Raw genomic sequence first — 72,089 nt, 5'->3', positions numbered from 1 at the left:
TCGAAATCAACAGAGGCGGACGAATTGAACGCATCTCTCAAGTCATCGTATTTGTGGCGACTCGTGAAAACCATGCGATTGACCATGAATATGCGAGTGTTCCTGCAACAAGATAGCACCGCAGAAGATCTTCAAGGAATTGGAAATGGGCTAATTCCGGTTGATACTTCTAATGATTTGATATCAATCCGCAATTTTAGCTGCCAAAAATACCGAAGTCGATGACTTAAATTATACGATTCAATGATGACTTAAATTATACAAGTCAAATTCCGGGAGATTTGTGTTCGTACAAATCGATCGAAAATGAAGTGTTGAAAATGAAAACGAAGCCGTGAATTATTCAGTGGAATTTCTAAATTCTCTGAATTTGCTTGACAAGTCACCGCATCCTTTGCGTCTGAATTTGGATCTGTCATTATAATGCGCCGAAACCGTGTAATTGAATCCGACTGATTGTGACGCAGCTATCGAATAATGTAATAGTTGCAAGAATTTTGAAAGGGGCAGAATGCTTGATTCCACGAATTTCTTTGAATTCCAACGATTTGCTATTTCAGTTCAAACGTATTCAGTTTCCAGTGAGACTTGCATTTGCGATGACAATCAACTGGTCACAAAGACAGTCGCTAGAAATTTGTGGCATAAATCTGGAAATTTAATGTTTTGCACACGGCCTGCTATACGTGGAGTGTTCACGAGTTGGAAAACCATTTCACATTTACGCACCGGTAGAAAAAAAAACAAAAAAGTTGTTTATCAAGCTGCGTTACATTGAAAAAATGTAGAAAATCACAAATAAATGCTTTTCGACACAATATCAATTCAACTTATTATTCTTTTAAAAACAAATAATTTCACGCAGGGCAACGACTGCGGGATCAGCTAGTATCATATAAATATGTATAATAATCTGAAACTTTTGTAAAAAAAATAAGAACTTGTTAAGCTGGAGTTTATATAATATTTGTTCTTATATGTACCATTAAATGCAAACAAACAAAAACAAGTAAGGAAAGGCTAAGTTCGGGTGCAACCGAACATTTTATACTCTCGCAATTTATTGCTATATTATTATTAAGATAACTCACAATATGACCCATATATTCGGGATAAATTCCAATAGAAAAACGAAAATCATCATATATGGTATATAGGCTGAGATAATTTCTGAACCGATTAAACTCATATAATATTATATACCGAATTTCATTGAAATCTGTCGAGTGGTTCCTGAGATATGGTTTTTGATATTATATTTTGTAAAACAATTTGAGTGCAGCTTACTTCTGCTATTTCTTCTGTAAAATTTAGTGTTTCTGACGTTTTTTGTTAGTGAGTTAACGCACTTTTAGTAACTTTCAACCGAACCTTTGTATGGGAGGAGGGCGTGGTTATTATCCAATTCGTTTAATTTTTGGACTGTATTAAGAAGTGGCTAAATGAAACGACTGCAGAAAGTTTGGTTTATATAGCTTTATTGGTTTGCGAGATATATACAAAAACCCTAGTTGGGGGCGGGAACACGCCCATTTCCCTATAAAAATTACATCCAAATATGCCCCTTCATAGTGCGATCCTTTTTATCAAATTTTTCCATAGCTTTATTTATGGCTTAGTTATGACACTTTATGAGTTTTCGGTTTTCGCCATTTTGTGGGCGTGGCAATGGTCCGATTTTGCCCATCTCGAAAGCAACCTTCCTATGGTGCCAAGAAACAAGTGTGCCAAGTTTCATCAAGATATCTTAATTTTTACTCAAGTTACTGCTTGCACAGACGGACGGACGGACGGATAGACAGAGTATAATAATAGAATACATTGATAATTGGAGGTTTTATTACTCCGCATAAGAATTTAATATTGTCAACGACATTACTCTTCACCATACATATATGTATGTATAATATATTTCTATATAAAAAATAATTAAATAAAAAAACTGTGCTAACAATTTATGATCAATTGAAATTCGTGAATATATTAATACATTTAGATCCGAATATGTAGATCAATATGAAAAAATAAAATAGATGGGTGAACGGTTACTTTTCGTTTGCAGCTCAGTTGACTTCCTTAAGCTTAAGTGCCAATTTAAGAAGATAACTTTAAAAATAGCGATAACTTAAATATACACTGTTAAAAGAGAAGAGGTGTGTGTGTGCTTTCACCTGCTTTACTGATATTATCGTCAATTGCGAAATAGTTGTGGCATGAATAAAAAATGCCGATCTTCAGTAATATATATTATACAGAAAAACGGAATTTTTGATCTTCTGATCAAATATCTCAAATCTCAATATATTTATGCATTTGTATATTGCAAGTCTGAGTGAATCCAAAATGGTTCAGTTTAGGATCAAGGATTCAAGTTCAAAAAGTAGTATCAAGATGCAATGGAAACACTTCGAGCCTAAGTTCTGTATTACGCTTGGCCATGTTTGTTTTACAAAATTGTTTATCAGAAAGTAGAAATGTATATTTTCACATTACTTCAAAGGTTATTAGTCATTCATTATCAGATTATTAAAAAGTTTTAATATTGTACAATAGACTGAACAAAATAATACGGGACGGAGAGTGTGGGCGACGATGGGGAATTATTTAAGTAATGTAAATAAATATTATATGATGAACTGTTATATATGTAGCTCCTGGTAGCTAGATAAATCAGCCATACACATATGACAAATACAACTAACATTTACAAAGCTTCTATTTCACGTATTAATAAAAAATATTTCTTTTGATTTTTGTTAGGCTGGTTTAGTCACTCTGGTAGGTCATAGAAGGTGTGATAAGCAAGCAAATCAAATGAGCTTTATTGCGTACAAGCAGAGCTTTGTACTCCTGGTGTGGAGCTATGGGTGTGAAAGCTTAAAGTCACTTGCATAAAGCTTGCACACCACTCTTAAATTTAACTTTTCTACTTCGTATGCTATGTAACATCTGATACTCGCCTTAGTTCCACAAAGTGAACACCTTAATGCCCCTCTGGTTGAATGAGCCATTATATCAAATATCATCCTTTTGTTTGAGATTTTTATATGGTATACATATGTATATTGGTATAAGGACAAGGTATCCCAATAAATTTAATAGAGATATTTTAGAATATCATTATATAATTCGGTATTAAAATTTTGTGACATAAGTTTGTTGCGTTAATTTATTATAAATATCTCAAATATGAAATAAAATTAAACGATGTATGACAATGAGGGGGGATGGGGTCATATGTAGAAGTTCACGCAAGTGAGGAAAGTTTCTGATTGCCATTCACTTGGGAGTGGCCAGGAACGATTCTTTTGCATATGACTCAAGCAGCTCACGACTTCCGGTTTTAGACCAAGTATCCCCTGGGTAGCTAACAGACATCCGTTTGAAGGCGAGCCAAAGTGAGAAGGCGAAGCCCGCTTCTGCGGTTGTGCGTAGGGCTTGGGACCCACCACATAAAAAAAATCTCCCCAATGAAAACAAACACTGAGCCACGGATGAGAAACCCCCCTTTTGATGACGACCCCTGCAAACGTACTAAGGATCATGATTTGAGGGCATGCACCTGGAATGTCCGGACCCTTAATTGGGAAGGTGCCTCTGCCCAGCTGGTTGATGTCCTCATACAACTAAAGGCTGACATCACCGCCATCCAAGAAGTGCGATGGACGGGACAAGGACGGAAGAAGGTGGGTCCTTGTGACATCTACTACAGCGGCCATATAAAGGAGCGCAAATTCGGTGTTGGATTTGTGGTGGGAGAGAGACTACGTCGCCGAGTCCTGGCATTCACCCCGGTGGATGAACGTCTTGCCACAATCCGCATCAAAGCGAGGTTCTTCAACATATCGCTGATTTGCGCCCACGCCCCAACGGAAGAGAAGGACGATGTGACCAAAGATGTTTTCTATGAGCGCCTAGAACGCACCTATGAGCGCTGCCCCCGCCACGATGTCAAAATCGTGCTTGGCGATTTTAACGCCAGGGTGGGTAAAGAAGGTGTCTTTGGTGACGAAACATCGCCAAACGGCTTGAGGCTGATCGACTTCGCTGGGGCCTGAAATATGGTTGTCTGTAGTACCAGATTCCAGCATAAAAAAATTCATGAAGCAACGTGGCTGTCCCCTGATCGAAACACGCGCAATCAAATCGATCACGTTGTGATAGACGGAAGACATGTCTCCAGTGTTTTAGACGTGCGTACGCTCCGAGGACCAAACATTGACTCGGACCATTATCTAGTAGCAGCAAAGATACGCACTCGCCTCTGTGCAGCAAAGAACGCCCGTCAACAAACACAAGGAAGGTTCGACGTCGAAAAGCTGCAATCACATCCGACAGCCGAACGATTTTCTACTCGACTTGTACTCCTGCTCTCTGATAGCACTCATCAGCATCTCGATATAAGGGAGCTGTGGAACGGCATCTCAAACTCATTGCATACCGCTGCAGCCGAAACAATTGGTCTCCAACGCCAAAAAACCAGTTGGTACGATGAGAATTGTCGTTCCGCAGTGGAGAGAAAACAGACTGCCTACCTCGCAACGTTGCGATCGACCACAACACGTTCGGGGTGGGATAGATATCGAGAAGTGAAGAGGGAAGCGAGACGCATTTGCAGACGTAAAAAGAAAGAGGCCGAAATGCGTGAGTATGAAAAGCTTGAAAAGCTGGCCGACATGGGTAATGCTCGAAAATTTTATGAAAAGATGAGGCGATTTACAGAAGGTTTCAAGACCTGAGCATTATCATGTAGGGACCGAGGAGGTAATCTGGTAACGGATGTCCAGAGCACACTGGGATTATGGAGGGAACACTTCTCCGACCTGCTCAATGGCAGTGAAAGTACAACACCAGGAGATGGCGAAAACGATTCCCCAATCGATGACGATGGAATAGATGTTCCATTACCCGACCATGAAGAAATCCGAATAGCAATTACCCGCTTGAAGAACAACAAAGCGGCGGGGGCCGATGGATTACCGGCCGAGCTATTCAAATACGGCGGCCAAGAACTGATAAGGTGCATGCATCAGCTTCTTTGTAGAATATGGTCGAAAGAAAGCATGCCTGACGATTGGAATCTTAGTGTGCTCTGCCCAATCCATAAGAAGGGAGACCCCACAATCTGCGCCAACTACCGTGGTATAAGTCTCCTCAATATCGCATATAAGGTTTTGTCGAGCGTATTGTGTGAAAGACTAAAGCCCTCCGTCAACGAACTGATTGGACCTTATCAGTGTGGCTTTAGACCTGGAAAATCTACAATGGACCAGATATTTACAATGCGCCAAATCTTGGAAAAGACCCGAGAGAGAAGAATCGATACTCACCATCTTTTTATCGATTTTAAAGCTGCCTTCGATAGCACGAAAAGGAGCTGCCTTTATGCCGCGATGTCTGAATTTGGTATCCCTGCAAAACTAATACGGCTATGTAAGCTGACGTTGAGCAACACCAAAAGCTCCGTCAGGATCGGGAAGGACCTCTCCGAGCCGTTCGATACCAAACGAGGCTTCAGACAGGGTGACTCACTATCGTGCGACTTCTTCAATCTGTTGCTGGAAAAAATAATACGAGCTGCAGAACTAAATAGAGAGGGTACAATCTTCTACAAGAGTGTACAGCTCCTGGCGTATGCCGATGATATTGATATCATCGGAAGCAACAACCGCGCCGTTTGTTCTGCATTTTCCAGACTAGATAAAGAAGCGAAGCGTATGGGTCTGGTGGTGAATGAGGACAAGACGAAATATCTCCTGTCATCAAACAAACAGTCAGCGCACTCGCGTCTTGGCTCCCACGTCACTGTTGACGGTCATAACTTTGAAGTTGTAGATAATTTCGTTTATCTGGGAACCAGCATTAACAACACCAACAATGTCAGCCTTGAAATCCAACGCAGACTCACTCTTGCCAACAGGTGCTACTTTTCGAGAGAAAGGTTTTGCGCAAGATTTATGGTCCTCTAAACATTGGCAACGGCGAATACCGCAGACGATGGAACGATGAGCTGTACGATTTATACGACGACATTGACATAGTTCAGCGAATAAAAAGACAGCGGCTACGCTGGCTAGGTCATGTTGTACCCCACTGGAGGAAGCCGCGGAAGAGGACGACCTCCACTCCGGTGGAAAGACCAAGTGCAAAGTGACCTGGCTTCATTAGGTGTTTCCAGTTGGCGCCAAAAAGCAAAAAGGAGGAATGAGTGGCGCGCTCTGGTGGATTCGGCTTTAATCGCTTAAAGCGGTTCCTACGCCAAATATATATATATATATATATATATATATATATATATATATATATATATATGACAATGAGCTATAGTTTAATGAGATACCAAATATGATTGTAATTCATTTAATAACGAATATTGGACCTCTCATGCAAAATTTTGTAGTATAAAATTCTGACAACAACCGAAGTGTATCAACATCAAAACCTGAGTGTATCAGTAGTTCTAAAATTGTATTATTGAATAAAAAATTATTTTCGTTTTCTATCATTTACTTATGTTAATAATAAAAAAATATTAATTTTTGCGTACCTTGTACCGTATTATGTATTTGGTTGTTGACTCCATTTGTCTATATAATACAACGTATTTGTAAAATATTGTGAAGTAAGTTAACTATGACTATCGATCACCGGCAAACAACATAATTTTTCATTTAATAGAACATTGGATGTAGTATAAAAATTTATAAAATATATTTTAATTTGTTTCAAATACAGTCGGGCCCCGATTATCCATGACCCGGTTAACCGGTAAACCCGATTAAACCTGATGGCCAAAGATCAGACTATTGTTTTTTGTTTGTAATATTTTCCAATTTGTTTAATTCGATTAACCGTAATTACCTCTATTATCCGAGATGGCAGAAGGCAGAACTAGGAACCAAACGCTCTCACAAGTCTGTACACGTATGTATATGAAAGCAGGTAAGGAAAGGCTAAGTTCGGGTGTGACCGAACATTTTATACTCTCGCAATTTATTGATGTAATTTTATTAAGATAACACACAATTTGACCCATATATTCAGCATAAAGACCAATAGAATAACGAAAATCAGCATATATAGTATATGAGGGCTGAGGTAATTCCTGAACCGATTTCATTCATTTTCACCAGCAAGGTACACTGTATCCAATATATGCTCATTTAAGTTTGCTAAGATATCAAACACACTATCAGAAGAAAACAATTTCCTCTGAATTACATTAAATTATCCGAAAGATTTGCCGATATGTTCGGTGAAAAATTACCCTTAGACGTTCTTCATGTAGATATCCGGGCCTTGAAAAGTTATAATCCGATTTCGAAAATTTTTCCATAAGTGAAGCCACAAATGATATACAGCATTTGTGTAAAGATTTATTCCGCTATCTTCATCGGTTCCTTATGTATATATTATAAACTTAACGAATCAAAATTGAGTTATATGGGAAGTTGACGTGCTTGTGAACCGATTTCCATTTTTCATCCGTGTTGTCAGAATGTCAAGAAAATATTATGTACCGAATTTCTTTGAAATCGGTCGAGTAGTTCCTGACATATGGTTTTTGACCCATAAGTGGTCGACGCCACGCCCATTTTCCATTTTGTAAAAAATCTGAGTGCAGCTTCCATCTGCCATTTCTCATGTAAAATTTAGTGTTTCTGACGTTTTTCGTTAGTGAGTCAACTCACTTTTAGTAATTTCCAACCTAACCTTTGTATGGGAGGTGGTTATGCGTGGTTATTATCCGATTTCTTCCATATTTGGGCTATATAAGGAAATGGCGAAAAGAAACGAAAAAGTTTGGTTTATATAGCTTAGTTGGTTTGCAAGATATATACAAAAAACCTATTTGGGGCGGGGCAACGCCCACTTTAAAACAAAAATTACATCTAAATGTGCTTCTTACTAGTGCGATCCTTAATTCCAAATTTTACTTTCATAACTTTATTTATGGCTTAGTTATGACACTTTATGTGCTTACTTTATATATTGTAAAGTAAACTATTCAGATCGTCTTCAAAGTTCTGGTATATAGGAAGTAGGCGTGGTTGTGAAGCGATTTGGCCTATTTTCACAACATATCATTGGGATGTAAGGAAACTATTACAAACCAAGTTTCATTGAAATCGGTCAAGTAGTTCCTGAGATATGGTTTAGTGTTTCCGACGTTTTTCGTTAGTGAGTTAACCCACTTTTAGTCATTTTCAACCCAACTTTTGTATGGGAGGTGGGCGTGGTTACAATCCGACTTCCTCCATTTTTGAACTGTATAAGGTAGTACCTAAAAGAAACGACTCTAGAAAGTTTCCTTGATATACCTTTAGTAGTTTGCGAGATATGTACAAAAAACTTAGTAGGGGGCGGGGCCACGCCCACTTCCCCAAAAAAAAATACATCCACATATGCCCCTTCCTAGTGCGAGCCTTCATACCAAATTTTACTTCCATAGCTTTATTTATAGCTTAGTTATGGCACTTTATGTGTTTTCGGTTTTCGCCATTTTGTGGGCGTGACAGTGGTCCGATTACGCCCATTTTCGAACTTAACCTTCTGACTTCATTCTCTCAAGAAAAGATCAAGGTTTATAACAACATAGCATTTTGTTACCCTGCGACAACAACAACAACAACAAGCAAAAACTATTACTGTGAAACTTGTAAAAAAACGTCTGATGTGTAAATGAAAGTAAGCACTAGTGAAGATATCGAAACAAAACTTTGTGTAAATACTGCATTAATAGTGTTGCACCCCTGATTAAAAATCGCCGAAATCGGACCATAGGTTTTCAAGGCCCCATATATCGAACATGCCGACCTCAATGCTTCTAATATTTTTATACTCTCGCAACAAATGTTGCTAAAGAGAGTATTATAGTTTTGTTCACATAACGGTTGTTTGTAACATCCAAGACTAAACGAGTTAGATATAGGGTTATATATACCAAAGTGATCAGGGTGAAGAGTGGAGTTCAAATCCGAATGTCTGTCTGTCCGTCCGTCCGTCCGTCCGTCTGTGCTAGCTGTAACTTGAGTAAAAATTCAGATATCTTAATGAAACTTGTCACACTTATTTCTTGGCACCATAGGCAGGTTGCTTTCGAAAATGAGCAAAATCGGACCACTGCCACGCCCACAAAATGGCGAAAACCGAAAACACATAAAGTGCCATAACTAAGCCATAAATAAAGCTATGGAAATAAAATTTTGTATGAAGGATCGCACTATGAAGGGGCATATTTGGATGTAATTTTTTTGGGGAAGTGGGCGTGGCCCCGCCCCCTACTAAGTTTTTTGTACATATCTCGCAAACCAATAGAGCTATATAAGCTAAACTTTCTGCAGTCGTGTTTTTTAGCCACTTCCTACTACAGTCCAAAAATGAAAGAAATCGGATCATAACCACGCCCACCTCCCATACAAAAGTTAGGTTGAAAATTACTAAAAGTGGGTTAACTCACTAACGAAAAACGTCAGAAACACTAAATTTCACATAAGAAATAGCAGATGAAAGCTGCACTCAGATTTTTTTACAAAATGGAAAATGGGCGTGGCATCGCCCACTTATGGGTCAAAAACCATATCAGGAACTACTCGACCGATTTCAATGAAACTTGGTTTGTAATAGTTTCCTTACATCCCAATGATATGTTGTGAAAATAGGTCAATTCGCTTCATAACCACGCCTACTTCCTGTATACCAGAACTTTGAAGACAATCTGAATTGTTTACTTTACAATATATAAAGTAAGTACTAGTGAAGATATCGAAGCAGAACTTTGCACAAATACTATGTTAATAGTGTGGCAGCCCCATTCTAAAAATCGCCGAAATCGGACCATAGGTTTTTAAGGCCCCATATATCGAACACGAGGACCTCGGTGCTTCTAACCTAATATTATGGTTTCCAACTTTCAATGGACTTTATACAATATATATGACGAATATGTGGGTCAAATTGTGTATTATATAATATAAATAAAGTTAAATAAATAAATTGCGAGAGTATAAAATGTTCGGTTACTCCCGAACTTAGCCCTTCCTTAGTTGTTAACCAGTTAGTTTCTTGCTGCGTCTATCATCATCAAACGTGAAGCGTTCGTATCAATCGGAAGCTCGTTCTTTCATTCATGGCATTATATTCTAATTGTAAGACAGGTCGATTATTCTTGTTCAACCAATTTATATTTAGTAAGGTCGTAACTTCGTTCGCTATATAGAATTCATATATATTATTGCCCAAAATAAGGCACTCATATAGTACGTCAAAACATAGATATCAGTAATACAAATTTCTCGCATGTGAGGATTGTCTTTTCAAAAGAAGATACATAATTGTTATTGCAATTGTATAATTGTATATGTACATACATATATGGTTTTGACATTCGGTCAGAGGTTTCACGAGCTAATTTTAAGGATCGGATTTTAACGACTTTATTAAATTTTATTTATTGTTGTTAATTTAAATTCTAGAAATCTTCATTCATTCCAGCGATGAATCACAATCAGCTACAGGTTCCACTGAAGTAGAATCTGCAGCTTACAATTATTAAAAAAATGTCATTTGACTCTAGATAAGATTCACTATCTGAGACTATTCTGCGATGGGTTCATGGGCACAATAAAAAACAGTCACATTATTCACAAGCTACTTGTCTATCTTTTAAATGACTCTCCAAAAAACTATATTATTATAACACTAATTTTTCCCGTGTGGGGACATATGTATGTAGTTTGCCTACCAAAGGCATGGTCGGCTGGAGAAAGAAATAAGACAGAAAATATTTCTGCAACAGAACCTGACTATTAAGAAAGTACCACAAAACAAATTTAACATTTCCCAGACGACAGGGGCGAACGCAGGGGGGGGGGGGGTTTTGGGGTGTTAAACTCCCCCCCCCCCCCAAAGTAATTGAATTTTTAAATAATAGAATTTAATTCTACATAATCATTTGAAAAATTGTAATTTGCTGCTTTCAAAGCAATCTTTCTGCCGACGATGTATGAATATGTAAAATAAATGAATACATTAGTCACTAACAGCGTTGCCGTTTTGATACAATTGTATCTCTTTTGATACTTTTTTTTCTAAATTTTGTTATTTGCTACTTTTTTGTTCACAAACGGCCTATTTTGATACTTTTCTGCTGATAGAATTAAATTTTTTGAAACTATGAAAATGGTAAACTAAAAACAAACCTATTGTATCTGGATAGTATTAAAAAGTTGTGGGAATGTAGGCCAATTAAAAAACCCAGCAAAATATAAACTGTACAGAGACATTTTTTTAATTTGCTTCAAAGTAATGAGTTTGGCTTATAACTCTGTGGCTGCTGAATTGGATTTTTTTAGATTTAAGGGGAATTGTGAGTCGAAAATGGACTTCTTTTGAAAATTAGTTCTGAACTGAAAAGTCACCAATAAGGTTTCTATTATTTTTTTAGAGTTTATTGTTAATCATAATACAGGAAAAATAAAAACTCATTTATTTTGACTTTCAGTTGTCGTTCCATGAGCAAACTGTTGTGAAATAAATTTAAATTAAAAAAATTATGCTATTTGCAAAAAAATACTTGAGTGTCTTAACTAAAATGTCTATATTTTTAATAAAAACAACCAGAAAAAACTGGTCTGAATTAGATACACAACTTTACTTATTATTTGTTTTTCTAATGAAAATTTTTAAAACAACGGTTGTGCTTTTGATACTTTTTGATACTTTTTTTGCTTGGCAACATATACTTAATTTTTTTGCAAAATACCTGCTATAAGAAATTGTATTGGTTCCATGAAAGAGACCGTAAATCTTTTTCGGATGTCAACTAAAGCAGGCACACGGCTCAAAAATCTTATTCTTGAATCCTTTCCAAACTCAAAGCAAGTGAGGTTACTTAAATTCTGCGAAACACGTTGGGTGGAGCATTTAGAATCTCTTTCTTTATTTAACGATTTATTCCCATTGATCTGTACAGCGTTGGAAGAGCTTGATAGTGAAAATTTAAGAAGCGATTTATCAAAGCCACATACTTTGTTGACTGCAATCCAATCACCTCAATTTGTGATTGCTATGGCGATATTAAAGCCAATTTTTGCATTATCAAAACACATAAGCCTATGTTTGCAGCAAATAGACTGTGATTTGAGCAGCTGCGTTGCTTATGCAAATAATTTGTATGCTGAAATTAGTGAAATACGTAAGGATTCTGAACAATCGTTTAAACTAATTTTTGAATCAGTTAAAACAATAGCCGCAGAATTAGATTTAGAATCAATTCCGCGTTTGGCGAAACGGCAAACTAATCGCGACAATTATGAAGGCGAACCGGAAGAATATTACCGCAGATCAATTTATATACCGTTTTTAGATCATTTTTTGGACCAAATCAATGAACGATTTTTAAAACATCGAGAGCTGCTTTCCAAAATTGAAAACATTTTGCCAAATAAATGCATAAATCTTGACGTTATTGAGATGCAGGAGACTGTTCGTGTTTTAGAAAAGCAATGGTCCGCTGATGTAGAAGATCCCGATGATTTCGTTGCTGAATTTAGAATGTGGAAAAGGTTAAAAATCTTTTCTTCAGATTATATTTTCTAACTAAAAATTTGAATATATTTTCAGGAACTGGTTAAATCAAACAAAGAGAACCAAAACTTTTTTAGACGCGTTGAATTGTTGCGATGCAAAAATTTTCAAAACAGTGCATTGTTTTTTAAAGATTGGAGCAACAATTCCTATATCTGTCGCTTCAAGTGAACGCTCGTTTTCCTCATAAAACATATTTAAGAAATAAAACTGGAGAAGCACGCCTGAACGGAATGGCTCTCTTGAATATCCATAGAAATATAGACGTGACGGAGGAAGAGATTTTAAATGTTATGGCCCAAAATAAAAGAAGATTAGACTTCAATTTGTGAATAAAATAATGAAACATTGTCTTTTTACCTAAAACCCCCCCACATTTTTTTCCTGCGTTCGCCACTGCCAGACGACACATTAACTCTTTCATGACCAATGTTTTTTTATTTTTTTTTCAAGATGAGTTGTGCATGCTTACAGTTACTTTTTCTGTTATGAGCTGTGCGGAGTGAAATTGTCAAAATCGAAAAAAGTTGTATAAAAGTAGTTATACAAAAAGTGTTCAAACACATGAAAAATAATTGTTTTATTGTGACCTATATGAATAAATAAAGATAAGAGAGTTATTTAAAATCAGTCATGAGAACAGTGTTTAATTTATTTATAATAATTTAGTTGTTGCATATAGGCAACATCCTGTAACTAATGAACCAGTATACAAAGCCCTTTAAAAATTGTATCACTTCTTATTTGAGTTAAGCCTAATATTTATCTGTCCTATAAAAAATTGTAGGTCCGCCCATTTTAATTCGGGCATGAGAGGGTTAAAGTACGGTTGTGCTCTCGATGGCCGACGCTTCTTGGTCGCTTAGCAAAAATTTAAAAATTAAAAACGAAGGGCGGAACACCATCATAAATTTTATACCAAAATAGTCAGTTGATACCAAGGAGATGTGATCATTAATTCATATCCAACCATATTGAGACCATAAAATCAGGTGTTTTACAAAAGGCGTGTTTTATTTGACCACCACAAGCTAATAGCTAAATCATGGTCAAATAAAACGCATTTAGCTTATTTCATATCTTCGCTTAAAAATGAATTGTGTTGGGAATGTGGGCCGAACTCTGAGCTGAAATGTAATTTATTTGAATAAAAACGGTTGAATTTATAAATCAATTTTCCTTTTGTTTACCGCTTTTCTATAATATTCTGATCTTTTAAAGCCTAAAATATTAGTACATAAACGTATTTATACCCCTGACAAACGGCGGCGTTAACTCGGAATAACTGCTTTAATCGGGGTTAATTCGAGAGTTATCTCTGTTAACTCCGTTTGCTAACTCCCATTTAATCCTCAAAATTTTAGAGAGTTAGTGGGAGTTCGTGGAATTTTCGTTGGCAACATTGTTAAACATGGCCGCTTTTTATCTATTGTGAATGAAAATATGCAATACTGACAGATGTTTTTCAATTAAATGTAAACAAAAACATACGCATGCTAATTTTTTCTATAATGGAAGTAATAATAATAACGTATTTATATCTATTTTTTTAATAATAAGTGATTTTGTACTATTTGTGCGGCTAACAACCGCAATAATTGCTTTCTATCCAATTTTATTTCACCAAAATGGAAATATTATTGCCAATCCGCTGTTATGGGAGTTTATAACTCGCTTTGCTGCCGTCTGTCACCCACAAAATTGGAACTGATTAAAAGCGCAGTTAATCGGGGTTAACTTTGCCGTCTGTCTAGCGTATTACTAACACCAGTGTAGGAGGGCGTTTGCCGTCTAAAATGAATTTTTTACTTTTTCACGTTCTTTTAAATGACTTGAGTAGCAACACTGCAAGTATTAATATCCCTTTTCCAACACTTTTTTTAAAAGGTGGAAAGCTTTTGTGGAACGTATATGAGCAATGAACTTTTGTGCACAACACAGCCGAAAAGTGGGCTACGTTTAATGTAAAAGGGCGGCCAGATATTTTCTCTCATTGCTCATTTGTGCGACTCTCAGTTGCTTTTTTCACTCACGTTCTCTCTTTGATTTGCGTAGCAATTGGCAACTCCTAAATCAGCAAAATGAGAGCAGCGCTATACACAAACACAGTTTTGTATACATCGCTGCTTTCGTTTCCCATTGATATCCGTGCTTGCCTTTCCAAGTTTGCGCCATCTGCAATCGAGCGCAGTCAGTGCCATTTGGGGCCATCAGCTAAGAAGCAGGGTAGTACGGTGTATCCTGCAAACGCGCAATCGTTAAACAAACCAAATAAATTTATTGTAATTAAAAAATGCTCCAGATAAGAATAAATTTTCAAAAACTATTTAAACCGTGATCTACATATTTCCTCGTTTTCTCTGCCTTACTGCAAAATACTCGTAGTCAATCGCACGAAAGTAATCGAAACGAAGCGATTGAGTCTTCCACAAGAACCCACTTATACGACGACAGTTGAAAGAAAATTGAAGTGTGAAAAATGTATATGCATGCAGAAGTTAAGTGGACCTAAAGTATCGCATTGCGTATAGATATTGGATATTGAATATGGAATTTTTTCCATCGTGTATGTTCTATCTACAAAATTTAATTTAATACACTTGAAAATCGACATAATAATATCAGTGAAAAAATAATAATTAATACGGTATTCATTAATATTTAAGTTTTTCGATTATATCTTTATTGTCAAGGCTATAAACTGTTTTTTCACAAACAAAGTGTAAATAATTTACGTAAAAATATTATATAACTTATAGCAAGTAAAAGTATAGATGTTCTCATACTTCCTATTCGCTTTTTTAGTTTTATTGCAGTCATATTTCCGTCCTGGACTTACGTAAAACGTTCGGAGACAGTCTGAATTTTGAGAAAGTGAAAATTATATTGATATAAACTTAAAATATTAAATGCCATAACGTAGTATGAGCGATTGCATATTAATTAAAAAATTATGAATTATGAGTGCCTAACATAATGCGAGTTAAAGATAAAATGTTAAAAATTCAATAAAATAAAAAAACCTTGTATGTGAAATAATATATCATTCAGTGTCACTTTATTATATTAAGCTATTAAAAGCAAAAAATAGTCATAAAAAGTTAAAGAAAAGAATAAATTAGTTCGTCCCCAATATCCTTCCTTATTTGCCCCCGTACTATAAAAAATCTACAACGACAGCTAAGTTGAATTATATAAAAAATTTTGTGGATATACGGATTTTCATATTTAGGCGCTGCTCGTATAAGTTCGTTCGCAGTTCGTTTCGCCTCTAAAACGCTTCGTATTCTTCTTTCGGCTATATGTGTAACATAGTGTTTCGCAGTTACATTTCGGTTTCGTCTGTCGGTTGTAGTTACCTTTGTTAGGTTCATCAGTACTTTAGTGATTTACACAAGTTGTGAATGTTCTTAACGTGAACATATCTTCATTTTTATTGAATTCCTTTCAAAATGAGCTGAACACTTCGGTATTGGATCTCTAGAATTTCATTTGGTAAGTTGTGGTGCGGGGAAGTGCATTGGAATGAACTGAGCTGAATCGAGTTGAACAACGAGAATGGAAAAGCAATGTGGACAAATCTCGGTTATCGATGAGAAAAATACTTATGTTGCCTTGTGCATCGAGTCTCAGTGCGTTACATTAATGCCGAGTTGTACGGGTTTTGGTTACAATAATTGAAGAGAAAAAAAGCTCTCCCGACAAGACAAATTCGAATATATGCTACAAAGTATATCTAAAACCAATTGGAAATAAAAATGGATAAATGCGCGTACTAAAGAGAATACGACACTACCACACTCGTCTCCACTTCTAACTCCAAATGCTTCGATTAAAAGTCTAAAGAAGACATTTCAGTTTTTTGTCTCCATAAAAGTGTCGAATTTAATTGATAATGAACATCTAGCATTTTTCGTGTGATTTAGGCTTAACACATGATTAAGGCCGTAACTAAAATATTATCAAATGATGGGCTTCCCAAAAATTCAAACAAAAATGGTGTTTGTGAGTATTTAATATAATATGAAGTTTCAAGGTTAATCGCGTTTACAAGAGAACCAAGTATGAGCACACTACGACTGCTCGAACTGCTTGTGGGAATATGCCGACACAATTCCGTCTCTCGTTTAGCACAACTCATTCTTAATTGCCTGCAGTTTCTAATTTTGGGTACTTATCGATCGAATATTGTTAAATGTTTTTGTTAGTGTCATTGTTATTGCAACATATCATCGTCAACTCTTAAATTTGCACCTACAATTTTGGATTTCGAGTAACGACAACAATTTACGCATATATTCCTAAATACATATTTGCATAAAACAAACGATTAACGGTATGCTGAGCGCTGCTAAAACCACAAACAAAATTGTGTGCTGTAAATGGGAGTTGAAAACTGTTCTGGTCACAGCCATCCTCCTAAAAGAGGTATGACTTTTTATAAAAGCTTCCAACTACATGCGCATGGTCGCATGTGCATACATATTTATTTATATTATATGATGATGTGTCAAAGATCGCTCTATTTTCTAAAATAGCTTTCAGTTTTACTAAATTCAAATATACATATGTACATACATACATACATACATATATGGGCATCCAACGCCTTCTCAATGCCAAATGCCAAATCTATGCTTGCTCGTTAATAAATTATTTCATTATTATTCGAAGTAAAGAAAACTGTCATTAAGAACAATTAAAATGACAAAATATTGTCTTAGAAGAGAAAATTATTTGTTTTTTACGTGCAACATCCCGTTCAAAATATCGATAGATATATATATGTATGTACATATGTATGTATTTTCCTTAAGTAATTTACATTTATATGTTTTTCTGATTTTTATTTCGTAAATTCAAATAACAATTTCATTTGTTACATCTTCACATCCATATTATAATAGTTCTCTTCTATTTCCAATTATTGATAAGAAAGGGTTCTTGGTGTTGCTGGAATTCTTACTTATAAGGCATTATATTCATCTACAACAACCGTTTATCTACGGGTTATGATTTTGCATCTTGGCGGGTCGGTCAGTAAAAAAAGAGTGGTCCACTAATTGTTAGTAGCAAATCACACAATACTTAATTTGATTGATATAAAGTATCGGACTAAACTAAAGCACCCCTAGTTTTTCTTCTTAAATTGCTGTTTTATCTTAATATTAACGCCACGTCCAACTTAGACACTGGCACGATTTACCGATGTGTGTGGGCCCACAATATTGTGCGTGAAATACAAAAATCGGCCAATTACAACGTGATTATGCGTTAATGCTGGAAGCTACAATACTCTGAGTGAAATGCTCTTGGTTTGCCATTTTTTTTATAAAACAAACGATAATGGCCGTTTTTCACAAAACAATTCTCTTTTGAACTTTTTACTGTCTTCCCTAAATAAAAGCGTTGGCGGAACGTTTTTTACTGCTCAGCGTTAACGACGATGCGCCGTCAACCGCTCAGCGTCGTCGACGCTTTATTTCGGTATATGCCATACAAATTGTATGGGCTTGATAATTTTTTGACAGTCATTTGCCGCTGCCGCTTATATTTAGGGAAGGCAGTTAATTTGTAATTTCAATTTTCGCTATGGAAATGTCACCGCACCGCCTGCACCGCATTTGTCGTATCTACGCTGGACGTGGCGTAAGAGTACACATTAAAAACTTTTTTCATATATTATTCGGCTATATATTAAGCAATTTAATTATTATTTTTTTCTTTTAATTAAAGTTTCACTGAAAATATTCCATAGTCCTCAAAAACTCATAGAACAAAAACGCACTAGAGGACGCTTTAGTTTTCTCCGATATTTTATATTCCACTCGCTATGAGCGGTATAATTTTGTTGCATTGTTAAAATATTTTGAATGTGTGGCGTTATATGGGAGGAGGGGGTTGTTTTTACCCGATTTAACTGATTTTCATACAATGCAGTTGCATTTTAGTAGTGTGTAGATGTAGCATAGTGTATCCAGTCACTTTTCCGTTATTTTATAAAACAATTTTTTATGTGCAACAATTATTTATGTATCTCAATACGTGGTCGGTCCGATAAGTCATTCCAAAAAATTTGAAACCGTAAATTAAACTTAGTCTACTGGTTGTGTGTAAAGAAGTGCGGTCTGCCGATACGGGTTCATACATTTTGTGCTACACTTTTGTAGTACCTAGACCTCGTTTCGAAATATCGGACGAGCGACCAATTAGAAATTTGAGTTTGCAACCAAACGCCCTTTGACTTCACTGCCTAATTTCCCTTCCAAAAACAATAATGAAATATTCTACCGATATAATAATAATAATAATATTATATATTTATCAGGATGTAATTTTTGGGGCCCTTAAAAATGGTTTTATATTAAAAGCAAGGGTATCATTTAGAAGCATCCAAAAAACAGATAATTCATAACACTGCCCAGAAAGTAATAATCCCTTGTCAAAATGATTGTTTAGCTTTTTGTATGTTTAAATCAAAAAGTATTAATTTATACTGATTCTGCTTCTCACAGTTAACAAAATTACTGAACTACTGAAGTTAAGTCAATCACAATTAGTAGAAACAGCTCGTTTTGCCATTAAATGACACCCTTTGAAAATGTTGGAAATCGGCTAAAACCACGCTCTGCTACCTTCTATCGGTTATTTTCGATGAGATATTTCACAGAGTTCTAATCAGATTTCCCCAAGTATTAACAAAGATTATATAACCTATTTGCATACAGTACGCTCGACATATGGTAACTTTATACTTCGTAAATTGAATATAAGAATCCCATATGATCTTAATGTTAAATACATACATATTCCTTCCCTTCTTGTATCAACGTTCGTCTCGTGCTTCATCCATATGACTTGATACCGGATACATCAGTATGGAGTAGACATGTTTTCATGAGCATAGTGAAATTTAGTGCAAAATATTGGTAAAGTCCAGTTATACCAATCATATTTTGCTTAAAATAAAATAAATACCAAAAATGTATCATATCGATCCATACATTGATCCCTATTATTGCGGATCTCTATTATTGGAAACTATGTAAATTGTATTTGGGGTACTTCCATTTATAGTTATAAGGCATAAATGTATAAACAGTTTTACTATATTATATACGCCCAGTTTATTTTCGTTTTTAAAGCAATTTTTTATTTCAGGTCTCACTTTGTCGGAAATAAACGATTTGACGTCTAATAATAAAAATTAACGGTCAACTTTTATGACTAGATCAAACAACTCTATACTTACATATGGGTGTGTGTCTCGGTATCTATTTAGCAGAGTAAAACATTTGTATAAAAGGCGAAGTTGTAACCATTTGTCCCAGAGTACTATCACCAATAACACTAAGAAAATATGATGGGGCCATGAGCCCGTCATTATTTGAATTAAATCCGAGTCGCAAGCGCGTCTCAAGCGGGCCTGCACGATGCTAGCACCGCCGAACCCGAGGTCAATATGCGGCCAGGACCCGGGCTGGTCGTGATGGCGCTTGCGTTTATTTCGGGGGCTCGGCGTGGCAGCACCAGCACCAATTCCAAATCATCATCATCGGCCACATCAGCATCATCACCATCGGCTTTTTTCACCTCTACCGCATCCGATAATGATCTTGAACCCCTGACACCTTCTCTACTGTTTCCGGCCTTTCTCGGTGGAGGAGGTGTGCTAACATCAGCTGACTCGCCATCATTATCCAATCATCCTGTACAAGAATCGGAAGGAGAAAATCGCAAAGGCGATTACAACTACATATACAACGGCTACTTTAATTTACTTCCACTTGCACAACAACAGCCAAGCGATAGGTCAATCCAAAGCGATCAGCATCTTCGCTTAGAGACACTCTCCGGCTTAAAATCGTCTTCACGTGCAACTAGACAAACGAGAATAATACGTAGCTTAAAAATAGGTAAAAGAAAACTAAACGAAATTAGACACGAAACCGAAGTTGAACGCCAAAGTGAAAACGTGGGTAACTCGGGAAGTGTGGTGGATTCTGAAACTGGTAGCGGTAGTGGAATTGATGATGTTGATGACAACATCTCCAATGTGGAAACGAAAACTAGCGCTAGTCTTTTAGCAGACGATAACGGCGTTAAAATAAATACTGAACAGATTTCACTACGATATCCTACAAATTCAGCGGATGCATCACAATCTTTGGATGAAGATGATATATTAGCCTTGGTCGCCGAAGATGATCTTTTATCGGAAGAGTCATTTGATCGACTCACGAAATTCACTGATGACAAAATTGGTTATGTCATTGTTGATGATTATGATGCCGTAAATGAGGACACAACTAGTGGAGTGAGTGAGGGATTTCTAACTTCTGCTCCTGAAAAGAAACAACACGAACCGCGGGACGTCAAATATCCTGAAAATGATAATAGTGTTGGCAATGAAAATGGTACTGGAGGACATAGTAGTTTTCAAAATGAACAAGAACATAGAAATGAAGAAGAGAAAATTAACAGAAAGGAAAATGTAAACCAAAATATAAACGAAAAAAATTACATGGTAAATAAAGAAAACAACCCAAATAATTTACCGGTAATTGGCGATACTTCGTTTGTTGCTGCGTTTAGTGAAAATGGTTTGAGTCACACCATTACGACGGATAGTGAGAGCAATATTCGAAATACCAAATGGTCGATATTTGAAAGCGAGTCTCCACTAACTCGACTTAATCCCTGGATATCAGCCTGTGACCTGGCACAACCAGGTACTGCACCAGATCTACAGGTGAGTTTTTTCAATATATTCCTCATAAACAGTTATTTCAAACCACCGAATACTTTAACGTAGGCATATAGCAAAAACTATTTTTAAAAATGTCCACGTCAGCGGTGGAAGAAATATTAGAAATAAATATAGCTTATGTATATAAATTAACTGTGCGGAATAACGAAACTCAGTTGGCATACAGTTAAAATTGTAAATGGTAACATTGATTTCGTAAATGCGCCAAATGGGACATTTCTTACACAATGCTGTTATTTAAATAAGAAGTACGATTTTACGATAGGAGATCTCTTGCTACTTCTGAAAAAATCTCAATAAATACACAAACTGTCACCGTCTAATGCTACGATTATTTTTGGCTTCAGAACACAATGCTAACTGAAGCACTCTCAGTTAGTTTCACCCACTCTTTAGAAAATGCATTGCAAAGTGAAAAGTATAGTAGATTCGATACATTCAATATAACCAATTTCACTCTAATCCGCTTTTATTTCTGGATGAATTTACACTCTTTTAGTAAAACGTTTAAAGGTTTAGCAAAAATAGTGTTCTTAATATTAAAATTATTCCAATAGGACATATCTCTCCTATCCTTTGAAATATACATTAGATGTAAATATTTCGATTTTTCAACTTTCACACACTATGTTCGTCAGCACTCGAGCCTTTGCCTTCATTATTTGTTGGTTTTTTGCTTATCATATTTGTATAGTACTTTCTGTATAAAATATTGAGTGTTAAACTATGATGATATATCAGAAAGTCTGATGCTCTGAAGTCAGTAGCTGTTAAAATTAAATCTTTCAAAAAAGACTTCCCGAATTTTCATATTTCATCCTTTCTCATGAGAAAAAAGAAGTCTACTAGGCACTTTTGTGTATGCATTAATTGTTGAGTGTCTTAAAATTTTCTCGAAAACCAGAATTTGCGTGGAAATTATATTATATAATGATAAAATTGTGTATCATCTTACCCTATTTGACAGGTCTTACACTCATTTAATGAAACTAAATTGTTGTTTGGGACCACTTTAATTCAATGGAAATGTGGAAACGTTCTTCGAGAACTGTTGGTTCTCAGTCAATATCAATCGGCTATGTATTAAACGGTGAAACCATTATTACATATATTAAACGACAATTAAGTAACTTATTCATATCAAGAAATGTCCATGTGAATTGACACTGAATTTAAGACGAATGTCTTCGCTGTCGTAATGGTATATGGTAAGGTTATCGCGGTTACGAACTGTGGTTCATTTTATTCTGGTATTCAGGTTTCCCTCTAGAGAACAAATATAATTGGTTAATGTCTTACTTTGAACGTCTCACTTCCAATTCAGAGTATTATATGCAAGCAGATTTATGCAAAAATAATTATTGTAACTATCAAAAAAGTATGGAAAGTCTTCTTTTCTTGACTGGCGTAGACATCGCATACGCGGTTATAGCCGTGTTTAAAACAAGCTGATTTCAAATACAGAGGTACCGCGGGTCGGGGAAAATATTTGAAACACCAAGCTTGAGTGAGAACTATTTCATTCTGATTTTATTTTGGTTTTTTACTTACTTATATACAAATTTTAGAATTATCTTAAGAACTAATTATATATGTATGTGTGTATGTCTATATGTATATTTTATATGTTGCACGATAAGGGGTTATTTCAAATGCACACAAGCAATTGCCCAAATGTATTTTTATAACTAATAGGTTATCTTGTGCATACATATAAATGTGTTTGTTGAGTGCATGCATGTTGCATATAGATGCATGCGTGCCTCATATAAATGTATGTGCGTTGCATATATAAATGTATGTATTATATGTATGTATGTATGTATGCTCGTTAAATATATTTGAACATACATATTTATGTTCAGTGGACTGTATGTGTTCTTATATTTTTCTTATTTAATATTCTTAATATGTAGAGTAATAAAAAATGTATATATATGTATTGCTGCATAAAAACTAAGTGTGGCCTTTTGACGCCAACATACATGTTCATTTTTGAACATTCTCCCGGGCGACAATAGTGACTCCTGGATAGATGACCTCAGTTTGTAATCGTCGCCTCGTCGTTACCGATGCCCCAATTAACATTTGTGTGTGATAGTTTTGTGAAGCCGCAAGAATAACGCCTTTGTAGCGGAAGGTGCATCATGCTCCTAAATCCAAAGTGGCCTTTAATGTAATGTTTAATAATTCCGTTTTATGTAGTCTCCATACCTGCTCCAACATAAGTTGCCATGGTATTAGTAACTCCCAAATGGTTGTTACTACATCCACTTTTCCAAACAAAATCTGTTGACTGTATTTCGCAAGTTCAAATGGTTCTCGACGTTTCCTTGTAGACTGTAATAATGTCTTCTTATCAATTTCCAACGCATTGGATCTTTTCTTCAGTAATGTTATCATCTTTTTATATATTAATTTTTTCACATAGTGGTATTTCTTTTTCATTCGTGAATCAAGCATGTTATTTTTCCTCCTATATGTTGTATTGTTGTCTGGTATCTTCTTACCACGAATATCTCCACCAATCATCGTTGCCACAATCGGTGTTATTGTTATTCTCCAGCTCCTGCACGATTTGCTTCTGTATTGCTGGACATTTTTATCTTCAATATTTTCTTCGATTTGGTTACTTTCAGTAATAACTCCTTGTGTATATTTTTCTTCTTCTTCAACCAATTTATTTGTTTTTTCCTCGAATAAAAGAAATTCATGAGATTCTTCTGCTAAAGAACTTTCTGAAATAAGTTCTTCTTTCATGAACATTTTTTCTGACAGCATATAATGCGGAAACGAAATTTCGCTGTGAACAGTGATACGTTTTGAAGAAGTAGTAACATCTTCCTTCTGTGTTGCTACTTTTTTGACATGTAATGCATCTGCGACGTCGTTTCTTTTCAGGTCCTTTTTAATTGGGTTATCACCATAAGGGTAGGTGACTTTCTCCAATGTGTATTTGTCATTAGTTGGTTGTTCATTACCGGCAAGTCTCTCCAGTGGCATATTTCCATCGTCATATGCCTTGGACCCAACTGTAGTAGCGGTGCCAAAAGTACTTCCACCATTAGCTTCCACCTTACCTTTGTTAGCTGGAGCCTTGAAAATTAGGCTCGAAAATTTATTTGATTGCATTTCTGGATCTGAGTCATATGTATTGGTTTGGCCAAAGACACTATCCTTTGTATCAGCGTCAAAACCACTAGTAGCTGGAGCCTTAAAAGGTAGGCTCGAAAATTTAATGTTGAATAATTCCCTTTGCATTTTCAACATTCGCACAATTTCAGCGACTTCAACCAGTAATTCCTCTGCTTCAATATAAATAAATTTCTCGTCGTATTTATATGATAACTCATCCAAATTTTGCTCCACGAGGTTTTGAAAATGTTGTAATTGAATTTCATACCTTTCAAGTGCAGCTTCGTCAGCAATATATATATTTGCTTTTACCTCTGCAATTATAGATATAATTCTTTCTGATCTTTTTTCAATTGCTTGCAATAAATGGTCTGCCACCTTTTCGGTTGGGCTATACGCTCTTGCCCCTGTATCCATTCCTTTGGATGCTTGTTGTTGTCTCCCAACTCTACAACAAATGCGGTATACTTCCATATATTTTTTTTTTTTATATTAAAATTTTATAAAAAACAAACTGTTCTTTTTCTTCAAAGAATTTGAGGATTTTTGTTTCGATCGCCTTGTTGATCTCGCTGTGCCTCGACTCACAGCTGCTGTAATTCTTTGAATAACAGTTAACTAATGCGTATTGTCTCTCGCAAATACGTTTTACATACAATCTTTTCAATTGATTTTTTTTTTGTCTTTTGCCTAATTCATGTATAGGACTTTTTCTTGCCTGTATTTCTTCTATTTACAGGTCTTTTTATTTGTCTGAGCTCACATTCTGCTCTAAAGACCAAATTTTGTAATAGGTGCCTCTATATTCTAATAGCCTTCTTAATTGGATCTCTCTTCGGCTCCGGATCTCTCTATCCGGCTCGAAGGACCAAATGTTTAAAACAAGCTGATTTCAAATACAGAGGTACCGCGGGTCGGGGAAAATATTTGAAACACCAAGCTTGAGTGAGAACTATTTCATTCTGATTTTATTTTGGTTTTTTACTTACTTATATACAAATTTTAGAATTATCTTAAGAACTAATTATATATGTATGTGTGTATGTCTATATGTATATTTTATATGTTGCACGATAAGGGGTTATTTCAAATGCACACAAGCAATTGCCCAAATGTATTTTTATAACTAATAGGTTATCTTGTGCATACATATAAATGTGTTTGTTGAGTGCATGCATGTTGCATATAGATGCATGCGTGCCTCATATAAATGTATGTGCGTTGCATATATAAATGTATGTATTATATGTATGTATGTATGTATGCTCGTTAAATATATTTGAACATACATATTTATGTTCAGTGGACTGTATGTGTTCTTATATTTTTCTTATTTAATATTCTTAATATGTAGAGTAATAAAAAATGTATATATATGTATTGCTGCATAAAAACTAAGTGTGGCCTTTTGACGCCAACATACATGTTCATTTTTGAACAGCCGAGTCCAAAACAGCGCGCCACGTATCCCTCCTTCTGGCAGTTTGGCGCCAATTGGTTATTCCAAGCGAAGCCAGGTCCCTCTCCACCTGGTCCTTCCATCGGAGTGGAGATCTCCCTCTTCCTCGGCTTCCACCAGCGGGTACTGCATCGAATACTTTCAGAGCTGGAGCACTTTCATCAATTCGAACAACATGACCTAGCCAGCGTAGCCGCTGTTTTTTTATTCGCTGGACTATGTCTATGTCGTCGAATAACACATACAGCTCATCGTTCCATCGTCTGCGGTATTCGCCGTTGCCAATTCTTAAGGGACCATAAATCTTCCCCAAAAACCTTTCTCTCGAAAACTCCTAGTGCCGTCTCATCGGATGTTGACATCGTCCACGCTTCTGCACCGTAAAGTAGGACGGGAATGTTGAGAGACTTGTAGAGTTTGGTTTTTTTTTCGTCGAGAGAGGACTTTACTGTTCAATTGCCTACTTAGTCCATAGTAGCACCTGTTGGCAAGAGTGAGTCTGCGTTGGATTTCAAGGCTGACATTGTTGGTGTTGTTAATGCTGGTTCCCAGATAAACGAAATTATCTACAACTTCAAAGTTATGACCGTCAACAGTGACGTGGGAGCCAAGACGCGAATGCGCTGACTTTTTGTTTGACGGCAGGAGATATTTCGTCTTGTCCTCGTTCACCACCAGACCCATACGCTTCGCTTCCTTATCCAGTCTGGAAAAAGCAGAACTAACGGCGCGGGTGTTGTTTCCAATGATATCGATATCATCGGCATACGCCAGTAGCTGAACACTCTTATGGAAAGTCTTGCATCATATTTATATCCTACTTACATACATATGCATGTGTATATGTGTACACGTTACCGCTGGTGGTAATCGGTTTGATTGTGAATTTAAGAAATTTATCAAATAATTATGAAATCAAAATCAACCGAACAGTGTCATCTATAGCCAATGTCATGTGTCAATGTGTACTGGCAACTGAAAAAAGTGAAATTGGATTTGTGCCAAAAATGCAAATCGCACAATTTCCTGACTGTCCGGACTGCTATTGTAGGCCAATGTTAACATGAACGTGATTGCAAATTAATATCAATCGGCGCAGCAGGAACTATTTCAATTGCTGCAGTGTCAGATTTATAATTATTTGCGTACATATTCTCACACCTACAAGTATGAGCATTTGCAAGCTTTTGTTACATTTTCAAAATAACTATGCTGAATGTTTATCCAGCGAGAATAAGTTGTTAATATAACCGAATATGTGTGGTGAGTTTTTATACTCTCGCAACAAAGTTGCTAAAGAGAGTATTATAGTTTTGTTCACATAACGATTGTTTGTACCACCTAAAACTAAACGAGATCCGGATGTCTGTCCGTCCGTCTGTGCAAGCGATAGCTTGAGTAAAAATAAAGATATTTTAATGAAACTTGGTACACATATTCCTTGGCACCATGAGACGGTTGGTATTGCGAATGGGCGAAATCGGACCACTACCACGCCCACAAAATGAGGAAAACCAAAAACATATAAAGCCCCATAACCAAGCCATAAATAAAGCTATAAAAGTAACATTTGGCACAACTAAGAAGGACCGTATTTGGAAGTAATTTTTTTTGGGAAGTAGGCGTGACCCCGCCCCCCAAATAGGTTTTTTGTATATATCTCGCAAACCAATAAAGCTATATAAACCAAATTTTCTGCAGTCGTTTCCCTTACATACTCCATCACACACCACGAAAATAATTGAAATCAGATAATAAACACGCCCACCTCCCATACAAAGGTTATGTTGAAAATTACTAAAAGTGCATTAACTCACTAACGGAAAATATCAGAAACGCTAAATTTTGCGGAAGATATGGTAAAAGAAAGCTACTCTCAAAAAATGGAAAATGGGCGTGGCTCCACCCACTTATAGGTCAAAAACCATATCTCAGAAATATATGGTCGAAATCGGTTTACAACCACGCCTACTTTCCATATAACTCAATTCTGAATTCGAGGAATTACCTGAGCCCTCATATACAATTTATGACGATTATATGGTCAAATTGTGTTATCTTAATAAAATTTAATATATAACTTGCGAGAGTATAAAATGTTCGGTTGCACCCGAACTTAGCCTTTCCTTACTTGTTCTTTATTTCTGCTGATACGTGTTACCACTTTACGTTGTTAGGTAACGCTGCTATTAAATATATTCGAAGCGGTAGCGATGGACATCAACATACATACATATGTAGTTATGTAGCACGAGCTCTATTGATAGTGTGACAAAATTTTAACAAAACAGTTCTTTATTGTGGACGCCCATATATTCATTCTTTTAAATTACAATTCCCACCTAAATACAATTAAATACATATATACTTTGTATATAACAATATTCTTGAAAGAAACACGCTTCTTCGGTGTCAGTCCAAAAACTAAAACTAATTTATTACATCAAATTATTACAAGCTTAATCTAGGTTCTCTTAAATATAACTTACTACTAATTACAATACATAAATGTTGAACTCTCCCTCTCATCCTTTCCTTAATGTTAACTATTACATTGTTATATATGTACGTATGAATATTATTATATTATATATAAAACGAAAGATATATATATATATATAAGTATGTATATATATCACTATATACTTTGCGTTTTAATTGATGACAACTCTCGACTACGACTATCCTATACAGGTTAGGCAAAAATATTTTAGTTGCCAATTCATAACCGAACAAGTGTGTATGTAATTTGCTACTACTTACAGATATACACTGCGAACCATCAGAGTAACACCCCCAAAATGCAATGTTAATTATCTCGCACCATTTTGAAACGGCAATCACCAATTTTTTTGTGCTGCTTAATTGATTAGTTTTTTTGCAGCAAAATAGGAAAATAATCGAAAAATAATTTCCATTTTACTTTGAAATAAAGAAACTTATGAAAAGTGCTCGACAGGCGGAAATAATCGTGAAGCAGACTGGAGGTGTATACTCAGAGAAACTTCCAATTCTCAAGACTCCTCCGTCAAAATTAAAAAAAAAAAAACAAGTAAGGAAGGGCTAAGTTCGGTTGTAACCAAACATTTTATACTCTCGCAATTTATTTATATTATATATATTGTATAAAGTCCATTGAAAGTTGAAAACCATAATATTAGGTTAGAAGCACCGAGGTCCTCGTGTTCGATATATGGGGCCTTAAAAACCTATGGTCTGATTTCGGCGATTTTTAGAATGAGGTTGCCACACTATAAACATAGTATTTGTGCAAAGTTCTGCACCGATATCTTCACGAGTGCTTACTTTATATATTGCAATGTAAACGATCGTCTTTAAAGTTCTGGTATATAGGAAGTAAGCGTGGTTGTGAAGCGATTTGGCCTATTTTCACAACATATCATTGGGATGTAAGGAAACTATTACAAACCAAGTTTCATTGAAATCGGACTCATAAGTGGGCGACGCCACGCCCATTTTCCATTTTGTAAAAAAATCTGAGTGCAGCTTCCATCTGCCATTTCTTATGTGAAATTTAGTGTTTCTGACGTTTTTCGTTAGTGAGTTAACCCACTTTGAGTAATTTTCAACCTAACCTTTGTATGGGAGGTGTGCGTGGTTATTATCCGATTTCTTTCATTTTTGGACTGTATTAAGAAGTGGCTAAAAAAACGACTGCAGAAAGTTTGTTGCACGACTGCAGAAAGTTGTTTTCGGTTTTCGCCATTATGGTGCCATGAAATAAGTGTGCCAAGTTTCATTAAGATATCTTAATTTTTACTCAAGTTACAGCTTGCACAGACGGACGGACGGACGGACAGACAGACATTCGGATTTGAACTCCACTCTTCACCCTGATCACTTTGGTATATATAACCCTATTTCTAACTCGTTTAGTTTTGGGTGTTACAAACAACCGTTATGTGAACAAAACTATAATACTCTCTAGCAACTTTGTTGCGAGAGTATAAAAATAGAGTCAAAGCGAGCAACTTACCTAGCCAAATGATGGTTAAGGAAACTGGAAGTTTAAAAAGGCAGAAAAAAACACCTTTAAGTTGCGAAAAAAATCACCTAATTTTTGCTAGAGCTCGTTCAACTTTCTAAGGAGTGGCATTAGCGCATATATTGTGTTTTTAGTTACATGACTTGCGCCAATAAGTGGCCTCATCGCATACACAGTCGGGTCAAAGGTGAAACGGTGTAGGGAGCCATATCATGTTACGGTTCTACGAATTGCAGTTTTTAATGTCAAATAGGAATGCAAATAAATAAATTCTTATTCTAAAAAGTTGATTTCCCCTTTTATTAATATTTTTGCAATATAGAATGATATTTACAGCACGACTATGCCCAATTTCAGCTTTTCCGGTCTGTAAAAACATGGATACAAATGGCAAATATTGTATTTGGGGATGGTTGGTTAGAAGGGTGTATGTGAGTGGTAAGCAATATGCCACCAAAACGGAACTATTCTGTCGATTGTAAACCAAAACACTGGATTTTATTAAAAAACTATATGAAGTTCTTGCCTACAAATATGGCACCACCCATTACTAATTTATGTTAAAAATATTATAATTATAAATTAAAAATGGTAAGTTTGACTTTTCATATGAAATAAGAGGAAAAAGTTAAATTATCAAATCGCTTGCAAATTTTTTGTATTGTTTTAATTTTTAATTCATTCAAATCTTATAATGAGACAAATTGCTAAAGTATGTTGCGAAATATGTTGTAGCCCAAATACTATTGGTATCAAACAAACATTTGAGGGCGCTATAATCTGTGACGCGCAGTATACATACATATGTATCTTTATCATTTACGAGAGCGCTCAGGTACTTATGCATGGTAAAAAATAATAATAAATACTTTCCATATTTTTGCGGTAACAATTACAACGGTTCGAGGTCACTTTTCCATACATACAAACATCCACATATTCATATCCATTATAAATTCAGACTCAAATTTAGCGCCCGATCAAACAGAAAGGCAAAATACATGGATAAACTTATATACAAATATACGCATTTAAGAAAATACATTATAAGTATTTATAAACATATGGACATATGTATATTAAATATGTGTGCATACATAAGTATTTATATGTACATATGGTCACATAAAGAATGACACTCGCAGAATGAAACAAATATTTGAATAACAATTAAAATGACAGTATTTGTTTGTGTTCGTCAACACGCTCATTTTCATATTTCACGCCAGCCACTTACCGTAACTTCTAAAACCCTAACAACAACACCCAATCTAAACAGTAAAAGCAACACATAAAATTTCACTACTTAACCTCGACACGGTAGAATATGTGTTTACCTTCTAATATGCAGCTTCCTCAATTCTGAGCGAGCCCTTTCCCCTAACACAGCTTCATAAGAGGATGTGGCACACAACCAAGCAGGTTAAACATTTGTACACACTTGTAAAGATACATGCATTGTTATGCTTAAACTAGGTCCTAGGCAGAGGTACGACTGACATTCTTGCTGCACTCACTTTTGATTTTTTAAGAACCTTAGGAAAGGAATTAGCCACCGAGAAACAATACAAAAGGTCATAAAAACGGAACTATTGTTCTAGAGAACCTCCATCAATTTACAATCTTCCATACTTGCAGCTACAAGGGACTTTAGGTAATACCAATTGTGGATAGAGAAAGGGATATAAGAAAAGGGAACGTTAGTAGTGAGCAAATATGCTCGTTCAAAGGTGGCAACATTGCTACCAACGCTGTAGAAATGACAACAAAAACTACTAATAATGATAACACTAGTTACAACTATATATGCAGGTACAATTCTTACATACATACGTATGTACTATGTGTACATTAGCATTATTGCAGTAACCGAACTATCTCGCAGGGTAGAAAAACACCCAGTAAGTCAAACTTTGCTGCTTCAAAGTAGTTACATATTCACCCTACATATTCAACTGGTTAAATTGCGATTCCGGCGAGTGTGGTGGATCAGCTTGAGATAGTATTATTCAGATATTCTGGGAAGGATCATTTGCTTCTTATTCTGCTGCTTTTTATTTGAGTTCATAACTTGTTCGAATTTTCGAAACATTTTGCATATAATTGAAAAAATAGTTGATGATGAATTAAATGGGGTTAATGAACTGTAACATTGGTCCATTTACCAAATTCTTTTAGTACAAAGTAAAGAATAGTAATACTTCAAAAAAGTTTTCTTGCAAAGCTCAAACTGCTCTATTTGGCTCATTCAGTTTTGCTAAGATATCTCACATATTAACCGACATATGCGAAATAAAGCCCACCCTATTTTTGATAAACCTATAATTAGGCATATGGGAACTACGGGAAGTTACGACCCCATTTTAACCAAGTTAGATACCTCCCTCTTATATTTTTAAATTAAAATATCTGTGAGATTTAGAGATATTTTCGATGAAAATTACTCTTAGGCACTGAGTTTTTCATGTTCGATGTCCGAGGTCTTGAAAAGATATAGTCCGATTTCGACAATTTTCCACAAGTGATGCCACACATCAAATACAGTATTTGTGTCTAAATTGAGTTATATGGAAAGTGACCGTGATTGTGAATCGATTTCGCCACTTTTTCATCTGTGTTATTAGGATGTCAATGAAATATTATGCACCGAATATCATTGAAATCGGTCGAGTGGTTTCTGATATATGGTTTTTGACCCATACGTAGGCGACGCAACGCCCCTGTACCATTTTTTTATCTAAGTGCAGCTTCTTTCCCGTTAGTGAGTTAACAACATAACCTTTGTATAGGAGGTGTGCGTGGTTATCAAAGGTTTCTCAGATCTACATTCGTAGCAATTGTTGTAATCAATAGCAATATATTGTCGCAGCAAAAATAACTTTTTTCTGGAAGATCATGGGTAATTGTAAGGATTATTTAAAAAATGGAGCCTGTATTTTTTAAAATTATTATAGTTTTGTTCACATAATGGTTGTTTGTAACACCCAAAACTTAACGAGTTAGATATAGGGTTATATATACCAAAGTGATCAGTGTGAAGAGTGGAGTTCAAATCCGAATGTCTGTCTGTCCGTCCGTCTGTGCAAGCTGTAACTTGAGTAAAAATTAAAATATCTTGATGAAACTTAGTACACTTGTTTCTTGGCACCATAGGTGGTTGGTTTCGATGGGCAAAATCGGACCACTTCCACGCTCACAAAATGGAGAAAACCTAAAACACATAAAGTGGCATAAGTAAGTCATAAATAAAGCTATGGAAATAAAATTTAGTTCAAAATATCACACTGTGAAGGGACATATTTGGATGTAATTATTTTGGAGAAGTGGGCGTGGCCCCGCCCCTACTAAGTTTTTTGTACATATCTCGTAAATTACTTGAGCTATATCAACCAAACTTTCTAGAATCGTTTCTTTTAAGCACTACCTTATATAGTCCAAAAATGGAGGAAATCAGATTATAACCTCTCCCTCCTCAATACAAAGTTTATGTTGAAAACTACTAAAAATTATTAAATTCTGTAAGCGAAAACACCAGAAATCTTAAATTTCATTATAAAGAAGGTTTAGAAGGGCTCCACCCAAATTGGTATACAAAATTTTAAGTGGGTGTGGTTCCGCCCACTTATGGGTCAAAAACCATATCTCCGAAACTACTCGACCAATGTCAATCAAATTTGGTTTGTACGATTCACAACCACGTTTACTTCCTATATACAAGAACTTTGAAGTCGATCTGATTAGTTTACTTTACAATATGTAAAGTAAGCACTAGTGAAGACATCGGAACAGAACTTTGCACAAATACTACGTTTATAGTGTTCAAGCCCCCTATATATCGTACATGAGGACCTCGGTGCTTCTAACCTAATATTAGAGTTTCCAACTTTCAATGGACTTTATACAATATATATGACGAATATGTGGGTCAAATTGTGTATTATATAATATTAATAAAATTAAATTAATAAATTGCGAGAGTATAAAATGTTCAGTCACATCCGAACTTAGCCCTTCCTTACTGGTTTAAATTTTTTTTTTTCAAAGTTCCAAGTTTCCTTTTATATCATCTGTCATATAAGCTTCACCGAAAAATAGTATGCTACAATGAAATAGGAAGAAAAGAGAAAGAAAAATATTTTATCCATATTTTGGATGTTTTAGTAACTATATCCTGTAATTTATACTAATTTTTTCAATAAGCCTTAAAAAACGGTATTACTTTCCGTGCTTGTACAACTAATTACTACAATTTAGACAGGATAGCACTGCGAGGTAGTATCTAACTTGTGTATAACCACGTTTTGTACAAATAATCAGTAATTAATAAATATACATAGTTAGATATAGATATATACGTATAGCTTGATATTCATAAAGACTTATATTGCACATTTATATTTGTATTTCAAACATATTTACGAGAGCTTTATGTTAATCATTAGAATAATTTGTCTATTGACGACATACCAAACAAACAAACCTGAAATATTGAAATAAAAGTACATACAGTAGTTTTCCGAAACAACAAATATTCGTTTTAACGAAAACCGCTTATAACGATCAAGCAAATTGTTTACATTGAGTACCTTAAATAACGTACATCGGGTATTTGTAAGTACTCGGTTTAACGAAGAACATGAAGAAGACATATGTAGAAAAAGTTTCAAATAAAATAAAATCGTGGTAAAACAGAATTAAAAATATAACTTGAATTAAATGTCGAAATTAAAAAAAATGTGTACAAGAAAGGTACTGAATTTGACAAAAACCCTTAAAATTATTGATCGGCACCAAATAGAAGGATAAGTGTCGGAATCGTGTAGAAAAAAAATAAAAAGTCTCCACTGCAGCTACAAAAAGGAATAGAAGGATAAGTGTCGGAATTGTGTAGAAAAAAAATAAAAAGTGTCCACTGCTGCTACAAAAAGAAAACATTTCGTAGTGGAGAAACAAAGCAAAAAGCCCAGACACAAACAGTTTTACGTTCTCACTTTGTGGTAAAGCAGTATATCGACGGAATCAATGATTGCATGAACATTTTCGACCGAAATCGAATTCGCTGCGAATTCAATGATTAGGCCCATTATATTGATTGAACTTCAGGAAGGAGCCATCAAATATCATCTTTGTATTTCTACGAAGTGAACGACGTTTAATCAAGCCTTTAAATAGCAAAAGAAATTTTTGAGAATTACTAATAAAACAAGTAAGGAAAGGCTAAGATCGGGTGCAACCGAACATTTTATACTCTCGCAATTTAGTGATGTATTTTTATTAAGATAACACACAATTTGACCAAATAATTAGGTATATGAGAGCTAGGGGAAGTTATGACCCGATTTTAAACATTTCTGGTACAGATACACACTATTAGAAGAAAAGTATTTCCTCTGAATTAAAATACCTGAGAGATTTACCGAAATTTTCGCTGAAAAATTACCATGGGGTACTGAATTCTTCATATTCGATATTCGGGGCTTTGAAAAGTTATAGTCCGATTTCGACAATTTTTTCACAAGTTATGCCACAGATCATATACAGTATTTGTGTAAAGTTTTATTTCGCTATCTTTATTGGTTCCTTATGTATATATTATAAAGTGAAGGAATAAGATGGAATTCAAAATTGATTTACATGGGAAGTTGTCGTGGTTGTGAACCGATTTCATCCATTTTCCACACGTGTCATCAGGGTGTCAAGAAAATATTATATACCGAATTTAATTCGAATCGGTCGAGTAGTTCCTGAGATATGGTTTTTGACCCATAAGTGGGCGACGCCACCCATTTTCCATTTTTAAAAATATCTGAGTGCAACTTTCCTCTGCAATTTCTTCTGTAAAATTTAGTGTTCCTGAGGTTTTTATTAGTGAGTTAACCCACTTTTAGTAATTTTCAACCTAACCTTTGTATGGGAGGTGGGCGTGGTTATTATCCGATTTCAACTATTTTCATGTTGTGTGTAAGAAAACTGACTGCAGAAAGTTTGGTTTATATAGCTTCATTGGTTTGCGAGATATATACAAATAACCGATTTGAGGCCGGGGCCAAGCCCACTTCCAAAAAAAAATTACATCCAAATATGCCCTTTCCTAGTGCGATCCTTTATTCCAAATGTTACTTTTATAACTTTAATTTATGGCTTAGTTATGACACTTTATGTGTTTTTGGTTTTCACCATTTTGTGGGCGTGGCAGTGGTCCGATTTTGGCGATTCGAAAGCAACCCTCTCACGGTCCCAAGGAACATGTGTTCCAAGTTTCATTAAGATATCTCAATTTTTACACAAGTTATCCGTTGCACGTACGGACAGACGGACGGACAGACAGACATCCGAACTTTACTCGTCACCCTGATCATTTTGATATATATAACCCTATATCTAACTCGTTTAGTTTTATGACTTACAAACAACCGTTATAACCGATGCAACGAACTGTCCTGACAATTAATGTGTTCGTTATTTCGGAAAACTACTGTATATATCAACATTGATATTTGAAATAAAACATAATATTGAAGTATTTTTTATAACTTTTGTTTTAATTTTTTACTATTCATACTTTAAGCATTCCTAAACAAAAATTTTTAGTAAAGGTGATTTTTAACACAAATACCAGGGACTCAATGTAACACTCAATATGTATGTATGTAATTGGCGTAGAAACCGTTTATCCGTTTATATTATAATAGCAGAATCGCGATTGGCGTGCTATTCTTCTCCTCTCCTCGTAATTCGACGACAGTTGGAAATCACAAGTGTAACCATGTTGTTCTGAGGACCATCAATCTTTCGCAAAATTTTTCTCTCGAAAACTCCTAGTGTCGTCTCATCATATGTTGACATCGTCTACGCTTATGCATCATAAAGCAGGACGGGAATGATAAGCGACTTGTAGAGTTTGATTTTGATTCGTCGAGAGGGCACTTTATTTTTCAATTGCCTACTCAGTCCAAAGTAGCACCTGTTTGTTTAATGGCAGGAGATGTTTCGTCTTGTCCGGTACCTTCTCTATTTAGCTCTGCAGCTCGTATTATTTTATCCAGCAATAGATTGAAGAAGTCGCATGATAGTGAGCCATCTTGTCTGAAACCTCGCTTGGTAACTGACGGAACTTTTGGTGTTGCTCAACCTCACTTTACGCAATCGTATTAGTTCTGCGGGGATTTCAAATTCAGACATAGCGGCATAAAGGTAGCTCGTGCTGTCAAAAGCAGCTGTATAATCGACGAAGAGGTGGTGTCTGTCGATCCTTTTTTCACGGGTCTCCTCCAAGATTTGGCGCATTGTGAATATCTGATCCATGGTGGATTTTCCAGGTCTAACGCCACACTGATAAGGTCCAATCAGTTTGTTTACGATTGCCTTTAGTCTTTCACACAGTACGCTCGTTAGAACCTTATACGCGATATTTAGGCGGCTTATCCCACGACACTGATTCTGGGATCTCCCTTTTAAATGGATTGAACAGAGAACACTGAGATTCCAATCGTCAAGCTTCCTTCCGACCATATTCTACAAAGAAGCTAATGCACGCACATTTCTTCGCCGACGTATTCGTAGTAGTATTCAATATATATACATATGTATTTTACGTAGGAGGTGTATTTGTTTCCAGCGAAACTTTGTCTTAGTTTTCAATATGCCAACAACCTTATAAGTATTCTTGATCTTCTGTTCTATTACTTTAGCAAAAACTGTATATTTATTTAGTAGCCGGAAATGAAGGAATTTGAACCGGCGATCTATCGAGTGATAGCCAAGCTCTCGGCTACAGTGGTTTTAATTAGTATTATTAGTAGTTGTGGAAAAAAATAGGTACATATATGAAACATAGCCTATTAATTCAAAAAGGGGTATTTTGGTAAAACTAAAATTTTAAACAATTCTGCAAAGTAAAAATTTTATAGTAAAGTTGATACAGACATGTTGCTCTCACATTGGTACCGCTCACCGCTGAGTCAAAAACAAAACGGAAACTACTCGAGCAATTTTAACTAAATTGTATGCATAATATCTCCGTGTTAGTCCACGTTTACCTCCTACATACAGAAATTTTAAACTCCAGCTGATTCCAACTTTTTACAACATTTAAATCAAGCACCGATGAAGATACTAGCTTAAAACATTGAAATAATAGACCAACTCTGTTATATCCGGCCTTAATCATTATTTCAGTTCTATTATTAACAGCGAGACTTGATTTTTTTTGAAAATTTGTCTGTGGTTTAATTTCATAATTCGGTTAAATTTAAATTGTTTATCTTAATATATAAAAATCACGTGTCACGTTGTTTGTTTTCGATGGACTCCTAAACTACTGAACCGATTTTAATGAAATTTTTAACACTGTGTGCAGTTTAGTCCAACTTGAAAGATAGGAGAGTTTACAACTCTCCTTATAGTCGCATTATTTATTTATTGCAAAGTATTTGTTTATTATTAGCAAAGAGCTATCCACCAGTTGGTGGCGCTAAGTGCGCTATGTTACAGTAGAAGGCGCTACATTTCTTTCTAAATTTTCATGGATTTAGGCTGTCATAACAAAAGCTGCCACTTGCTAAAAACATTAAATGAAAATGCGTTGTTTGAAGTTTATATTATTTGTGGTAAAGTTATACGAATCTATGACTTCCAATATTCTAAATTTAAGAAAAAATTACATACAATCCGTGAAATAAATAAAGTTATGTACATATGTATGGTCAGACAAATAAGCAATGCTGCCACTCTTTTCCAGTAAATCTTCCTCGAATTTGGGAGATTTCAGAGGAATTTAGGAAATCGCAGAGTTGATTTCTGCATGTATTTCCTAAATGCAAAAAAAAAAAATCATTTATTTGCATTTAGGTATAGAATTTTGTATAGCTAATGCCCGGGTTCACACTCCATACTTAAGTTGTGCCTAAATAAAATCTTAGCTAAGTATTGTTGCAAACTGAGTAGTCGTTTGCGTTTCACAGTCAATGCTTAATTTCTATAAAATTTTATTATGATATATGGCAACGTTATGGGCAACATATGTTTTACAAATGTCATTCATAAAAATATGTTTGAAATATTTAAATTATAACAGACAATACATAAATTTGCGAGGAAAATTATATCAAAACTTGATGAAAACAACAAAAGAACCCCAAATTTCATCACTAGCGAGTCGGAGCACCTATGGGAACTGAAGGAAAAGTATAAGCTGTTATTGAGTGCAAACGAACGGACACTTGCTCTACGCTACGAAAGATGTCGCTGAAAGTTCAAAGCAAATTCAAAACAAAAATCAGCTGTTATTTAAGCATTGCTTAAGTATAAAAATCCACGGGATTGAGATTTGAACTTGAGGTCAAAAGCGTGTTGGAGAGCCATCTTCTTTATTTGTTTACACGCTACACAACAAAACAAAGAACGAACTTTGCCAAAAATATTTAAATTGACAGAGACGTTATTCCCTGAATATATTAACATTCCATACAAATAAATGGCCTTGAACAGAGTTCAAAAAGCGTTTTAACTATTTCAAATAAAAATTGGGCGGGGCGAAGTTCGCCGGGTCAGCTAGTTTAATATAAATTATTGTCGATTTTGGAACGTTTTCAAATTCAGAAAAATATTGTGAACCTTCGAGTCATAATTGCTATTAAAATATAGTTTGTGTTCTGAAATAGCACAAGCATTAGCTTTAAGCTATCGATAGGTTCCTGAATGGTATCAAAGGTAGTACTAGACTTTTCGGTATAGCTCTACTGCTTCTGTTTTGTTATTTCAAACAAACTTTGCCGGTCATTCCACGTGCGAAGTATGCAAATGAAATAAACGAATGTTTGATAGAATCTCACCCATTTCATGTCAGTAAATTCTGCCTCACTCTTAATAAGTGGGTTCAACTTCTAAATGATCCATTTTGCGTCAGGATTCTCTGAACAATTGTTAGACTTTGGCAAAGGTATAGTTTAATTGTATGAAGATACACAATATATTCGACAGCCAGAGAATTTTTTCTATTTGGTGACTATCAAAGAGGGATTAAAAACAAGTTAGGATGGGCTAAGTTCGGGTGTCATCGAACATTTTATACTCTCGCAATTTATTTATTCAATTTTATTAATATTACATAAAATTTGACTCACATATTCGGCATATATTTGGTATAAAGTCCATTGGAAGTTTGAAAACGCTAATATTAGGTATATGGGAGCTATGGGGAGGTTATGACCCGATTTCACTCATTTTTGGCACGGAGACATATTATTTGTAGAAAACAAGTAAGGAAGAGTTAAGTTCGGGTGTAACCGAACATTTTATACTCTCGCAATTTATTTATTTAATATTATATAATAGACAATTTTACCCACATATTCATCATATATAAGGTATAAAGTCCAAAGTTGGAAACCCTAATACGAGGGCTGCTATATATATTTCTGGCCTAATAATGAAAATAGGAATATTTATCAACGAAAATGATTTTATTGTTTTTCAAAATATTCTCCATCAAGATTTATACACTTTTGCATGCGCTCAAACCAATTTTCGAAGCACTTTTTTTGAGCCAGGTTTTCATGCAATATCGAATGTATGCTGGTGGGAGAAATGCATAGGCATGTCTCTATCTGAAGGTATGTTACATGACGGTCTTGCATTATCAGTTCACGTACGGCATCGATGTTTTCTGGCACAACGGATGTTTTTGGGCGACCTTCACGGAATTCGTCTTTGAGCGAGTTTTTCACAGTGCTATAGGATGGTGCTTCATGGCCATACAAAGATTTTAGTTCATCGATGCACTCTTGTCGCGATAATCCACGTCGAAAGTTGTGAATAATGATCGCACGAAAATGTTCATGAGTTAATTCCATTTTTTGGCCGAGATGAATTTTTTAATTCCCTGTAAATAAAACAATTCACGATTAAATGACAAAACGTTCTGAGTGATGTTATGCTAAAAAATGTCAAACTTTCCAATGGAAATGTCAGATTGCACCTGGCAACACTTAGTGTTGACTAGGCCAGAAATATATATAGCAGCCCTCGTATTAGGTTAGAAGCACCGGGGTCCTCATGTTCGCTATATGGGGCCTTGAAAACTTATCGTCCGATTTCGGCGTTTTTAGAAAGGGGCTGCCACACTATAAATGCAGTATTTATGCAAAGTTCTGTTCCGATATCTTCACTACTGCTTACTTGACATATTGTAAAGTAAACGATTCAGATCGTCTTCAAAGTTCTGGTATATAGGAAGTAGGCGTGGTTGTGAACCGATTTGGGCTATTTTCACATTATATAATTGGGATGCAAGGAAAATATTATAAACCAAATAGCATTGATATTGGTCGAGTAGTTTGGGAGATATGGTTTTTGACCCATAAGTGGTCATCTTCGAAAGCAACCTTCCTATGGTGCCAATAAACAAGTGTTCCAAGTTTCATCAAGATATCTTAATTTTTTATTCAAGTTACAGCTTGCACAGACGGACGGACGGACAGACAGACATCCGGATTTGAACTCCACTCTTCACCCTGATCCCTTTTGTATATATAACCATCGTTTAGTTTTGGGTGTTACAAACAACAGTTATGTGAACAAAACTATTATACTCTCTTTAGCACTTTTATTGCGAGAGTTTAAATATTGCCTCTGAATTTCTCCAAAATATCTGAGAGATATTTCTTTGAAATTGGTCGAGTAGTTTCGGAGATATGGTTTTTGATCCTTAAGTGGGCGGAACCACGCTCATTTAAAATTTCGTATACCATTTTGAATACACAACTTCTGTACCATCTTTATAATGAAATTTAACATTTCTGGTGGTCTTCCTCACTGAATTAAAGCATTTTTATTAGTTTTCAACGTAACCTTTGTATGGGAGGTGGGCGTGGTTATTATCCGATTTTCTGCATTTTAGGACTGTTAAGGTAGTATCTAAAAGAAACGACTCTTGAAAGTTTCCTTGATATAGCTTTAGTAGGTTACGAGGTTTGTACAAAAAACTTAGAAGGGGTCGGGGCCACGCCCACTTCCCCAAAAAAATTCCATCCAAATATGACCATTCATAGTGCGATCCTTCATACCAAATTTTACTTCAATAGCTCAATTTATGGCTTAGTAATAGCTCTTTATATGTTTTCGGTTATCACCATTTTGTGGACGTGACCATCGAATTTGTTTATAATATATATTGATTGTTGTTGATTTATGTTATCAATGATGCGCAAAAATACGTATTGATTTAGTTTCATTAAGATAACACACAATTTGACTCATATATTCGACATAAAGTCCAATAGAATAACGAAAATCATCATATGTAGTGTATGAGGGCTGAGGTAATTCCTGAATCGATTTCACTCATTTTCACCACCAAGGTGCACTATACCCAAGACTATACGCTCTCTTAATTTTGATAAGATATTCCACATATTAACCAACATATTAGGAATAAAGCCACCGCATTTTTGAAAAGCCTATAATTAGGTATATGGGAGCTAGGTGAAGTTATGACCCGATTTTAATAATTTTTGGAACAGAACCGCACTATTAAAAGGCAAAAATTTCGTCTGAATTCGTGGTCGTGGTTGTGAACCGATTTCGCTCATTTTCCATCCGTGTTAGCAGGGTGTCAAGAAAGTATTCGGTACAACCTGAGTTATGGTTTTTGACCGATAAGTGGGCGACGTTACGCCCATTTTCCATTTTGTGCAACTAATCTGAGTGCAGCTTCCTTCTGTCATTTCTTCTGTAAGACAGACGGACGGACAGACAGACATCCAGATTTTAACTCGTCTCGCCATCCTGGTAATTTTGATATATATAACCCTATATCTAACTCGTTTAGTTTTATGACTTTTAAACATCCGTTATGTGAACAAACATATTAACAACTTTTGTTGCGAGAGTAAAAAAATCATGTAGGAAAAAAGCAAATTATCAACCAATTTAATACAGTTAATTTTTTCCAGTCTTTCAACAGCCATTATAATTAGAACAAAAACGTATAATGTCTCCTCTAGTAAGCCGTACACAGATTGAAATAACGTTGATTTATCCTTCTTTCCAAGTTTTCTTAGCCCAGTTATAATGAGTTTGAACGTAAAAATAGTGAATTCATAGGGCATTAGTATTTTGACGATTGCAAATACATCCGCAAATTTCCGCACTAACTTTAACCCTTTTACCTTAAGACTATGCCAAAGACAATAGAAAATAAACTTAAGCAGGGATCGGGGGGAACACAATTAAAACTTTACATAAACAAATTGAAGACGCACAAAAAAGGTACGAAAAAATAGGTGACAAAAAGCACTAATTTCTCATTTTGGCCTATGGGCGGAACCATTGTGTACTGCCACGCAAACAAAATGACAAAAACCGATTGTAAAGTTCCATAACTAAGCTATATATAGAGTTAGGAAAGAATTTGTTATAGAAGATCATACTAGGGTGAGGTATATTAGGATGTTTTTTTTTTTTGAAAGTGGGCTTCGTAAATCACTCAAGCTATATCAACAAGACTTTCTGGAGTCAAGTCCTTTAGACACTTCTTTATGTAGCAGAAACAAAGGTTATGTTGAAAACTACTTAAAATGCTTTATGCGGTGGACTTTATACGTGAACGTGGTGGCAAAAATAGTGGAAATCGATCCAGTACCTCCAGCCCCATGAATATAAATAATGACTTCCGTTATTCTAGTGGACTTTATGCCAAATATGTGGCTCAAATTGTGTGTTATCTTATTATTATTATTAACCCAAACGATTACCCTCCACCCGCCCAACCGACGCGTGGGGCGCAGTCCGCATACGAGCGGAATTTGCCGAGTCTAGAAAGGCAAGAGATTTTTAAGCGTCCGGTTCTCAAACTGCTCAGCTACAGAAAGAAACATTTCAACAGCTGAGATTTAAAAATTTATAAAAACAAAAAGTTAAAAATTTCTGAATATTATTTATTAAGAGAAGACAAAATAGTTTTTTTGATGCTAAATATTGAGTCAGATGGATCAAATGTGCTGGAATGCGAATTAAAATCATGACATATTCGGCAGAATGGTTCATTTAACTCAAAATTTGTTCTAGAAGATTTTAGAAATAATGGTCTAAACTGCCTGGATGAACGCAATGGGACATTAAACTTAATATCAGACAAAAGGAATGAACTACAAACTAAACCATTCAGAAGTTTTACTAGAAAAATTATACCTAGCATTTCTCTGCGACTAGTGAGTGTGGGAAGATTTATAAGTTTTAAACGACTAGTATACGGGGGAAGATTCAATCTTGAATCCCAATGTAAGTGGCCTAAAGCAAAAAGTAAAAATTGTTTTTGAACGGACTCAAGCTTATCAGAATGGGATTGATAGCTAGGATTCCATACCACAGAACCATACTCCAATATAGGCCTTACCAATGTTGTAAAAAGAATTTTAGTAATATACGGATCACTAAATTCTTTAGACCAACGTTTAACAAAGCTAAGAGCACCTTTAGCTTTTAAGACAATTGAATTTACATGAGAATTAAAATTTAGTTTAGGGTCCATATTAACTCCTAAATCAACAAAGCTAAAAACTTGCTCTAAACTGAAGTTATTTATTACATAGGGGGAAAGATCAACAGTTCTACGGGAAAAGCACATCGTTTTACATTTTTTAAGATTCAGTGGCATATCATTTTTGTGACACCAAGTAACTAAATTATTTAAATCCGATTGCAACTCAGTCCTTTCGTTATGAGAAGTATATGATTTAAAAAGTTTTACATCATCCGCATATAATAAAATTTCTGAAAACTTAATTACTGAAGGTATATCATTGATGAACAACAAGAACAGAATCGGGCCGAGATGACTACCCTGTGGAACCCCTGAAGTGACACTAATTGAATCGGATAAAGTATTATTAAATAAAACTTGTTGTTTTCTGTTAGTAAGATATGAGGATACCCATTCAAGAAGTCTTGGTTGAAAACCAAGAAGATTCAGTTTTTGCAAAAGAATTGAGTGGTTTACTCTATCGAATGCTTTACTAAAGTCTGTATATATAACATCAGTATTCTTATTATCCCTAAAACCCATTGACACATGGTTTACAAATTCAAGCAAGTTAGTTACTGTAGATTTCCCTTTACAAAATCCATGCTGAGAGAATGAAATTAAAGGAGAGATTAAGAAAGTTATTTGGTCAGTGACAATAGCTTCAAAAAGTTTGGGTATAGCTGACATTTTAGCTATCCCCCTATAGTTCTCAACAGATGATCTAACTCCACTTTTATGCAAAGGTAATATAAAAGAGTTTTTCCACATTGACGGAAAAATACCTTGTTTAAGAGATAGGTTAAAAAGCTTAGTTAAGGGCAGATAGATATATTTTGCGCAATTTTTAAGAAAGCTTGAGGGAATCATATCAGGGCCATATTTAAACGAATCTTTTAACGTAACTAAATAATTTAAGACATCTGTTTCAGAAATAATTGGTGTATTAATTACAGTACTCGGACATAACACTTGATGATATGGCACATTCATAGGGTAGTTTGAACAATAATTGGATTTGAAGAATTCTGCAAACATATTAGAAATAATATAATTGTCACATGACATTGTTGATTTATATTTCATCGCGGACGGAAAATTTGAAATCCTGCGTTTGGAGTTAACGAAACCATAAAACAATTTCGGATTACGAATAATATTATTTTTTACTTTGATTATGTAGTTTTTATAACATTTTTTGTTAAGTTCCTCAAACTGACGACGCAATTTAGAATATTTTAAATAGTCAACAAGAGCTCCAGTTCTTTTATAAAGTTTAAAAGCACGAGCTTTTTTATTTTTTAATTTACATAGCTCATTCGAATACCACAAATTTGAACTTTTTCTTTTGATAATAAAACATTTCGGAACAAATCTTTCAAAAATATTAAAAATTGTTTCATTAAAATGTGATACATTTAATTCAATATTACCACTATAATCAGGCCAAGTCAATTTAGAAAGTTCACAATTAATCTTTTTGAAGTTAGCTTTCGCAAAGTTGAACCGAGAACAAAGGTCCTGTTTGTTGCATACAAGTAATTCGTCTATGATTTCGATATTAATTTCCAAGGCAGGGTGATAAGAGTCCTCTGGCAAAACTAAAGGATCAGATCGGACCACAGAAACTGTTGAAGTATTATCAACATAGACCAAATCTAAGAATTTACCAAACTTGTTCGGTATTAAGTTAATTTGGTTAAGACCCATCCCAGACATTTCTTCCAAAAACTCATTAAAGCTTAAACGAGTGCAAAAAGGGGTAATGCAATCGTCAACAGATTTCCAAGATACACACGGTAAATTGAAATCGCCTAGAACAATTATGTAATCAGTATTCTTAGCAATTGAAAAAACATTATTTATTAAAGAAACATGCTGCGTATATACAGATAAGTCCGATTGAGGCGGAATATAAGATAAAGTTAGATAAATAGAACATTTATTAATACAAATTCGTATGCACTTAAATTCAATAAAGTCCGCATGAGGAACTTCTACTTCTTCAGATGGAATTGAAGAATGCACAGCAAATAATACACCCCCCCCGACTCTGTTCAGTCGATCGCATCTAAAGATTTGAAATTCACTATTTAATATTTCGTTATCAAAGATATGAGGTTTAAGCCAAGTTTCAGTAAAAGCGATGACTTTAAAATTACAATTAGTGCTGTTCAAATACAATTCTTTTAATTTTGTATTTAAACCCCTTACATTTTGATAGTGAATTTGTAATGAATTTTTTATAATTAGTTTTTTGAATCCGCGGCATTTTTTGGAATATGAGCAATTACAGTTTGTTTTTGTTGCTTTTGCTCGAATTCGCGCACGAAAGCACCAGGTGGCCAAAATGATTCATCAAGTAGCAATTGAAAATTAACAGCTGAAACGCCAATCTTGAAAGAAGATATGTTTCTTTCGTATTTAAAGTTAAATTTTCTCACATCAATATCAATATCGTTAATTTTTAATTTCGACGAGATGTAAAACTTTATATCTTCGATTGTGGTATCCGAAGCGAATCTCGAAACGAAAATAGATTTTCGTTGAGGTATTACTACCAAATTTTTTGCCACAAACTCAGAGTTAATAGGAGGCGGATCCTGAATAGTTTTCCGCTTAAGGTTATCGTTAATTGTTTTCGGAGGATTAAGCACTTTTGAAGAGGAAGGCTTCTCTCCTTGAGGGCAAGGAGATGAGAGATTAATAAGGTCTAATTTCACCGGTGACATACTTTTCACGGACAAAGTGGCAGGTTCCTCATTAGACGGACGTTTACGTTTTGATGAAGGCTTAGCATTAGCTTGATCATTTAGGCATTTAAATGATTGAAACAACACTTCATAATGCTTAAATTTTTCTGTAAGGTTTTGAAGTTCTCGACCGATTTCTTTAAAATTATTGCGCGCCTGTTTAAAAACTTTAAATAATTCAATATCTGTCGGTCTACACTTTAAGCACGACCAGCGCAGACCCTTTCCATCGAGAATAGAATCTAAGATTCTACCTGTCAATCCAGCACATTTAAGATGGGCAAGCCCGTCACAAAGCCAACAAGAAACAAAACGATCAGAATCGCCTTTAATAGTACAATTCGGAAAATTGCAAGTCATTATGAAAAAAAAAATTTAAATTGAAGGAAAAAACAGAATAGTAAATAATAATAAAAATTAAAATATGATATAATAGTAAATAGAAAAACAATAATAGTTATACTGAATTAGCCGAGATCACATAATAATGATAATTGATAACAACAACAAATGATTTAAAAGACTCGGCACCAGAATTTAAGAAAATAGTTAAAATACAATTAAAATTTAAATATAACACAAAAGCAAATTAGCACAAATACTTAGCTTTAGATTACACTTATTAAAAGTAAACTTTCTTTAATTATATTAATAAATTTAAGCACAAATTCAAGAACCGAGAAAAAATTAAACTTCACAGTTTGACGTGTTGCCAGATTATTGATCTTAATTAAATATACATAAATAAATTGCGAAAGTTTATAATGTTTGGTTATACCCGAACTTAGCTCTTCCTTACTACTCTATCTTCGCTAAAGAAATGAAATATGTTTAAAAGGTCTGACGTTATACGATTAAATATAAATACTCAGAGCTTTCATTCGCTCCTATTGTCCTGGCCATGATATATATTTCGTTTAATATCGTACGTTGAACCTATCGAAATTCCGATGTTACGGTAATGTATTGTGTTGTATATGTTCTTAATATTGGTATGCACAAGACCTATTTTTTATGTATCTCGAACCAAAACGACAACTATGTGGTCCACCCGACATCGTTATTATCAAATTTTATATATTATTATATAATATATCAGACAGATTATCTTTTATTAGAAGTAACACCCTTCCCTTTAAGAGGTTAGTATTATTTTGACTTAAGTGTAAAAATAAATAAAGGGTAATAAATGTTTACTGGACAGTTCAATTGTTTAACTCAGATATGACGTTGTAATTTCATCATCGTCAGAAAAATCTAAGGTTGAAAATACAGAATGATAGAATGACTGAATATTTGCAATCCAAAACTTAAATTTTGAAGGGTTGTTGTTTTCAATCCTTCCCAAAATTCAAATATAATGTTGAAATGTCAACTGCTATTGACAGTGATCATATACTAACCACCATAAAACAATAAACATTGCAAAAAACGTACAATAACGATATTTGGTACCCAGTTGCAGAAACGAATCGAAAGCGATCTGATAAAAAAAATTTGTATTGGAGTGCCCATAATACATGTAGAGTTTGATCCCACACTTTATAGTTCTATTCCGGAAAATTAAAGACGGGTATAAGTTTTACAATATTATAGTTTCGGGGTTGCTCAACCCCACATACAATGTAAATAAAGTGAATTTGTATGACACTAGATAGGTTTTAATTGGAATATTTAAAATGTAGTGAAATTGTAAGCTTACTAAGCATTCACTTAAAAAGCAAATACTATGAAGAGGAATATTTGGATGTAATTTTTTTAGTGAAGTGGGCGTGGCCCCTCCCTCAAATAGGTTTTTGTATATATTTCGCAAACCAATAAAGCTATATAAACCAAACTTTCTGCAGTCGTTACTTTTAGCCACTTCTTAATACAGTCCAAAAATGAAAGAATCGGATAATAACCACGCCCACCTCCCATACAAAGGTTAGGTTCAAATTACTAAAAGTGGGTTAACTCACAAACGAAAAACGTCAGAACGTCTAAATTTCACATAAGAAATGGCAGATGGAAGGGGCACTCAGATTTTTTTACAATCAAAAACCATATCTCAGGAACTACTCGACCGATTTCAATGAACAATGATATGTTGTGAAAATAGGGCAAATCCCTTCACAACCACGCCTAATTCCCATATACCAGAACTTTGAAAACGATCTGAATCGTTTACTTTACAATATATAAAGAAAGCACTAGTGAAGATATCGGTGCAGAACTTTGCACAAATACTATGTTTATAGTGTGTCAGCCCCATATATCGAATACGAGGACCTCGGTGCTTTTAACCTAATATTATGGTTTCCAACTTTCAATTGTTTATTATATAATATAAATAAAGTTAAATAAATAAATTGCGAGAGTATAAAATGTTCGGTGACACCCGAACTTAGCCCTTCCTTACTTGTTTAATAATAAATTTGAATAACAAATATATATATGTACATATGTACATAAATGGATTCATAGATACCTATGTATGTAAGTACATAAAATTGTTATTGCATTTTTTCCTATAATAGTAATAAATAGTCAAATAATTGAAAACTTTAAGTGCATATATGCGCATATGTATGTAGTCTCCTCTAAGGGGTTAGGTGGGTTTAAGAGGTTGAAAACATGAGTATATTTACATTTTTATACTCTCGCAACAAAAGTTGCTAAGAGAGTATTATAGTTTTGTCCACATAACGGTTGTTTGTAAGTCCTAAAACTAAACGAGTTAAATATAAGGTTATATATACCAAAGGGATCAGGATGACGAGTAAAGTTCAAATTCGGATGTCCGTCTGTCCGTCCGTGCAAGCTGTAACTTGAGTAAAAATTGAGATATCTTAATGAAACTTGGAACACGTGTTCCTTGGCACCATAAGAATGTTATGTTCGATTCAAGATTATGACCACTTCCACGCCCACAAAATGGCGATAACCGAAAACATATAAAGAGCTATAACTAAGCCATAAATTAAGCTATGAAAGGGAAGGACGTAATTTCTTTTGGAAAGTGAGCGTGGCCCCGCCTCCTGCTATGTTTTTTGTATATATCTCGTAAACTACTAAAACTATATCAAGGAAACTTCCAAGAGTCGTTTCTTTTAGATACTACCTTATACAGTCCTAAAATGGAGAAAATCGGATAATAACCACGCCCACCTCCTATACAAAGGTTACGTTGAAAACTAAGGAAAGGAAACCCACCAGAAATCTTAAATTTCAATGAAATTCGGTTTACAATATTTTCCTTGCATTCTAATGATATGTAGTGAAAATAGGCCAAATCGTTTCACAACCACGCCTACTTCCTATATACCCGAACTTTGAAGACGATCAATACAATCTTTACAATATATAAAGTAAGCGCTAGTGAAGATATCGGAACAGAACTTTGCATAAATAATACATTTATAGTGTGGCTTAGCCCTTCTAAAAATCGTCGAAATCTGACCATAAATTTTCAAGGCCCCATATATCGAACATAAGACCTCAGTGTACAGTAGTTGCGCCCATAGGACAAAATTCAAAAAATTCATAACAACAAAAATTTCCGAAAAGTTACCAAATCGTCTCTAAAATGTCCAAGCTTCTTCATGGCAAACCGGTTTTTACTGCAAATCTAACGGGACATTCTAAAAATAGAATGCAAAGCGTGATCTACTGTTCAATTTTGTAGCGAAACTGCGCTAAGTTAGCTTTTCGTGAAAACAAAATTGAATTTCAAAGTGGTCAAACGTTTGCTAGAGAGGTCCGATTTTGATTATTTAAAAAAAAATTTATTGTTGCAGGTATTTACTTTAATAAATTCATCTTGTGAAATTAATTTTATTGATTTATTATTTGTTGTGTATTTTTGATTGATTATACTTTTTTTGTGTATTTTTATTTATGTTACCCCACAATCCCCCCTTTATTAGTGTTATCAGTGTGTTTGTCAATGTTTTAAGGTAATACAAATGTTAGGTGTAGCTGCCGATATTTGCCCATATGTTTATATTCGTGAATAAACTTAAGCTGTCGTCTTACTGTTGCTCAAATTTGGTTTGGTAGAACAAAGCATTCAAAACAAAGCCTATGCAGTAGAGATGAGAAAACTTAACATTTGTATTGGTTACATTTGCAAAAAAATTATTGCTTATTGGACTAAATACAATCGTTGTAAGGTTTCAATTGTTCAGTGGTTCCACCGTAGGCCAAAAATCAAAAAATCCATCTCTCGATTTTTTGACAAAATGTATTGTCCAAACTTCTTATTTTCAAACCGGGTTTTCCCAAAAATCTAACGGTACTTTCTAGAGTTAAACGCATGAACAACTGTATTTTTTAAAGCACATCAGACATTTTTTTTTAAATTCGCAGCAACAACGCACTTCAAATTGTTCTGGTAATTGTTCAGGTTAACGAATCAAGATTATTTTTAATGGCTTTTGAAGCTAAAGGTATTTATTTTAACTTGTGAAATTAATTAAGACTAACGTGATTTTTATTTTTTGTGAATTTAGTCTGCGTCTTCAATGTCTTCAATGTGTTTACATAAAGTTTTAGTTGTGTTACCCCGCGATCCCCCTTATATTTATTTTACATTGTCTTTACCAGAGTCTTAAGGTAATAAAAGTGTTAAAGTTAGGTGCGGAAATTTGCAGATGTAGAAGTAATCGTCAAAATAATAATGACCTTTGAATTAACTATTTTTAAGTTCAAACTCATTAAAATTGGACTAAAAAAGCTTGGAAAGAAGGATAAACCATCTTTATTTCAATCTATGTACGGTTTACTAGAGGATTCATTATAAGTTTTTGTTCTAATTATAATGGCTGTTGAAAATGAACTGTATTAAATTGGTTGATAATTTGCTTTTTTCCTATATGACTTTTTTATATGGTATGTGGGGGTTGGATGGGGGAAACTATAACGACAAATCATGTTCAGCTTGTTTATCGCTTGTTTATCGCTTTCTTAAATGTTTTTACAAAGCCTTACTGAAAGTTTTGACGCTCCGACCATGACCATGAGAAGTATTTTTGCGCATGATTGCCATATAATGGCAATTACAGTTCTATGGGAGCTATAGGACCTAGTAGTCCGATGGGGCCAATTTTTTTTACTATATATTTAAAATAATTTTCTAGATTTTTGGTGAAAATTTCAAACCGATATCTCAACGGGAAGTATTTATGACCGCACCTTCATACAAGCCCAACCACTGTGCAGTGCTTCTAATTTTTTGCGAGAATATAAAATGTTCGGTTACACCCGAACTTAGCCCTTCCTTACTGGTTTTTAATGTATACAATCATATATTTCATTCAGCATATTAAAGATACAGTATTTTGTGAAATTTATATTTACAAATTCCGAAAGCTTAGCCGTTGGTAAATCATCTTCCATGAAGTGTCCAAAAAAAGCCGTGGACATCATAACTCATTATTGGTTCATCCAAATCAACAAATCAAAACTCGAAAATAGCTGTAATAAAGATGTGTGGAAATTTTTCACCAGAATCGCTACATAACTTCAAGAAATCGAAATATGTGCAAATTTTGATGTGCAATTAAGGAAAAAGTACTGTAGTGGCAATCTTCTGACATTGATTACAGTTCCACATCGGAAGAATTTGCAGAAAATCAATTATCAATTAAAATGTCATTTCCGATTCTTTTCTCGATGAAGGTTTAGCATTGAAAAACTACCATAAATGAAATTGAACATAGGCTCCACAACTACCCACTCAATTAGAATTGATGAAATTGCAAATTATTTCTGATGATTTGGTAATTATCGTCAAAAACGTTATATTCTTTTCAAATCGTCATATATATATTCCATTATTTGATGGTTATACTTTTGAATCGTATTTATATTTTTTTGTATTAATTATTTTTCTTTTATTAATATTTTTTAATACACTCTGTTATTTATCATAACATGATAAATTCGATGCCTTGTCTATATTTGTAGGTAGCATTAATATTTTAATTCTCGCAAACATGTTGCAAAGAGAGTATTAGAAAAGATTACAAAATTTCTTGGTATGCAGGTTTATTATTATTATTATATAAGATATAAAAACAAAATAGTAAAAATTCCAAATTTTTAAACTAAAAATGGAAATTAATTTATGCTTATAGTATATGTACATTTATATGTGTATTTTTCTATGTAAATGTTTTCATTTAAGCTCAACTGAAAGACAAATTTATTTTAATAGTAAATAGTTTTGCCATAAATTAAGCCGCTCGGGCATAAAATTAACTATTGACCGAAGAATTGCTATATCAATATTGGCCCATTGTTGCTCTATGTCTCAAGGTGATGTACTGTCTCAAACTGATTTCCGTTTTGGAAAACACGAGCAGAGAGGATCCCCCAGAGCTTCTCGATCGGACTTAGATCAGGACTCAATGCTGACCATTGTAATACGGTAATTTTCTGGTCAATAATTTTTGTGGCCCAACCCGTTTGTATTGATATGTCCAGTTATCGCTATAAATACATATATATGTATGTACATGTTTTAAATACAGTGGAACTTCTCTAACTCGAATAACCATGATCCTCAAAAAACTTTGAGTTAGAGAGACTTCGAGTTATAGAAATTTTCAATAAAATATAAATTTTTACAAAAGCTGTAAAATATAGATTTATGCACAGTTTTAATTATTTACTTCGCACAACGTTTTATTTAAATACGTTAAAACATGTATTCTGTCATTTTGTTTGTTGAAGTTTGCTATAGTTTGGCTCTTGACGTCTGTAGCCCATGCCTTTGTTACATGATTTATGCAATCCATAAGTGTAATATCATATTTTTTGTTCGTATCCATACGATATAGAAAGACTCTTTCAAAATTGTTCCTTGACAGTAAAATTTTAAATATCGAAAGTTCGATTTATGGAAGGAAGTTTGTATCACCTATAAAGCACCTTTTCATAGACATTTTTCGTTTTATTATCAGGCGCAATAATAAATAACGCAGATGGTCTTTGTACCCGTGAACGTGCCACATATAATTGACCATGGAAAACAAGGATTTTCTAGATTCAGACCACAAACTTTCAAGGATTGATTAAACTCAAAAAGCATATCGGTTGGGATCCTCGGAATGAGAACTTCCTCACCTTCGAATTTCCCTTTAATTCGCAACGCGTTAAGACGTAAATTGTGCGGTGGTAAGCCGGTGGTAATTGTGCGTGGATAGTTGGTAGCGTTGGTAGCTTCATCTTCGTTTATTACACATTCAAGAGAATTGAATGATCAATAGATTTAGTACCATTGATCTCATTCTCAATTATTATGTAGTTTAAGTCATCTGCGTCTTTATTCTTAACCGCCAAAATTGGTCGCTCACTCAACCATTCATAATTTTTGTTATTGGGAATACCTTGTTGATGAGTTCGATTTTTGATAAGACAAAGTTACAGAAATTGGAAATCCGTTCGGGTCGTCGAAAGGTACCCGATCATTACCAATAGTCAGCAATTGCTCAGATACTTATATCTTCCGCAGGTGTATCCTTCCGCAATGCAACTCTCATGTTTGTTATTAGCTGAAGTTTCTTCACAAAACGCCATAGTTCTTTTAGTGTTCGGTTAATTAATTATTTCATGACATTTATTATATAAGCTTGACCGAAAAAAAAACACATTGGAATCACCATAATCCACAAGTTATAGAATTTTCATTAAAACATACAATTTTTCACACAGTTTTATTTATTTACTTCGCATAAATTTTATGTACATAAGTTGAAACATGTATTCTGTAATTTTGTTTGTTGAAATTTGCTATTGTTTGGCTCTTGACGTCTATATCCCATGCCATTGTTATATGATTTATGCAATCCATATGTGTAATAGCATAATTTTTGTTCGCCTCCATACGATATAAGGACTCATTTAAAATTCTTCCTCGATAGTAAATTTTAAATTTTTTGTATGCCCTGTTCGAAAAGTTCGATTTATGGAAGGTAATTTGTATGAAATTTGACTTCTATTGCCAACTCAAGGTTCCAGTTATGGAGAACTTCGAGTTAAGGAAGTTTGAGTTGTAGAAGGAAATTTGTATTAAAACTTATTTCTAAATGGTATTGTCAATTCAAAAGTTCGAGTTACGGAGATCTTTGGGTTATAGTAGTTCTAGTTATGAAAGTTCCACTGTATTTCTATTTTTGAGGCTAAAAATATTTTATTTTTTTGAAATTTTTTTGAAAAATCGGAGAATATAATTATTTTACTCATGACTTTTTTTTACTTATCCTGGAAAAATTTAGTTAGGTCCAATGCCCAGGAAAAAAGTTGATTTTGCGTATAGGGCGATCATAGAGAATAAAATATTTGAAATTTTTCTCCATACATCAAACATTTCCTTTTATTTTCGGAAATTAGTATGAAACTTTTATAATAAATCTTCAAAGATCTACAAAAAGATTGAATGTATTTCGAGAAAAATACTGTTGTATTGCTAACTCAGAAGTGGTATCAAAAAAAGAGTGAGAAAGCTGTTTACTTATTACCTTGTATAATTGAATCATGACATACAATCATAAAAGATTACAGTTCTGTCAGTGCAACATGTTGCACAGAGTATTATAGTTTTGTTAACATAACGGTTGTTTGTGTCACCATAGTGGATTTGAAATCCGGATGTCTGTCCGTCCGTCTGTCCGTGCAAGCGATAACTTGAGTAAAAATTAAGATATCTTAATGAAACTTGAAACACATATTCCTTGGCACATTTGGATGTAATTTTTTTTAAGAAAATGACGTGGCGTCGCCCACTTATGGGTCAAAAACCATATCTTAAGAACTACTCGATCGATTTCAATGAAACACTTATAACACTTTCTTGACACCCTGATGACACGGGTGGAATATGGGTGAAATTGGTTCACAACCACGCCTGCTTACCATAAAACTCAATTTTGAATTCTTCTGATTCGTACACTTTATAATATGTACATTAAGAACTGATGATGATAGCGGAATAAAACTTTACACAAATACTGTAAGCTGTGACATCACTTGTGGAAAAATTGTCAAAATCGGACCATGACTTTTCAAGACCCCTGATAGCGAACATGAAGAACTCGGTGCCTAAGAATAAATTTTCACCGAAAATATAGGCAAATCTCTCAGATATTTTAATGTAATCCATTCCCTCTGAATTTTTTTCTTATAACAGTTTGTCTATGTACCAAAAGTCGTTCAAATCGGGTCATAACTTCCCCCAGATCCCATATACCTAATTATAGGTAATGTACAATTAAGTGAGCGTATAGTCTTCGATATATTGTATCTTGTTGGTGAAAACGAGTGAAATCGGTTCAGGAATTCTTGTTTTTGTTTCGTTTAAATTTTTATATGCAATATCAATTTCGTTTTTTATTTCACAGTTTATTCACGTTCTCGTCACGGGAATGGAATAAAAAGTATCCTATATCCGGCCTCCACACCAAATTTAAGCCAAATCGGTTCAGCCGTTATTTAGTTATAAATAGTGTACCTAACACTACTTTCTTTTCAATATAAGAATTCTTATCACCTGCAATTTCAAATATATATAGTCTTTTTATAAAGGAGCTTCGAATACCGTGTTTCCACTATTTGTATGCATTTTTTTTTTCAAACAGTACACATTTTTTAAACGCAAATAAAATGTTGATCCCTGTTTGTTTAGAATGTTTTCCTGCAGCAGCCCACAATTTGTCTGGCTAAATGCCAAGTAACTTCCTCCGTTTAAATATTAGAAAGTGCAACAGTAGTGTCATTTTAGCAGAGATAAGTGACGTTTTGGTCCCACAATCAAGAAAAAGTGACGATAGCCTCAGGAGACATTCGTGACATGTTGACGCTCGTGTGAAGCAGGCAATTGCATGCGCCCTCTACATACAGTTATATGTATTTGTGTGTAGAGGCAGCTATGTATTACACTTTGCACATAGGCCAGCAGTAAGAGAAGTCGGCGGTCATGTCTGTAACATGAACAATGCATTTTTGCCAACATCATTCAGAAATGAGGTGTCTCAAAAGCACTACGTGTGAATATTTCGTTTTAATAATATACATATGTAAATAATTATACATACTACGAAACAAGTAAAGAAAGCCCAAGATTTAGTGCAGCCAAATATTACATACTCACAATTTGTAAGAATTAATGAGGCATGAAAATATAGTTCTGTTTTTACAGAGCTTTATATATGATATTTATATGATTTTTTTATGCAAAGCTGTGAACCAATTGCGTTTATTTTTGGTTTAATTATCTTACAATATTTTATGCTAGCTAGGTTAAGCCCCATAACATAACAAACTAGTCAAATTGATTATTTAGATAGTCATAGCCCTATACCTATATCGATCAGTTAGAAATAACTATTATCCTCAACAAACTGGTTTGTGTCGGTGGGAGTACACCATTATGTATGTATATTTTGCAGCGTGTCAGCATGAAATAAGTTAAAATTACACAAGATGCAACTGTATATATATGTACATACATGCATATATGTATGCAAAAGTTTGATTTATACATAGTATATAATGTGTACCCAGAATACCGAATATTTGCGGTGTACCTAATCCTTGCCTTATCATTGAGGTTAATAGGCTCTTAAAATTTGAGTCATGGGTACCAGCAAGTAGTATTTGCTCATACGAATGCTCTCTACAAAAAAAATATGTATGCCAGTCTACTATGATATGAAATACAAGTATATATCACAAAATAGAATGAATGTACCATAGAAACATAGTTGTATTCAGATATGCATAAACTATGTAAAAACAAAAACCGGGTCAGAAAAGCAAAAAATTCTGAAGCGGTGGACATAATGCCTCCCGAAAAATTGAAGGAAAACGAGGGAGGTATTGGGAACTCTTTTGCTTCAATATTTTGAGATAACGTTAAAATTCCATCTTGTGTAGAGAATTTAAGTCAAGTTTTCAAGTGTTAATACTCCTGTCACCAAATAACAGTCAACGTGGCGATTCAGCAAGATCCTTCCATAGTAAACAAAACTAACAATTTACATATATATATTTCATAGATACCGAAAATTGTATTTCCTTTTAAATAGTGAAAATATTTCATTCAGAGTTAGTTACAAGATTTGGTATAACAAAAGACAGTCAAATCTGTTTAAGTGACACTCTCTGCAGTTGCGGAGATCTACCATTTGACCTAACCTAACCTAAGTTCAAAATGTGCGAGCTCAAAACTATTTTCAAAATATGGACTATGGACTTGATTCCAAAAATCACTGAGGAATGTAAATAGAGTATAGCACCGTCTTTTCATCTAATTATTTAGATTTAATATTATGCGATTATTTTTTAATACTGGCTAAACATGTAAGATGTAAAGCGAAAGGGTTTGGTTTATAAATACCATAACAACAAATACTAACGGGGTTACTCACATTTGTACAAAAATTATAATAAATAATTAAACTAGAGGTTAAAGATTTTAACTTTCAAATAAATTTATTTGTGTCTACTTTCAGGGTCAATGCTCTGCTGGTACATTACCTGTAGCATGGGTTGATGAGGGTCCCGGACCTCCAACTTGCCCAGTTTCGTGTGAAAAATCAAAGACGACGAGTACAGTAAAGCAGTTTAAAATTAAACCGTATAATAATAACAGTAATTTATTAAATAATTATAAAGATAATATTAAGCAACCTATTGAAAACCTTTATGATACCGCAACCATGACGAAAGTTCGTCGGGATTTAAATAAATGGAACGGCAACGACAGCAATCAGACTTTTGATGGCGATGGAATGCCAGTTGGCACAAAAATATCAAAACAACATGTAAAGCAAATGTTGCATACTGCATCGGCTTCAGCTATACAAGCAAGTTCGTTTCAAGACCAGCAAACCGATTTTCGCACACGTGAGAACCAAGCGAATAATAATATTGCTGAAAGTAATGGAAATGCGGGCGAAACTAGAAAATCATATGAATATACCGACTATAACATAGTTGGACCAAAATATGAAAAAAATGCTGGTCTAGTTTTCAACAACAAAAAACAAAAAAAACAATATGTTGATTACAGAGAGCAACCACAACAACAAAGGAAGGAACAACAGTGCCTTGATTACTTGGGCGATACGGAGGATACAAGTCCGGTTCATTTATGTACATTCAAATCGGCCGGCGAATTGGCGGATCGACTGCGGTCACTACGTTTACGGCATTGCTGTGAGCGCAATGTCTTCAGCGCCCTACACACTCTCGCCTTAAATGCCACCCTGAGTGGTGGAGTCGAATGTGTTCGTACTCTAATGGATGTTATGGACTTGGATCAACTAGCTACTCGCATTACTTGTGAACTGGCAGAAATTCTTTTTCGCTTCGATTGCCGTCAAGTGTATTCATTAATTCACCAGTGTGACGATTGTAAAGTAAGTTTTTTCAATACTTTTTCTATACTTTTTTTTAATAGTGTATGGAGAAAATTTAATTTAATTAAAGTATCAAATTAAGTTTCTCGATTTTGACATTGAGTTAAGATAAATGAAGGGCTGTTCCCAATATAAAGTGTCACTATTAACGATCGCTCCATCGTTAGAGTTATGATATTTTGTATGAATTTTAGATTTCAAAAATATGTTTAAGCAACTTTCCGCAATCAGTTAGTATACAAATGTCAAAATTACTGCGTGTATAAAAGCGAATGGGGAAGTTACGTATCCACTTATGCAAAGGTAATACTTTTGATGGCCGAATTAGAATCATGTAAAATGATATAATGGTCAGACAACCTTTTATCGAGAAAATCACCCGAAAAAAGTTTAGTAATTAATATTAATTTATGAATTATATAAATTTATGAATTCTATGAGCTTCAAAGTGCAAGTCTTACAGATGTATGTATGTGTGTACTCGTACAAATATTAGAAACTATGTACGTATGTACATGTGTATGTATGACCGAAATCGGCGCTGCACGTTGACACCAAATTTGACTGTCATATTTGTTCCTCATTAAGGGCCCCTGATTAATAAATTAAATTTTCACTTAACATCTTCTTTTTTCATACAGTATATGTAGTTTATTGAAGAGGGATATATGGTGTTGAGGAGGTATTGAGGTGAATGCGTAATCATAGTTATAAATCCATAGATTAATGAGAAATTAGATGAATGGCAATAATTACATATGTTTGTAATGCATAGATATATGTAGTATATAGCACATAAATACATAATATTATGTAATATTAATTGGCATAAGTAAATCCATCAGTGTTTTTGAATTACGCTAAAAAATAATTTCCTTCGTTTATTCCACAATATTTAGCAATGAATTGCGTAAAACACATTTTCATTTCACTTTCATTTCAACGCAACGTATTCCATTTGCTATGTTTCACTCACCAATTCACCGTTTTCGCTCTTCGCCAGCAGAAGTCCTCGTATTCCTTCGTTTTCCTACTCCACTCTCAAAAGCTTTTACATCTCTATATGCCTAAAAATGTATGCGTCTATTCCAGTGAGAGTGTGGAGCTTTAGGCGCTGAATTCCAATTCATCTGCATGCTTCGCACCGAATTTTAATGAGAAAAAAACAAGTTTCTTTCACAAAATCCGTGTGGCAATAAACGCGAAGAGATTTTTCGTTCCATACAAAAATGTTGGAGAGTGAACTTCTATAAGGGTTCGCCTTTGCTAAATTCTGCACTCGCATTGTCGAATACATAAATACAGTACTCATTTATGTAGACCTTGCTTAACACGTGCTACGTTAGTTTTCGGTCGGACAGATTTTTGTGTGCGTGCCTCTTTAATGGTATTTCATTGAAAAATTAATGTCCTACTCCGATTTCATTTACATGGGCACCAGCCAATACACACATGTACGCATACCTGCCCAGTTATTTTCACTAATCCCCCTTTATATTCTGGCTTACATACACTGCAATGAAATCAACTAGTTATAAACTACTCTACAATTAGTATAAATGGCACGCTCAAATAGTCCGAAGACAGGCTGTTTTAAGTTGATGTCATGCACTTAAACGATTTGATATCATCCTTACCCTTCAAATAACTGTAGTAATAATTGGGGTATCCCTGCCCGCGGAAGTGTCACCAAAAATCTATCAGATTCCAAATTATTCTTATGAGAAGTGAACTATTGTTAAATATGACCTTGATATACACCTGACTATAATACTCCGTGTATAATAACTAAGTTGTTACATCAGCAAAAAGCTAACTATGTTGGCAGATTATAACCTCTAGAAAATTTGAAAATAGAAATTGAACTTTAATTTAATATTCTTACAGGAGTCTTACCGGCGCTGGGTTTGTAGCACTCTGGTTCCATATTTTGCTGAGGAACGTGACATTTCTCTATCCCCAAGTTATAACAAAAACAGTAACAATAATCGAAACAGCAGCAAGAGTAACAACATAAATAAACAAAATAGTAATCAAACCTTACCTAAGGACATTACTATCAATACAACTAGTTTATTGCTACCGAACGTAAATGACCAGAATGAGTTGAAAGTCGTTGCAAATTCAGCTAGTGGTTCATCACAACGAACTAAACGCGAGATCAACCAACAACTGGCATTTTTGAATACATCTTCGTTCGCGAACAAAAAAGATGTACCTATGAGAAACCACACGTCTACGGTGTGGAAACGGAGTAAACGAAATATGGATGACAAATGCAACCGGCACCAACATCAGAAGCAAGAGATGTTACAGGGGCAACAAAAGCATCCAGAACAACTTAAACAATCCAATATCTTCATATCGACTGCCATTAATGCGGATCCATATAATGAGGATCCAGTGATATCAAAAATAATTAAACGGTAAGCTGCGATTATTTAGGCTAAACTTTCGTGCGATAACTAAAACCTATATGCATGGAAATGGATATCAAATCGCATTTTCTTTTCAGATCTAAACGAAAGGTGATATTTCGAAAGCGTAGAAGAATACGACCCTGCCTAAGCGTCTGCCAAACGGTTGAGCAGAAATGCCCATATCTGCTCCCAGCTGATCGAGCTCCAGCGCTGCCTACACAATATGCCGGCGAGCCAACGTTCCTTTGTTTGGGTAATATCATCTGTGAATTATTCGCTTTCCATAGACCACCAATTAAAAGTTCTCTTTCAGATCAAAGCATACCAGAAACTGGTGAACAATTGCGTAAATCAAGCTATGGACCTGCCGAATGTTGTTATAGCTACTGTAATAATATCGCAGATGGAATTTGTGCCTACTGCAATGAGTTCATACAAGATGCAGAGACTGTTTCCCCGATCGTAAGTTCAGCGCCACGTTTACATAATATCACGCTAACGGCGACTGGTCAGTATCGACTGGATGCCCGTTTGGAAGCAATTTTGGCAAGAGACTCGACGGATAAACTGGCTGCCAGCATATCAATTGCACTACAAAATAGTACAGCAACAGCCGTAAGTGGCCAAATCGATCGTTTACCATATTTTGCCCTCTATGATGGCATCTATTACTACGATGAGAACACGGCTGACATGCCCGAAGCCGCGATCTCGGACAATTGCCCACCAGTACCGTCGGTGACAAGTCGCTGCTCTATACCGTACTACGCCTCATCGGCGGTGGCCATTCGCTTACAACAAAAGACAGTACCAAAGGATGTAAGTCACCACCACATGTTGTTATTGCTCAGCGCAATGCTGTGTTTGCTGACGAGTCAAACGGCTGCAATTCAGTTAAAAAGTCAGACACACCCGAATCGAAAACTGCGCAAATACATGCTGCAGAGTTCAAAAGCTCTCTATGTCAACGGTTTTCAATCCAGAGTGAAGTACAAACTTCCTGCAGCCATATTTGCACCGAGTGAATTCATGTACTTGGCTAGCCATTCTGCCATGAAACAAAGAATCCACCAAATAGCCTGGACCGGCGTTTCGTTGGAAAAATCCACAGAACCCACCATATTCTATTTTAGTAGTGATATTTTCGAAATCAATACGAGTAGCATCCGTCGTAGCGTCCATGAATGTGGCCGACTTATAGATTGTTGCATTGAAGAAAACCTTAGAAGAGGTTGTAGTGAGAGTGGAAATCCAAAGGAAATCAAGCATATGGATCGAAAATTAAATGGATATCAAAAGCGAAATAGATTCGTAAGCGTAAATAAAACTAGAAATGGTAAAGGGAGTGGGGGGAAAAGTGCGATCACCGAAGAATATGGTGATTTGAAAGCATTAAATGAAAATTACATTAGTAGTACTAAGTACAGGGGCTACGTAAGGTATAAATATGTTCAGAAGAATATAGGAAATAATAATAAAACTACTTATAGATTAAATAGCCAATTGTATTTTAATAGTAATACTAAAATCTATGGTAGGAAAAAGTGTAGTAAATTTAGAAATTTTAATATTGCTACAAACACAGACTATAATAAATATCATAATAATGATGTAATTAAAATAACATCAAATTCGAATAATAAATCAAACATAAAAGGAAACATAAATTATTGCAATTATACTAACAATTGTAAATCTAATAATAATAAGAATAGCATTGACAGATTTAATTTTAATAATACAGAAAAGAATTATCAGTTCATTTACTACTATAATTTCAATATCAATGATTGGTGGCGGCGATGGTGGTGGTCTCCATGGACACGGTCTACTCAACGACAAAATATTTTCATATTATAGTTTCCCCCGCTGTCCATTCGAAGTAACAGCGTTAGATGTCTCAGCCCCTTCAGCCATAGTTTGAGCTAAATTTAAAAACAAAATTTTTTTTTACCAATTTTTTAATTTCGTATATATTTGTAACATTTCCCATGGAGTAATATTGATTTCGTTCTTTAAACTCAAACTATTCAAGTGTATTGAGTTGTTGACTATAAACTATAAGTCAGATATTTATACTCTTGCAACAATGTTGCTAAAAAGAGTATTATAGTTTAGTTCACATAACGGTTGTTTGTAAGTCCTAAAACCAAACGACTGAGATATATATACCAAAGTTATCAGGGTGACGAGTAGGATGTCTGTCTGTCTGTCCGTCCGTCCGTGCAAGCTGTAAATTGAGTAAAAATTGTGATATCTTGATGAAACTTGGTACACATATTTCTTGGCACGATAAAAAGGTTAAGTTCGAAGATGGGCGAAATCGGACCACTGCCACGCCCACATAAATTAAGCTATAAAAGAAATTTGGCACAAAGGATCGCACTATTAAGGGGCATATTTGGATGTATTTTGTTTAGGGAAGTGGGCGTGAGCACGACCCCTACTAAGTTTTTTTTACATATCTCGTTAACTACTTAAACTAGAGCAACGAAACTTTCTAGGGTCCGTTTTTTAGGTACTACATTAGACAGTCCAAAAATGGAGGAAATCTGATTATAAACACGCCTACCTCCCATTCAAAGATTATGTTGAAAACTACTAAAAATGCTTTAATTCAGTAAGGAAACCACCAGAAACCTTAAATTTATTTTACATATGGTAGAGAAGAGCTGCACTCAACATGGTACAAAAATTTTAAATGGGCGTGGTTCCGCCCACCTATGGGTCCGAAACTACTCGACCAATTTCAATGAAAACCGGTTCATAATATCTGTTTGGCTTCCCAATGATATGTTGTGAAAATAGTTCAAATCGGTTCACAAACACGCCTACTTCCCATATACCATAACGTTGAAGTCGATCTGAATTGTTTAATTTACAATATATAGTGAAGATATCGAAACAGAACTTTGCAAAAATACTGGATTTAAAGAGTGGCATCGCCCTTCTAAAAATCGTCGAAATCGGTCCATAAGTTTTCAAGACCCTATATATCGATTATGGGGACCTCGGTGCTTCTAATATTTTGAAGAAATTCAGAGGGAATATGTTTCTTCTAATAATATGTCTCCGAGCCAAAAATTAGTGAAATCGGGTCATAACTTCCCCTAGCTCCCATATACCTAATATTAGGGTTTTCAAACTTTCAATGGACTTTATACCATATATAGTATATGCCGAATATGTGAGTCAAATTGTTTGTAATTATTTTATTATAATTAAATAAATAAATTGCGAGAGTATAAAATGTTCGGTGACACAAAAACTTAGCCCTTCCTTCCTTGCCATTATCTTTGAAATAAATGAATTTGTAATTATACACATATTTATTTTTATAACATGCCGGAAAGAATTAACGTATCTTACGAAACTACTTATGTACCCACTCTGAATTTAGTTGTTTATTTAGACAGTACCCACTGCTTTTTACCAGATACTTATGCCTACACTCAGTTTAGGGAAGGAGTAGCTGTAGTTTTAGGCGCCTGCTACACCTTCAATATTTATCGCGATATTTGGATCGTCAATATTATACGATTGTTAGTGTTTTCACAGGAAAAAAATATTTTAAAAATGTATTTGTTTATTTTTTGGTACATTTTTTTATAAAATGTCGGAAGAAAACCGAAGAAAATCATGTTTGGCTCTGGTTTTTGCTCCCACAGCAATTCATTATATGCATCCAATATTTGGACGTTATCAAAAAGAAAAAAACCTTTGCCAGATGAGATGCATAGCTCTGGCAAAGATTCTACTGTAAACATTATAATTCATGTTCATTTTATTAGAATAAATTTGATTTTAAAATTTTGCTACTGTTGTCTTTCACCAATTCGAATTTGTAAATCACAAAATATGCTACACGTCCAATATTTATCTCGCGATCCACGATCCGCGATCTGGATTTCAAAATATTTAAATATTTTGTGATATGGATCGTGATCCTACAATATTGCATGCTAAACCTTATATCACGATACAAGAAATATCACGATACAAGAAATATCACGATAAATACTGAACGTGTAGCAGGCGCCTTAGGGTTAAAATGAAATAACAAAAGTCTATAAAAGGCGGTTATTCAATATGAGAGTTTAAATTTCAGAGACAATTATATTTGGTGTCCGAATTAGATAATATTTGTAGTTTATTACGAAATGTAATGGTGTGGAGAATCCTTAGGCACATAGGGATTTTGATTTTGTAATCATATATTTTGTTTAGGATTATTTCTGTAACTCGATACATCGTGCTAATAGTTCAAATTTCAAATTTTAATATACACACACATATATTCTTATATCTAATATCTATGAGCTTTTATTTGGAATAGAACGAAGCAGACGTCTCTATTGAAAAAGTGTGAATGCATTGATGGATCTAAATAGAGATATTTCAGCACATACATACATACATACATATGCATACATATACAAAAACTCATTAACATTGTAAATGAATCAACATATAAGTACGACTAAACTAAAGAACCTTTAGTAGAAGAAGAAAAAAACTTCACATAGATAAAGAAACCATATTTTATTACAGTTAGAAATACACTGAAGATAATATATTAAAAATAATAATATTTAAACAAAAACTGCCAAAAGTTTAGTTTTATAGATAAAGCCCTATTATAAATACTTTATTAAAATAAAATTAAACAAAACGTAAAGAAACCGAAAGCTACTATTTAAATATAGTAAAAACTATTTGATTTAAATCTAGAAATAATAATGTATCGTCAACAAATAAACAAAAAATTAGTCTAAAAAACACACACACTCAAGAGCAAACAAAACAAAACTAAATAATAAAAAAATAATTATTGATACAACTTGGAGACATATTAAGAATTAATTAAAGGAGCAATGTAACACTAATGTTTTCGTATCAATAGATTCAATAATAAATGACATAAACAATGACTATAGGCAAGAAAAAAATATCTTTAAAACAACATTATTATAATTAATATGGGAATAAATTTGTGGTCAATGGAATGATCATCGTTGGCACATTTCTCGAGAAAGAGAGAAAGAGAAGTAATCGTGCGAGTACATGTGTAAATATATCATAGTGGTTTGGCGAGCTATCAGCAATGTAGATTATTCGGAATAATAGACTCAGCTACAAATACACAAATAACAATAAGATTTATTGTTAATATGTCAACAAATAAAACCAAATCGACGAGAAAAGAACAACATTTTCATTTAGTTTTAATCAATGAAGCGCACAGTAAAAGTATAAATAAGAATACTTGTAAAAGTAAATGGTAATAATATTAATTTTATAACAAAACATGGTCTATCCAAAATTATATTAAAAATACATAAAATATTGTGAAATATACTTATGTATTGCGAATACATACATATACAGTGGAACTTCTCTAACTCGAATCACCATAATCCATAAAAAAACTTCGAGTTAAAGAATTTTTATTCGCATAAAGTTTTATTTACATATGTACGTTACATTCTTTAATTTTGTTCGTTGCAGTTTGCTATTGTTTGGCTATTGAATTCTGTCTCATGCCTTTGTTACATGATTTATGCAATCCATAAATATAATATCATATTTTTGTTAGCCTCCGTACGATATAGACAGACTGTTTTAAAATTCTGCCTCGATAGCAAAATTTTAAATTTTGTATTATCCCCTGGTCGAAAAGTTCGATTTATGGAATGAATTTTGTATGTAATTTTACTTCTATTGTCATTTCAAGAGTTCGAGTTATGGAGATCTTCGACTTAAAGAAGTTCGAGTTATGTAAGTTCCACTGTATATATGTATATAGGTACATATGTATATATATATATAAATAACAACAGCATATGAACATATAAACATATTTGGAGGAGAATCATGTCGTATAGTTAAATGAAATATGCCTGTAACTGCATAAATCGCATAAAGTGATTGGCATTACCAGTACCTATACTTAATATTGTGAACGATCGTTATTAGCTGACGTTATGTGAACTTATGCATGTACGTTGATCTTTCCGTCACTGACAAACATATTAATCGTTACTGTAATTAAGAATTTGTAATATTTTCAAATATGCATAAATTTTTTTTTATATAATTATATGTAAGAACATTTATGAATTGAAAACCCTCTTTTTCAGCATTTAACATAAATTTTTCAGTTCTGTATGCACCTATAATTTTAGAAAATATGTAGTGTTCTTCTTTTTTATTTTCTTCACTTTGTGCCGTTGAATATAACATTGGTTTAAGGTATGCATGTAGGTAAGAAACATTGCATCTTCATCTGCATCTTAAACATCTTCGTACGTATGTCTGTATAGCCCAATGGATAGCCTTGAAAATGGTAAAAAAGTCTGGCACGTATTTAATTGGAGACTGTCGAGCCCTGTGGGTGCCCTCTTTGATTCGCCATTTCTAAACTCGCTATCTTGTACGTGAGACTGATTAAGGTGAAACACCCGCTACATTCCACGTTACCAAGTTTTCTTTTACATATTTTAGGTCAGTTTACTATGAATAAATAGCGCAGAAAATCTTTGCCATAAGTCTGATGTCTAGGTAGATTTCCGTTAGAATATCTAGTTTTAAACTGGTGACTTTCCTAACCAGTTCGATGCATGGCCTCAATGGGATGCATACTTACAAGGGTTCTAGATATGTATGTACATATATGTGTGTATATATATGTGTAATTACATATTCCTGTGCATGTAATTGTTTTATGATTCAATAATACTAGTACTAATTGAAAGTTAAATTGAAAGTTACAGAATCTTACGCTTCGAGAGACGCAAATATAATAACATTGTTAATATGTTTAAATTTCCAACCCCAACCCAGACATATACAAGGTTTTTGTTACTAATGTGAGCATATTTTGAAATTGTCTGTGGCCTTTATTGTCCCTGTGACCATGAACAGTATATACGCATATGTACATTTTGAATTTTCATTTTATTTGTAGCTTCATAAATTAGGGACGAAGATAAAGGTTCAGATCTTACAACTTCAGTTAATAACAGAATTCGAAATTTGCGTGTCGAATTAAAAAATAATATATATGAATGTATCTAATTTATTTATTTAAACTATCTTTGATAAACATTGCTTTATAACAAATATTTATAATAATTACATTAGTTTAATTAAGTTTCTATTTGAGAATAGTATATGTACTATAATGTAATAGTACCAATTATAATTGTTTACTAAATGCCACAAAACTCGAAATAATAATGCTACTGTAATATATGCCAGGAATAATTAATTATTGTAATAATTTTATGAGTCCTTTTCTACATTTTTATATCGTTGATGTCTTCAAAGGAATAAGTTATTTATGTATTAAATGGACCTACAATAGAACGTAGAATATGTCAGTAATATAAAATGTTGTTGACTTGTAAATTTCATTTACCGGTTTACCTTTCAACAACTTCTTTTAAACAGACAATATTCCGACTAACTGTATATTGCATTGAAAATAAAGAGATTCTCCCATGCAAGACCGTTTCCTTTATATAATCTAACTATGTATATTTGTATTTCAATTTGTGGAGTATTCTTTTGTTAATGAATTGAATAAATAATTTTGAAAGTAACCGACGATTTATGTATGATGTCGTTTGTATGTATGTGCAAAGCTATCAAATTAAGTTATAATTCAAATTGAACAGTCTAATTTAGATAATTGATAGTTTCCCTAATATTGACTTCTCGATTCGACTCGATCGCTAAATCTGAAAGACAACTGAGAACACAAAATAAACAATTCAATACAAACAGAATGCAATGGAAAAAACGATGGAAGCGAGAAATCGACATAGAATAAAAAATAACTTGTTACGAGATACTTTTGTATAACTTTTGATATAATATAGTTAACATGAATAGATGCCTAAATAATAAATTAACATTAATTTATTGTATTAAAATTTAAAGAGTAATAATAAAAAACGTCAATGACATGTAATAAAGTTAATAGTTGCAGAAAATATCGAAATTTTAGGTTATTAGATTTAAATGTTTAGACGAAGACATAAGGGAAGTGCTAGGATAGATGGTGGTTAGTCATTAAATAAATAAAAATGTCAACGATTAGTTAAATTACGAATTGAATTACTTTAAATCATATAAATATGACCTTGCGTACAAAAATAAATACAAAAAATATATATATATATACATATAAACAACAACAACAACAACGGAATAGAGTTGCTTAAACGTAATTAACTACGATTGGACCGACTACTACATACGTACCTATATGTACGTATGATAAAAGAAATTTAGGTGAGTGAGATGGTTGCTGCGAAAGATGCCAAATGAAAGTATGAGTCCATTCCAAGCGACCCTCAATTTGGACTATCGATGATACAAAAACAATAATTTTGTTTTATATTTCTGTCAGTAAACACTGATTACTGACACTGAACACTGATTATTTTCACACAAACTTAATTAAATTAAGTTAATTCAATAACGAATCAGACACACACAAATATATATGTATGTATATACATATATAAATATACGCACGGAACGAATTAAACACTAACCAATTATCTGAGAGCGAAAGGATCAGTAAGAGAATTAACTGATATTGAAATTGAATACATATGTACATTTGTATATCTGAGATAATGAATCGAAAATTACAATGGAAAAATCGTAATTTTAATTGAAGCAAACACGATTTAGGCAATTAAACTTAAAGTAAAATTCAATTTTATATCCTAAATACAGACAAGTCAACTGTCGTAGGTCGAATATTGAAAGAAAAATGGTCAAAATTTGTTCACAATTCAAGGAAAAATACACAATACAATTAACATAATACTGCATATAAGAAACTTATAAAGGAATTTCAATGGGAAATCATTTGCATATTGATGCGAAGCGGCATTAAAAAGAAAGCATGAACAAAATTGTTTAATATACAACTTTTTAACATACATACATAAATAAGAATTCAGAAATTCGCGAAGGAATAGATTTCTTTGATTGTTATAGAGCAACAAAATGATAAATTATTGAAATTAATAAGGTAACTGCATACAAGTTACGAAAAAATGAATTAATTAAGCATAAAACATAGTTAAAATGTGGTAAAAAACGAGGCAAAACCCCAAAACCATGAATTAATTTATAAGAAACAAATAATAATTGAACACAACTAATTGACAAAATTATGAAAAACCGAAACCAATAAATATTAAAGAAAATATAATTATTGTATTTGTAAAGTAAACGATGAAATAAGTAAATTGTTGTTATTGAATGTATTTGTATAGAAGAATATTATCATTATGATGATGAATTATAATAATAAATAAATAATTATAAATAATAATTATTGTTCAGATAAAAACGTCCCAGTTAATTGTTTAATTCAGTTGCCAACGTGGGAGAATCCTTCGTAATATCAATTTCGAGTTTTCAAAATGAATGGTCTTAATAACTTAACGAATCAGTTCATAATGTTTCTCGAATTTGTTTGTGAAAAAAAAGGTTGAAGGCAATTCAAGAGGTCAAATTTGAAAAAACTGGACTTGTCGGTAGCGTTATGTCAATGATTTATCGCCAGTTATGTTTCTTAAAAGTAATGAAGGCTGTCCCGTATTTGGTGGCAAAAATCACATATGCCATATATAGACCACATAATATTAATTATTTTTTCACTAGAGGTGCCGTTAGATCCAGCCGAAGGTTTACTTTTCCTTAGGTTTGCCATGTAAGTCAAACGGAGTTTCGATAAAATATGAGTAAATCTATATAACTGATTGTTACTATAATATGTATGTGATCACTTTGAAGGTTTTGTTACTAACATGGGCGCATTATGCCCACAAACTATAGTAAGTCCAAGGATCATATCATTTTATTAAGATATCTTGCTACTGACGGATATACAATGTCTCAACTAACTGATCACGAATTTTTATAAATTGTGAATATTCACATATTTTTAGATAATGTACTTTGACATTTATAATATTTTCAGTAAATATGTTTATTAAGCTTATTT

At 34.1% G+C, this 72,089-nt stretch overlaps 1 protein-coding gene across 1 annotated transcript; it reads left to right on the top strand.

Annotated features, from left to right (window-relative positions):
• The first annotated feature begins 14,761 nt into the window (after positions 1-14,761).
• Positions 14,762-70,963, top strand: LOC105219130 (uncharacterized). The gene is made up of 6 exons (XM_029044799.2): positions 14,762-17,016; positions 19,750-21,340; positions 58,728-59,636; positions 61,524-62,062; positions 62,152-62,309; positions 62,370-70,963. The coding sequence occupies exons 2-6, from the start codon at positions 20,051-20,053 to the stop codon at positions 63,914-63,916; spliced, it is 4,443 nt and encodes a 1,480-aa protein (XP_028900632.1). The 5' UTR covers positions 14,762-17,016; positions 19,750-20,050; the 3' UTR covers positions 63,917-70,963.
• Positions 70,964-72,089: the final 1,126 nt, after the last annotated feature.

Source organism: Zeugodacus cucurbitae, chromosome 6, assembly GCF_028554725.1.
Source record: "Zeugodacus cucurbitae isolate PBARC_wt_2022May chromosome 6, idZeuCucr1.2, whole genome shotgun sequence".
NCBI lineage: Eukaryota > Metazoa > Arthropoda > Insecta > Diptera > Tephritidae > Zeugodacus > Zeugodacus cucurbitae.
This window is presented reverse-complemented; position numbering and strand designations above follow the sequence as displayed.

Coding starts and splice junctions, on each gene's coding strand:
- LOC105219130 (XM_029044799.2), top strand. CDS start 20,051: ATGCGGCCAGGACCCGGGCTGGTCGTGATGGCGCTTGCGTTTATTTCG. Junction 59,637..61,523: donor ACCAGTGTGACGATTGTAAA/GTAAGTTTTTTC, acceptor ATATTCTTACAG/GAGTCTTACCGGCGCTGGGT. Junction 62,310..62,369: donor GCCAACGTTCCTTTGTTTGG/GTAATATCATCT, acceptor GTTCTCTTTCAG/ATCAAAGCATACCAGAAACT.